Source organism: Achroia grisella, unplaced genomic scaffold (assembly GCF_030625045.1).
Source record: "Achroia grisella isolate CSIRO2021 unplaced genomic scaffold, CSIRO_AGI_Agris_v1 utg1244, whole genome shotgun sequence".
In the NCBI taxonomy this organism is placed as follows: Eukaryota; Metazoa; Arthropoda; class Insecta; order Lepidoptera; family Pyralidae; genus Achroia; species Achroia grisella.
The window spans coordinates 59353-129813 of NW_026712605.1; the positions used below are offsets into that span (position 1 = coordinate 59353).

Consider the following 70461-nt stretch of genomic DNA (forward strand, 5'->3'; position numbering starts at 1 on the left):
AATACTAATATATTTACCCTCTTATTCATAAAAATTAAAAAGTTCTAGAAATCACTATTAACTATGCAAATGTTCTGTCCCTTTCATTCAAACAGAATGATACGCTTTTATTCTTTTATTTATAGCATGGAAGGAAAGGAGCTTACGATGTTGATGGTAAGTGATTACCGTCACCCATGAGCATCTGCAGGTTAATTTTCTTAAAAGTTTTAAATACATATAAGTTTGGATTTACAATCAGTAGGTCATTCCACAATGTGCTTGTACAAAGAAGAAAACCGCATGGTGGAGGACCGCCATTCATCCAGGTGATCTGGACGGTATTTTAATTATAAACATAACGTGAGATAAAAGGACAAAACAATTAAAGTTAAAAGGTTTATTACACGTTTCATTTTTTATGAAAAAGAGGTGTTAGTGTATATTAATTATGCATTTTAGCCACCTAACATACTATCCCCATTACAAAAATAGTCACCTCTCCTCTCCTCTCCTCAACTCTCCTCGAACCTTGTACAAATATATCATATCAAAACGTGCCAACTTCTTTATCATTTATACAATTGAGTAATTATTATACATCCAAATATTTGACAAACTTATTTGAAAATTGATGACATTTTCCCCTTCATTGCAATAAGAGGAAGTAAAGCAGAGTTTAAAACTAACCTTATACTCCTTTTAATAAAGCAGATTACTCTGCAATAACAATGTATTATTCGCGATATATATCGTAACGAGAATACAACCAATAACCAACCTTAAAGGAATCGTAATAGAATTAATATTATTTAGCCCTCCGATGAAACGACACTGGTTCGTGAATATTAAACGCACAGACCACTGGGGCTACTTAAAATTGCTTTCTTGCATATGTATCCATGAATGGACCAACGAAAAATTATTCCCGTATTTTTATTAGTAAATGTTTGTTATCATGCAAAATAAGCTTTATTACAGATATGTTTAGATACATACTAAAATATATACAAATTAAAATTATTTCACGTTTAGAAAGTTAATAGCTGCCATTCCAAGTGCAATTTTAAATAAGTTTGTCAACACTAATTACATTAGTATGGTTAAAATTAACGCCTAAACTACTCGAATTAATAAGACATATAAACCCCGACAGGTATTTTAATTAATAAATTCATATAAATACTTAGGTGTACGTGGAATTCAGCAAAGCTATGCCCTTGAAACTATTATGAATGCAGGATGAATCGAAAAGTGAAAATTTTAAGTACACTACGATATGACCTTTGTTACAATATATATAAACTATATTTATAATAGTGACCTTTAATTGTTATGATTAGTTTTTTTTTTAATTTAGAATAGGCAGAGAGCGTATAGGCAAGCAAAGTCAAATGAAACTGCAGTGTATTGTTCAATATGTTTTTTACTAAAAAATAATAAGCACCAAACCACGTTTGGAATGTATGTATTGCACCACAAGTGAACAAAAACCAATCTATAAAAGTATTCACAACAAATTAACACTATACAGTCAGGGTTCGAAAAAAATAAACACAAGATTGCTCGTATTGAGTTCACAAAGTTAGAAGTCAAGTACTCATGAAACTAGTGCATTTTCACCAAGAGATAAAGTGGATTAAAAAAAGAAAACTAAACGATTGCTCAAATGACAAATGTGCATGGCAATAGATGTTCATGCACTGGATTTCATTTAATGTTTGACATAGACACCTATATAGATATACATACAATGTAAATAAACTGGCTTTTGAAAAAACGAAATTCAGTTGACTTTCCAGCCAGTTCTTCTCAACTGAATCTGTATACTGAACTGGATGGTATGGAAAAAAATTTAACATCAATGCTTGGTGTTTATAAGCGGTTAAAATATCCTACATGAATAAATTCTTTTTTATTTCATATCTGAAAATAAATTAAAAACTATGTAGTTTATAATTTATTTTCAGATATGAAATAATATATTTTTTATTAAGTATGTACTTAATTAATCTAGTCACTTCGCAGATTGTATGAAAGTTACAATAATTATATTGCATTTTCCGACTTTGCTTCTTGGAGAAAATATTAAGCTAAATGAATACTATCACTGTCCTTCAACTTTGAGTACGCTTTACAACTAATCCTGTACGTATTAAATAAATAAAATCTGGTTACATTATAAAGGCCACCATTACAATCCAATTAAACGGGGTAGAACACAATTTACATTATAAATAATACATATACAAAATAAAACATTATACACATACATAAATTACCCATGTGTGAATGATTTGTACAAAATAGTGACTTGATTGTGCATGTTTCAACCACCATTGCACTGCTAGTCTTCATAGAAGATCACAAACACTGAACTTCTTTAATCTCATTACAACATTCCATAATAGTTAAGATATATGCTAGGACTGCGGTCCACCAAAATGTGACGACTGAAATAAGTTAATTTTATACTCTAATGCTGCGAACAGACGTGGAAGCGTTTTAATTGTAAGTCGCACATCAAGTACATTTTCAAAGTGCTCAGTTTTTTTTTTAAGTATCAAGAGCAACTAAATAAGTGCTCATACGACTCTTACTCTATATCTGTTTGAATAATATCGCACTCCTAATACCAGACTGCATTAAGACAATAATTGTAAATGTTAGAAAAATCTACTTTTATATTTGAAAGTAGATTTTCCAATATTTTGCGATTTTAATATTTGCGAAATGTAAAATTTATACTTTCCATAAACACCTTTTAAAGTCTTTAAACATTAACTTGTATAAGAAGAATATTAACAATACTGGAAGTTCTTTTTTAGATATATGTGCTACTTGACCATTTGGAACCATTGTTGCCGGAATTACAACTTTCTCGCTCTGAGCGTCTCACTCCCACATTCGAGTGTGTACCTTACTGCTTGGACCAAAATCAGACTTGGCTCTGGCCTATTTACACTGCTATAACACAAAATCAGAAACACACGTATATTCTGTAACATTCACATTCTTTTTATTATGTTTTATTTTGTTGTATGCGTGCATTATTTACTTGCATCTTGCAAGTAAATAATTTATCTATCTATCTACTAAGCTTAACATTTAGATTCATCTATGCGTTGATTGTTCAATTTGGTGGACCGCGCCCATTATCACACACTGTCTCGTTGCAATCCTCAACTATCCAAAATAAATACTTATTTTTAATATCATAGACAAGTTTATTATAAGTAATAGTACATTATTGTATGGGTTATTATTATGAGTCGTATTAATTAATTCGTTATTGGGATTGTATTATAATGGGAATTTTATCTCAAAGTGTCTATAACTAAAGGGGCAATTCCAATATTGGCTTAGGGTGTACGCGCGCAGTAACTGAATATAAAAAAAATCTACCCAATCATTAATAAAGCAGTTAGGCCACCACTAAGACTATTCTGTGGTTAGTAATGACTGGCTGAACTTGATCTTTGGTTCTGTTAGACATACCTATTTTGGTTCATTTACAATAGTGAATGTTCGTAAATTGATTCATTATACAATGTTGAAATACAATTGAGAATGCACCTTCTGTTATAGACACTAAGGATATTTTTACTAAAGGACAGGGGCATTTTTAGCTCTTAAAAATTGGTGTGCTACTGTGTTAAGTGATTATATACCTAAACAATGATACATAAGAGCTATATTAAGTCCATAATTCATTGTAGTGAAGTATTCAAAGTATGCAACATTGATATTGTGTTATATCTTACATTTATTAGATGATTTATAACTATTTTGTCAAAATGATATCATTTAAGGTCATCGTTCATTTAATGATCTACACCAGACCAACATAATTCGAAACTTTCTTGAGATTTTCATTTTATTTAATTCGGCATATAAATAAAGTGAGGTATCATTATTTTTCTTTACATAGTATAAAATGAAGTTGCTTCCGCTGTCTGTTAGCTTAAATCTTCTAAATTACGCAACGGATTTTAATGCAGTTTTAGCAATAGATAGTGTTTCATAAGGAAGGTTTATATGTATAAAACATGTACACCCATGCGAAGCAGGGGCGGGTAGCTAGTAATTATATAAAAAGGATAAAATTATATCTTCTGTTATTTAATGCGAAACACCAAACATTTATTGTTTTCCAAATGGGATCAACTACTTACATTGAAGTATTACATTTCGTCATTGACGTATTGACACAAACCGATAGGATTTTTCTTCAATTAAAAAAGAGAGTATGACGTCATGATACGTGCACGCATTTTTATACAAAATTTAAATTTCGAATGAAAAATGCATAAGAAACTATAGATCTATTTTAAATGTAATTATCGTTTCTAATACAGAATGGATATCATAAGTGATCTTACCTGTTTATTCTAAAGCTATACAATATACAAAAGTTATTATAGAAATTTAATGTTACTGGTTAAAGAATTGATGTAAACATATTCTATATATAACATCTTCATTTATAACCCGGCCAATGTTAGTCTGGTGCCGATAATCATTAAACACTAAAACATAAAATATACAAATCAAGCTGCCACACGAAATGCCCCGTACCCTATCCAATTACATTAAAATATAAATCTATTATTTTGTATAAATATAACATAATCACACTGCGAATGGAGAACGCATTAGGGTTCAATAATGCACCCGTTCTATTGGCTGAACAATCTCTTATTTGACTGACAAAACAACAGTCTGTGTGCATTAATTATTTATTATATAATTTGTTTCAGGAATAGAAATATATCTATAAACATTAGAAAACTGTTGCTCGTATTCTAAAGCCGTAAATTTGCAGTGGTGGATATCAAGCGCAGGCACCCGATTTATAATACTATCCGTTAATTGAGTCAGTCATATACGAGAGCGGTTTACTAACATTTGATCCCTTTGTCTTTGATTGCACTTTTTTTGTAGTATAAATTAAAAATATTAGTTATATTCACTTACAAATATACACATATTAGACGTTGTGGTCGATTATTAGAGCTATTCCATAAACCTATGTCGAAAACTAAAAATTCAATTCGATATCATAGCAAAATCATTACACTAAGTACCAGTATTAACATTTTTTTTATTGTATTCCACTTTAAGTTCAGGGTCGACTATAAAATATTACCTTTGCTAAGCTATCAATTTAGTTTTAGAGATACGTTTAGAGAATCAACTCCATTATGTGTTATACAATTTGTATGTATTAGACATTCTAGGTAAATCTACAGCGTCAAAATCTAACAAAAAAATAACATAAGAGCGTATACTCCGCAATTAATGGCTATATCTTTCATTAGATTTTAACGCTGCGGACACGCCCTCAGAAAGGGAACAAACGAAGTACGTGTTGAGAAAATCCGCAATGAACGCCACACGGGGAGAATCTCAAAGGCATATCGCGTCGAGACATCGAAGCAGGCAACGGAACGATCCGATTGAAATAAATAAACGCTTACCGACGCCGCATGTGCGTACACGGACGCGTCCACGTAAAGTACAAGCCAGCAATGTATTACTTTATAATATAAGGCCGTGCGGCGCATCGCCCGCGGCTATGGCCCTGCGGCTTCGCGCTGCTAGCACACGGCTACACGCTCGAGGAGACTGCCACTTGTATATCTGAAAAAATACATTGAAATTTGCCATTAAAAATCACAGCAGCACTGTAACAATTGTTTCACTATGTGGCAAACAAAATTAAAAAGTAGGTCATCCATAAATGACGTCACACAGGGAAGGGGTTGACGAAGTGTGACTCACAGTGTCACACAGGGAGTGAAACTGACCTGGCTCGCTCGCTAGCACTCGGAGGAGGAGTTGAGGTCGAGCGGCGCGGCGGGCGGCCGCTTGGCGCGCGTGAGGCGGTCGAGCTCGGCGGCGGGGGCGGGGCGGGGGGCGGGGGCACGAGTTGAAGAAGTTCGCCAGTACGCGCTCGCTCGCTAGCACTCGGAGGAGGAGTTGAGGTCGAGCGGCGCGGCGGGCGGCCGCTTGGCGCGCGTGAGGCGGTCGAGCTCGGCGGCGGGGGCGGGGCGGGGGCGGGGGCACTGACCTGGCTCGCTCGCTAGCACTCGGAGGAGGAGTTGAGGTCGAGCGGCGCGGCGGGCGGTCGCTTGGCGCGCGTGAGGCGGTCGAGCTCGGCGGCGGGGGCGGGGGCGGGGGCGGGGGCGGGGGCACTGACCTGGCTCGCTCGCTAGCACTCGGAGGAGGAGTTGAGGTCGAGCGGCGCGGCGGGCGGCCGCTTGGCGCGCGTGAGGCGGTCGAGCTCGGCGGCGGCGTCGGAGCGCGCGGCGGCGGCGCCCGGCACCGGCTCAGCGGCGCGCGCCCCCGGCGAGCCCGTCTTCTTGTACAGCAGCGAGTTGAAGAAGTTCGCCAGTACGCCCTCGTTGCCGGGCGTGCCGGGGCCCATGCCCATTTTCGTGCCGTCCAGCTGCGAATTACAACATGTCAAATGATTATTCACGACCGACTACTAATCGACATTCCAAATTTAAAAACAGAATAGAGCGATTTTATTAATGGTAATTTATTTAAAATTAGAATCGAATACACTTTAGTGTCACTTTAGTGGCACCGCCGGCCTGCAGCGCGGCGAGCTGCCGCTGTGTACTGTACAGTGTACAGTGTACAGCGTACAGCGGGCGGGGACGTACCTGCGAGGTGGAGCGCTGCGTGCGCAGCGGGGAGTCAGCGCGGGGCGCGGGGGCGCCGGCCTGCAGCGCGGCGAGCTGCCGCTGTGTACTGTACAGTGTACAGTGTACAGCGTACAGCGGGCGGGGACGTACCTGCGAGGTGGAGCGCTGCGTGCGCAGCGGGGAGTCAGCGCGGGGCGCGGGGGCGCCGGCCTGCAGCGCGGCGAGCTGCCGCTGTGTACTGTACAGTGTACAGTGTACAGCGTACAGCGGGCGGGGACGTACCTGCGAGGTGGAGCGCTGCGTGCGCAGCGGGGAGTCAGCGCGGGGCGCGGGGGCGCCGGCCTGCAGCGCGGCGAGCTGCCGCTGTGTACTGTACAGTGTACAGTGTACAGCGTACAGCGGGCGGGGACGTACCTGCGAGGTGGAGCGCTGCGTGCGCAGCGGGGAGTCAGCGCGGGGCGCGGGGGCGCCGGCCTGCAGCGCGGCGAGCTGCCGCTGTGTACTGTACAGTGTACAGTGTACAGCGTACAGCGGGCGGGGACGTACCTGCGAGGTGGAGCGCTGCGTGCGCAGCGGGGAGTCAGCGCGGGGCGCGGGGGCGCCGGCCTGCAGCGCGGCGAGCTGCCGCTGTGTACTGTACAGTGTACAGTGTACAGCGTACAGCGGGCGGGGACGTACCTGCGAGGTGGAGCGCTGCGTGCGCAGCGGGGAGTCAGCGCGGGGCGCGGGGGCGCCGGCCTGCAGCGCGGCGAGCTGCCGCTGTGTACTGTACAGTGTACAGTGTACAGCGTACAGCGGGCGGGGACGTACCTGCGAGGTGGAGCGCTGCGTGCGCAGCGGGGAGTCAGCGCGGGGCGCGGGGGCGCCGGCCTGCAGCGCGGCGAGCTGCCGCTGTGTACTGTACAGTGTACAGTGTACAGCGTACAGCGGGCGGGGACGTACCTGCGAGGTGGAGCGCTGCGTGCGCAGCGGGGAGTCAGCGCGGGGCGCGGGGGCGCCGGCCTGCAGCGCGGCGAGCTGCCGCTGTGTACTGTACAGTGTACAGTGTACAGCGTACAGCGGGCGGGGACGTACCTGCGAGGTGGAGCGCTGCGTGCGCAGCGGGGAGTCAGCGCGGGGCGCGGGGGCGCCGGCCTGCAGCGCGGCGAGCTGCCGCTGTGTACTGTACAGTGTACAGTGTACAGCGTACAGCGGGCGGGGACGTACCTGCGAGGTGGAGCGCTGCGTGCGCAGCGGGGAGTCAGCGCGGGGCGCGGGGGCGCCGGCCTGCAGCGCGGCGAGCTGCCGCTGCAGAAACGCCTGCTCGTCCTCCGCTTGTACCTCTGCTTCGCGGCTAGCCCCGCTCTGTACATAAATTTCATATTTTAACCACACCTTATTAACATAAATAATATATAACAGTTCATTTTGGCCTATGGAAAAATAGAATCTACATATACAGTGTTAATTAATGTTAATTTATTATCAGTTACGCATAGATTACTTACTTTCCGTATAGCAGGCTGTACAATGACATCTCTGTAGTAGTCATCTGGTTTACACGACTGCATGTTTTCATATAATATACTAATCTTCTTCATGCTATCCCAACCAGCAGGACTGTAAAGATAGTCAATTTTCTAGGAATTAATATGATTGACTGACTTCTAAGCAGGTGGTATTAGATATCTATTGGTCTGCAAATTATTAATGGTTTAATTAACGCTATAGTAGGTTAATAAAGATAACTCGTAGGATAATAATAAAGACTCCTTCTTTTCATGAGAACGAGTTATCTTTATTTAAAGAGAGAGAGAGAGAGTACAGCAGTGAAACGACTTTCTCTAATGGTGATCAAATTTCGACCGTAACTGTGTCTACATCTATATTGCGAAACATGTTTCACCACTGAATAAGGCATCTTCAGACATTGATGTGAGTTTGGAAGCCTAGTGTAAGTTTTATCTGAACTCTTTTCAATGCCTGATGATGCCTAGTTCAGAGGCGAAGATAAATTTATTAAGTACCTCTGGTAAATCTAATGATATGTTAATATATACATACATTAAAACCGCGTCCTTCTCCACGATGAGCGCCGGTGTCCTGAACGGGAGGCTGTATATCCGGTGCGTCAAGTACTTGTACAGCAGGTCGCAGTTCTTGTCCTCCTTGGCGCTGCTGTAGAACAGAGCCGCGCCATACTGCAGACAGAACCGCCGGATCCACTGCTGCATGAAGTCGAAGTGTTCGTCGCGGTAGTCGTGCTCCTTTTCTAATGTGCTCATGTAGTCAGTCTGTGAACCGTACAGATGTTTTAATATTGTGTTGCCTTTACGTATAAATGTAATGATGTCGAATTTCGTTCTTATTCTGTTGCTATTTCTGTTATCGGTGTTGCCATACAATTAAGACATTTATTTTTGTGTATATGTGTGATAACTTCCTTAATATTAATAATTTTATTATTGGAATGAGTCATCTACGAAATTGCCATACTCTTTAAACAGAGTCCATGTGTATTGTTAATTTATCATATGTAAATTTATGTATACGCATGTGCAATTATAAATAAATAAATAAATAATAATATTTTTCGATTATTTTGGTTATCCGTAAACCACTAAACCGTAAACACTCACTGACTCAGTTACTCATTGATAAATTTATTATTTGAGAAAACTAAAGCATTTTCATGTTATTGATTTCTCAAATAAATAATTATGAATAAAGTATATTTGGGGAGAAATTAAAATTGTGGAAGAAGCATTTTACATTCTATCGATTCTGTCTACCTCAATGAGACAGGGTTGATGAATATGTAGATAATTTTTTTAATAGATGATAATGTGTTATCACTTTGGTTTTTGTATTCAGGGCACAAGATGGCGACTTATGAACATGTAAACTTACAAGGACAAAAAAGGCAACATACGAGCAGCTGGCTTCTTGTGATGAGACGAGCTTTCCGTAACGCGTGGTAGATAAAAAATAAATTGTTATGACTATTCAAAAGTGCTTAAATTAAGTTTATTTGCTGGCGGCGACCTATATAATGGGTATTGTATATATATCCATATAATGGGACTAGTCAGACCTTCACATAGTATACCCTAGATACCATCGTGATTAAATTATCACTGTACAATTCGGCCTAATGAACTGACCTGACTTAATCATCAATCCAGCCCTCTTTCGCTGGTTTCCTGCCAGTGCAGGTGGGTGCATCATTCCATTGGTAACAGTAGGTGAAAAGTTGTAAAGCACAATCTCACCTTAGTAGCAACTACAACTATATCGAGGCCGAGGTTAGTGGTCAGCACGCCTTCTGGCAACGGGTTGTCATCATCATCACCGTTCTCGAGGTCATCGGAAAGGTTCCTCGATGATCTTTTCATTGGTGATGATGCGGTTGGTTCCAGCTCGTCGCCAGGCTCCGTATACCTCTGCCATTTCTGTACTTGGTGTTTTTTACTTTGTAATCTTTGTTCTGTAACAAAATATATTTGTTGTATAAATTTATTTATTTATCAACGGCTTCGGTGGTCTAAGAGTTTAGTACACCGCCTTACGTCCGATGGTCGCGGGTTCCATTCCTAGCAAGGTACAAATATTTGTATTAATCTGTATGGTTGTTAATATAGGTCTGAGCATTTTCTAGATATATTAAGTATGTATTTTAAAAAAATCTATATATTAATATCAGTTATCTAGTACCCACTACACAAGCTCTGGTTAGCTTGGGACTAGATGGCGCTGCGTGAATTGTTCAGGGGTATTAGTAAAATGAACTTTGAGTGAAGTTTTTTTTTCATCTTATTAAACATACATTTTCATTACAACTTATAATATTTGATAGGAATAAACGTAGTGATAAAGCCACTAAAATAGGTAAACACGAACTAACACAAATAAGACAAGATATGCCTACAGTGTATGAGACATCGTATTACATATTCAATTCGCGTATACTTAAGATGAGAGTGTCCACGCAATATAATTACGATGTAGGTATTCTGCCGTATTCGTTCTATCTTTATTAAGAGATCTTGCATCTCCCCTTATTCAAGCGCTATAGCAAAACTTCTCATCAAAATTTTGCGGTAAATATTTACATTCCACTCGAAACGGTTTACTCTATTGTTACAATATACGTAAGTTTTTTTTTTTATTATTATAAAAATGCATTAGAATACCAAAGTCTTGAACATTTTTGAAAGCTAGAGATGGGTACTTTTATTGATGTAAATAAAGTTTTTCAGTTATGTGTAATTCTAAATCAAACTGTTTAAAGAAAATCTGGCTAGCTGGAAACGTTGATATTAGTTGCATAATCCTATCGACAAATCATGAAGTTTAATTAGTAATTGTAAAAATATCATAGTCGTAAACGTAGTACGTTTTGTATGGAGACGATTTAACATTTCACATGTTAATATTAGTTGCCTTATCCTACAAAAAAAAATTCATCGAGTTTAATTAGTTATTATAGTAAATGTAGCACGTTTTATATAGAGATGGCTCGGAGACACGCAGCCTTAATGAACAAGTCTGACGTATTACGTCAGACGAGTTGGTATACATTGTGAGTCATAGTTAAAAACTAAACATATGTCACTTTAATATATCGATAAATTGTTTACATTAATATTTTTATAATATGTTAATTTAGTGACATAATCTTATGTCATTACTAACTATTGGGATTAGGCCGGTAATGATAGTTGTATAAATTAATATAAATAAATAAACTTTGACCTGCAACTTTGTTATTGGGCTAAAAAGTGCCCTTTAGTTCTGTCTCATTAGAAATACAGCGATGCTAAATTTCATAATAATTGATTCGAGCGTTAAAGAAAGAAAAAAATAAAAAACAAATTCTTTCACATTGAAAATATTATTAAGGATAATTAAGTTTGGTTTCACTACCAGTACGTTTATAAAAAAAAATAATATTGATGACAAAAAGAATCATCAAAACCAATTCAGTTTAGGAAAGGATGCCATGTAACATATTTAAAAAATAGAAATGAATCAAAGCCAGGTTTTTTAGCTCTTGATTAAAAATAGAATTGGCATTAAGTTTGACGAAGTAAAGACCAAACAAACAAAATAAAAACCCACGAAATAAGAAAACCTTCAATGGCCACCAATCCAGGATAATCAAATTCGTTGCGTCGTTTAATCTAATAGATATTGATCAATGACGTAACCAATAGATTGAGACCGCAAATGAAAAATGAAACTAAATTGTTTCGTAGTTTGTTATGCTTTTGATAAAACCTTTTTAACGACAAACACAGCTAAATATAAATTATACATAGTACGTATATATGAGAATCATTAACTAATATTTATATTTTGTAAAATTCGTAATACTTGTGTTTATTTCTTGGCATACAATATATAAAATTCTCGTGACAGTTGCCCTATGGTCAGTTTGATGAAATTTTATATGTACATTCGTTAGGTTTGAGAATAGGTTGTTATTTATTTTTATTCCCGTAAGTGTGTGGGGTGTCCCATCTGAATTTTTTTATAACTTTATAAATATCATACACCCCTATATTTTCACCTTTCTACCACCGACCCCCATTTTTTTATAGCGGTATCGCTATCGAGTTGGTGTATTTATAGTACTTAAATTATATGCCCAAACAATGTTTGCCGGGTCAGCTAGTTATTTATAAAGACAATATCGTTTGCATTGAAAATACTAGAAGCCTGCGGTAATACACATTATAAAAGCAGATTGGGTGGACTGCGTTGAGTTATAGACCGTTTTGTCTCATTAATTAGTTTTAAATTATACACTACACATTATAGTTTTTTTGAGACAAATAAAGATTATTATTATTATTATTATTATTATGTATGGCGAACACGTCGGCGGCACAAGTGGTAACCTTCGTCTTATAGGTGGGAAGGGGATTGTTAGTAATGTGGACTGATGATCCTATTGCTAACAATATACTAACGTGATAGGTTTCCAGGAGGACCGCTCCAGGAGGACCGCTCCAGGCGGTTCCCCTGGAAACCTGACATCGTAGTAAGTTTCAGGTGAATTTGTCACGATGGGTTAACTGACCTGACCTCATTCTCATCCTTCTTCCACTGGTCGCCCACCAGCTTATACTAGCGTAAACGTTACCGCAGACGGGATTCCATTGTCATGCAATATAAAAATATCCATAGGCGAGAGGCCTATGTATTATTTCAGGTTTACGTCAGGTTAGTAAGCCCATCGTGATCGTGATTTTAGATGAAGGGCATTGTTAGTAATGTAGACTAATTAGCCTATTGCTAGCAATGTACCATGTCAGGTTGACCTCCACGCGGTCCCTAGAAACAATCATGATAAATTCCTGATAAATTTGTCACTATGGACTAACTAACCTAACCTCATGCCCAACTTATCGTCCAGTGGTCCCCCGACAGCGTAAACCGCTAGCGCAGAAATATGCACTATTTGATTATCATCCACTAAAAAACGTCGTCTAATGAACAGCACTATGACATCGAATTATCACGCTACGTATGTGTGGTATACATGCGTTCCCATTCCGGCAGACTAGGATGTCATGCCTATCTTATAACTTTACTGTCTTATCTCACACTTTAACACTTAGAAACACACAGCTTAGAAAGCAAGCGAGACTGAGGTACCTGCGCAGATGAATTACAAAGTCTAATTATTTATTTTTATTAAATCTTTAATGCACAAATACACAAATATAGATGCATATGGCGGACTTAATTCACACCATGAGGTATTTTCTCCCAGTCAACCATCGGGCAAACAGAACATCTAAAAAGAGAGGGCACTTAAAAAAAAGAAATGTAGGTATACCATCTAAAATAACAATGCAAAAAAAAACTATTCCAGTATTATGTACTAAACATAAATAGTTACGCGGAAAAAGGTATCCATATAGAAAGGATGGATTCTATGATCACAAGTAAATAGGGGATCTGTTATTTTGACTTAGTGGATAAGTACACATTCACGTACCAATGACCGACTAGGCAAAGGTTGTATTCTCATATAAATTACTTCTAGATAAGACCCCTCTCATTACCTTGAGGTATAAAAAGTAGACTATGACCTATCAAACACATCTTCTATTTCATAAAAATCAGTCAAGACAATTCGGAGGAGTTGGAAAGCAAACACTGTGACAAAATATTTTTGTATATTTGAAGATGAATGACACTTACCTGGTGTGAGATCCAATTTATCTATATGGTCACCGAGCACAGAGGCCCAGCTCTGCAACTGGTCTAGTATTCCCCATGGAGTCGTCATAGCAACTGTGAGGACGACCAGTGTGTGTGGGAATGTTTCCTCGCTGAGGGCGAATTTGAGTAGATTTGTGTGCCCTGGGTCACCATCCAGCACCCATACACTGAGTCGAGTGTGATCTGATGAAACAATAAACAAATTAAGTACATACATAATGTTATGAAGTCTTTAGAAGTACCGACTTAAAATGTAAACATTTTTGTATCTTCTCTAACAATAATATAACAATTTGTTGCAAAAATTTGTAACAAGCTCTTAAATACTAGAGCTTTTTTACATATAATTCCTTATGACCAGTACATTTTCATATCATTTGTTCCATTATCGATTGGTAATGTAAAACATAGAATTGACTATACTTAAAATTAGGTCCAAATTTCCAAATTTCTTGGAGGAATTTATTCACACATACCATCATTAGCACTTGAATATTTTTAAGAAAGATTAAAAAATCATTAACTTTAAATGAGACAACATTACTATACAGCCAACACTTAATTAAACACTGTCAACTACAAAATAAATTATCAAAATCAGTGTATAATTAGTGAGGATGACAAAAAACATACATGCAAATGTAAATGCTCTCACTTCTGGAATTAGTTGAAAATAAATATTAATTTATTAAGCAGAAAATTCTACTGAAATAGATGATGTTCAGTGTTGCATAAACAAAGCCATGAGACATGGCTAGTTACAGAATAAAAAAGGTATTTCTACCATTGTAGTACAAACAACTTCTAACAAGCATGTGTTTTGTATGCAAATGAGGCCTAATTAGCTTAGTAATGACTAAAACTGTCTCTTTATTCTTCCAACATCATTAAGGAGACAAATGTCTTCCTAACTGAACTGTGGGAATCAACTTGGAAACATAAAGCTATAATATTTTGTAAGGATTAATATAATTCATAATGGTTATATTATAATTTAACTTCTTTTAATTCACTGCTTTCTGCAAAGATTATTTTTGTATTTTAAACTAGCTAAATCCTGCAGTGTTGTATGTATGAATACCGCTAATATCCTATATGTTAATCTGGGATACATCTGTGTAGCTAGAGCAAGAACAGTGTAAAGAACAAATAATACCATATTAATAAATAATCACAAACTTTTGTATATACATTATTAATAGGATTTATTTGTGTATTATTTTATGTATGTACACTATAATTTATTTATCTAATTTCAAGAATACAAATAATGTGTACAAATGGCGGACTTAAATTCTTACAGCGTTATCTACCAGTTAACCATGAGTGGTCCAGAGAAAGATTGTCATGATTATCTGATTCTGTTTTATCCCATTATTTAGGAGATTATGAATGAATATGAATACTTTGAATAAAATGAAAAATATATAAGTATGATAGTTCTTTTTATAATTATAAGGTTATAATATTAATAATAGGTCTTTGCCCATGACTGTCATTTACCAGATTGACACAATCCAGTATACACTTGTGTATTGTATAATATAGAAATAATAAAAATAACTCAGGACTTGGCATTAGATGACACTGTGTACCATTTAGTGCCAACTTAAGGTGAGTTTGTGTTATAGGTACTAAAGAACTGATAAAAATACTTAAATACATTTCTTTTGTGAATACCTATATAATATACACAGTAATCACCCAGACTGCTACAAGTGAACATAACAATGAATACAAAAGTATGTATGATGCAAGGAATTGAACCCGCAATCATCAAAAGTAAGGTGTGCTATACTAGTAGCCCACAAAGGCTGTCATAATTATAAGAAAAAGACAACACTATTTTAGTTTAATTTATTTTAAATTTCTTAATAGCACCTATAACAATCAATCAATAACTTATTTGTGATTAAAGGTATATATATTACATAATGTGATAATATCTATAGCACATATACATATTAATATAGATATAGCTCAGCCCTAATCTACCATACCGCATGCAAAATAATTTGATCTACTTATCACATTATTTACATAATATTATTTAGTTTTTAAGTTAAATATAATGGGTATGTGTAACTGTGAATTGTTTTTTGCATCAAAACAAAATATCTTTATCCATGTAGGGGTAAAAGAGACACTTATAACAAGTCAAATCTATTGTTTTATTTAAATCTTCCCATATGTAATTACTAGAAAAGACAAAATTAATAAGTGGACAAAAACTCTGTCTTGTACATCCAATAATGGAATATATATACTATTTTATAATCTAAAAGTAAGAGTTACCAAAATGTGTATTATGACCACCTCTAATTTAAATAATAATCACTAAAAGTCAATGTGATTTCATATTTATTTTGTTTATTTATCTGTTCTAAATAAACAATCATTATTATTTATTATTATATCCTATACATTCTGTTGTAAGTATATTCATCAATATTTTTAAATCTACTTCTTTATTTATACTAATAATATGTTTATATAGTATTAGTTGTTTTACAGTGACTCATTTGAATATGTATGTACACAAGTTTTAGGAAGTTATATGATGAAGGTTTGAACAATAATATTTTAATCCACTTTGTGAGTTAATATTAAGAAAGTAAGAAACAATTAATAATACTCACCATCTCGGTATTCATCCCTTACATCTATATATGCATATTCAAGTGCAGAACCCTTCTTTGGGTCTTCAACTCCTTGTAATTTAGCTACGAGAGTGGTTTTGCCTGTTTCATTATCACCCAAAACTAACACATTTTTATTTGAAGGTAGTTTAGTGTTCCCTTGATTCTGAACTTCTTCTAAGATAGAAGACCTGTGAAAGACCTCAAAGTTTCAATACGATCACTGCATCATCGTGTTCTGATAAAAAATGAGAACAATATCTTTGCGTGGCACATAATAAGGAGAAATGTCAGTGGATGGTATAATGTACTGGGATTTCACTATCACTTTACATACAAAGGGAAGACGTCGCAGCTAGGTCACATATTTCTCAGGTATGAAGCTTGACATCACGTAGGTGTGACACATTGGATCCCATAGAAGGGGACTGTATGCTATACGTAAAAGTAACTGTGAATTATTACCACAAATTATCCTTTGCGTCGCCATTATCTTTCTTTTTAGATTTAAGCCCATTAGCCTGGCCGTTTGTCTCCATTCTTCAGTAATTTTAGAAGATAACAACGGCACAGAAAGGCTTTTCTTTCGTTTTCGTTTCTTCGGCCGTTCATACGTCACTCTCGCTCGCGATGATTTATGTGTTGCTGTATTTGAGCTACAATATTCGACTAATGTATGAAATATTTTTTCTACTATTAATAATTTTCTGAGATAAATAAATATTCACTGACTTAAAGTTAATAACAAAATAATAAAATTAGACTTATCAAATTATTTAAAGATTCTATGAAGTGTAGAAATATTTCGAGAATCGTTACCTAACTTATAATATTACAGAGATTTCTACTACAAAACCTTCACTAAAAACAAATACATATTTTCACAATGGGTATTATAATATTATCTAATAACTTGGAGCAGTTTCGATAATTTATCGGTCATGTAATAAATTTAAAAAACCAGTAAAATAATGTGACATAAAAATAAATTTTGTATTAAATTTTTTTTACAAAGTTATAATGTTTTAGACTACTTGCAATAGTTTAGACTTAAAGTAAAAACTTAAATTTTCCTCCTTATTATGATTTTTATTTCAAGTATATTATTTATCTACTACTAAATACAGATATTATAGCATACAACTGCTAATAATTCAAGACATTTTTAATATTTTGTTCCTGCCTCTATATGGATCATCGATCTACGTCTTAACTTTTTAAATTACTCTGAAAATTGACTTGGCTGTCAGTAACTGTCCGCTGTCATTGCTTCAAATAATTTTCAATTTTCTTTTCATTCAAAATAGTATTCTTTGTGAATGAATAGTGAAGTGAATAATAATATTATTAATGTGAATTGTTATGATTTTTTAAAATTCCTGTAGTTTATATTTTTGATTTTATTTTCATATAATTTCACGTGCGATTTTTCTAATTGGACTTTTTAATCAAATTTATCATCAATTAAGATGTATAAAAAGCCTGCATCCGGGAAAAGATCAAATTTGTCTCAAGTGAGTCACCAATATCATTATTGTACCATGGATTTTGCTGTATATGATCGTGATACTCGTGTAGGATGCCTTAAATATATAAAATTCGAATTGTTTCCGACACTATATTTCCATTGTCACTATCAGCTGATAAATCTTTGTAAACAAAAACCTGTACTAAACTCGTTTATGAAACAATGAACTGTTACCAAAATGATTTGTTTGTGTAAACAAACGTTTAAAAACCGTTTGTTCTCCTATACTAATCAACTGAGTAATAACAGTATTTTACAGACATATGCATAACATTAATACAAGATTTAAAGACAAACTTGCTGTTCCTATGTAACATTTAGAAAAAGCCAATGGGTCTTTTATGGGAATAGTTATAAAATTTTACAAGAAGATAATAAAGGATATACTGAAATTACCATTAAATAAATTTAAAACATCTGTTAAATCCTATTTACTGAGCAAAGCCTATTAGTCACTATACAATTACTTAAAGAACAATTACTTATGAACCACTATTGGTTCATACATTGGATTTTGACTTAATGTTAGATATAGACATCTATACAACTAAATAATGTAAAGAAACTAAAAAAAAAAGAAAGTTAAAAAAAAGAAATTAAATTGAGTTTCTTGCTAATTCTTCTCAATTGAATTGCTGTACTGAAAACTTGAAGTTTATAAGCTACTAAAATGCCCTACATTAATGAATATTTTTTATTTTGTCGCCTTAATAAGAAAAATGAAAAAGTAACATATAATAATTATTATATTTTAGAAGGGATTATACTTTAACACAGATTTATATAAATGCTTTATACTTTGCTTGTAATATTTTTCATAATAAGCTAAGTAAGAATTAGGAACCTGGTTGACAAAATTTTTAATGTGGAATCCTACATTTTTTATTTCATATAATATCCAAATTGCAATCAATTGTAGCAGGACTATAAGCAATTGCTACATAGGCCCTCCCAGTATCAGGCCGTTTATTTACTCATTACAACTATTCTAGTTTTAATCATATATGCATTCTTTTTGGTTGTCTATTATGCTCCTACATAAAACGAAAGTCTCAAATGTTTAATCTTCTACTTCTATATAGTTTGTCTAATTCTCTTCTTCTTTAAACATCCCAATAGATTTTGATAAAGGGTTTTACTGTGATTTATATATATATATATATTTCATATTATTCAACTAGGGCAATGTTAAAGTAGTGTTCTAGTTAGAAACAACCATGTTCTCTACAACCTCCCATTGTATCTTAAAATCTGTCTTCCAGTTTGGTCTTCTGGATATGGATGTAGATGATGGGGACGATGAACAAATGGATCTGTCCGATGATGATATGGACCTTGAAGCAGAACTAGCAGCAATCAGCGGAGGAGGGGGAAGACCATCACGTCCGAGGAAGCCTGCTGCTGTACCAGCTACTAACTTAGATGCAATGATAGCAGCAAGTTTAAAAGATATCCCTTCTGATGAGGATGATGGCTCTGGTATGGACCTTGGTTACTGAAATTTATCTTTTACTAAATGAATATTTGTTTTAATCAAGTTTATTCTAGTAACCCCTACACTAAGAGCTATTCTATGTTTTGTAAAAATTATGTAGGAGATTTCTTCAATACATAGAATAGCTTTTAGTGTAGTGGTTACTAGAATAAACTTGATTAAAACAGTTTTTGATTTATACAGTAGTTTTATAGCTATCAAACTAATTTATTTATCTGTTAAATCTGGTAAAGTACTGATGCAAATTCATTAAGAACCTATTGGCTTGATTTATCTTCATGTTTTTGGTGCTTCATCCTTCATCCTTCTTCATCTTTTCATTGTATTGGTGCTTCATCATCAGACATAATAGTTGCGTCAGTAAGTTGTAGAAAATACTTTTTTTAGGGGACAAATTCTCTGTTTTATACTCGCTATTACTATTGTGAAAACCCGATTTTGTATGTTGATAATGATTATTGTATTACAGACGATGATGATGATCCAGACCTTCTCAATGAACTCCAGGCACTGTCTGTAGAAGATGACGAGGCGCCAGCCCCTCCTCCCCGCACCAGCCGGCCTGCACCCGCACCCCCAGGCACTGTCACTGGACAGAACAGCACAGTTAGTTTGTTGCAGGAGCGGATTTCAAATTATGTTTTAGCAGAAAAGACCGCTAAAGAAAAAGGAGAAAGTAGCAAAGCAAGGAGGTGAGTAGCTCATCAGTTAATCTTTTCTATGATTTTTTTACTATACATATAATAAATTCTGGACTCTGTACATTAGCTATCTACGATTCTGTACTCCTTACATTAGCTATCTATGCGTAAATAGCCCGCCAAAATCATTGCTCTGATTGAATTTATTGACTCTACTAGATACTGAAGTTAACAAAAAAGAGGAAAATACGGAAACAAAGCAAAAAGTAAAGCTTGTTTGCCTCCATTATTATATAAATATTTTTGATTATATGGAAAACTGAAAGTGAAATGCAATAAGTACAGTACATTTTCATTTAATTTTTAATTATCTGGAATTTTTTTCAGATTTGGTCGTGGTTTGAAAACTCTTAATGACCTACTAAAACAGGCAAAAGCTGGAAAACCGATCAAAGATGAAGATATACCTCCTCCAGTTAGTCTCGGAAAACCAGCGTCTGAGTCTGCGCCTTTTCCCCAACCTCAAGTAGAGCCAGCCCCTCCTCCTGACCCTGTTCCTGATCCTGAACCTCCTAGTATTCCAGAAGCAGAACCCGAGGAACTCCCGAGTCTCCCAGAACCTAAACAACCTCCTCCGCCACCTCCAACTGAAGAAGTAGATCCTGAAAAACAGCAAGGGCTACTAGTAATATTAAGTAAGTGATTTTTCTGTTTACTTGATTGCAGCATAGTGGAAATTGTATTTTATTTTAAGCCTTTTTAGGGATGATGATATGATGATGAGACGGTTCTGGTGTGGTCACCACACCGTGTAGTGTGGTCTAGTCTAAATCACTTACACAGCGTTAGAAAGGGGAAGGGGATTGTTAGTAATGTGGATTGATAACCCCATTGCTAGCAATGTACCATGTCAGGTTGACCTCCACGCGATTCCCCCTGGAAACCGTCGTGATAAATTCCTAGTGAATTTGTCACGATAGGCTAACTAACCTGTCCTCATGTTCATCTTATCATCCTCCACTGGTGCCCCGCCAGCGTAAACCGTTAGCGTAGGCGGGTGCACCATTCCATTATTATCCACAAAAAAAAAAACACAGCGTTAGTGGGGAGAAGGGAATTGTTAGTAATGGGAACTAGTAATCCCCATTGCTAGCAATGTACCACGTTAGGTCGACCTCTACACGGTTCCTCCTGGAAACCATCGTGATAAATTCCTAGTGAATTTGTCACGATGGTTCCTTATGTTCATCTTATCATCCTCCACTGGTGCCCCGCCAGCGTAAACCGTTAGCGCAGGCGGGTGCACCATTCCATTATCATCCATAAAAAAAACTGCGTTCGAATGCTTAAAACACTTAGCTGGACGCGAGACTTTCGCATCGCTATGTGTTCCTAATATACCGAATATACCACGGACTGTGTTCTGAAGAATTGTTCGACATTTTACCATCGCATCGCCCGCCATCGATACGGAATTCATCCCCATCCCCTTCTGATGTTAAGCGACATTTATCGGTATATACATAAATAGCACATAAGGTTTTCACATTACAAATTTTTAATAATTTAGAAATGTTCTTAGTCCATCATATTCTCTTGCAGAACGTAAAGAGGAGTTCAAAGCCGCTGCATTAGCATCTAAACACGCCGGCGACAAAACTATGGCACTGGAATATTTGAAAGTAGTAAAACAATTTGATGTAGTGGTGGATGCATACAAATCTGGACAGGAGATGGACCTAAGCGAGCTGCCGACAGTAGAGATGATAGCCACTGCGTTTAAATCACAACAGAAAGAGGAAGATCATGTACAGAACTCCACAGGTGAGTACGTAACATTTTTTTCCCCAGACAATTCACACAACACCATCTAGTCCCAAGGTAAGTAGAGCTTGTGTTATGGGTACTAAACAAATCGTATGAATACTTAGATATTTTTTTTTAATACATGCATAATATACATAGACAAAACCCAGACCGCTACAAAGAATGATACTCATGAATAGAAATGTTGGTACAGTGCGATGAATCGAACCCGCGATCATCGGAAGTAAAGACCACCGAGGCCGTCATATATATAGCAGTTTATCTATAATTTTTGTTTTGTCCTGACTGCCTGTATATCATAGTACAGTCAAATCTATTAAGTTTAGTAAGAGCATTTAAAATAATTCAGTATGGTGCTTTTGTAGCCTTGAATCCAATTAGATATCTTTAGTGATTTATGATGCCAATTCTCTTTTTTATTGATCATGACAATCATTATTTCTACAGAACCACAACCAACACCGCCTACCACGGAGGGTGGTTTGATTACCGCGTCCACAATGGAAGAGGCGCTAAAGCAGAGGCTTGCTGCTTTTCAGGTATTTTTTTATTTATTTATTTCATTCAGGCTACTAATGCCCATGATATAAATACCTTATAGACTAACAATAATACATATGTATATGTATGAAATTGTCTCTGTGGTAATGGCACTGATGACGGCCATCTGATATGGAAGTGCCGATACCCTTCTGCCAGTAGTCCTTCTTCATGAAGGCGGGCAGCATTTTGGTCGGGACCCGGTACACAAACGCCTTGAAACTCGCGTTGTGACTCGATTCCAGCTGCATCACCCTCAATGACAGGTTACCCCTGGTTCATATGTAGTCGACAATGTCCTGTACCTTGTTGACGTAGCAGGCAGGACAAGTATATTGCCGTGGTCGGTGTAGCAGTACGCAACAGAAAGTTGGGCCCAGTATATAATAATATAATAGCCCATTTTTTGCAAATACATCCAGACTAATATACAGTCATACTCATGAATACAAATGTTTGTATCGTGGAATCCAACACGCGAACATCAGAAGTTAAGCGGTGTGCTAAACCCCTAGACCAGTGATGTCGCTAGGATCTATATTCAGCAGAAATTTATGAGGTTGACGTGACATGGTATAGATCTAACAATGGGAGGTCCCATTGTTAGATCTGTTCCCATTGTTAGGTCTATACCATGTCACGTCACTAGTTCCCATTACTGGGGGAAGGGGATTGTTAGTAATGTGGACCACCCCTAGCATGGTACCATGGCAGGTTGAGCTCCATGCGGTTCCCCCTGGAAGCTATTTTGATAAGTTCATGGTGAATTTGTCACGATGGGCTAACTGACCTAACCTCATGCTCACCTTATCATCCTCCACCGCGCAGGCGGGTGCACCATTTCATTATCATCAATGCAACAAAATCCATTACTGACTATTCCCTGTATATCTAAAATGATTTATGACGTTTCTGAATCTCGAGTTATGTGATATTTTAGCAACTAGAAGCCAAAGCGAAAGAAGAGGGTAACTCGTCTAAGGCCAGGCGTATGGGTCGTATAGTGAAACAGTACGTGGAAGCGATCCGGTTGCACGCCGCCGGCAGACCGCTGCCCGCTGATGAACTACCCACACCTGCTGGATACGGCGCCTTGCCCGGACATGTGAGTGACAAATACTTATATTAGAACATATTTTTGTAATGCAACTGGAATTAAAGAAAAAACTGAGTACCCACGAGATGGCAAGTGGTTACCGTCGCCTATGTACATAACACTATGGACAGGGGGGATTGCTAGTAATGTGGGCTAATAACCCCATGTCAGGTTCACTTCCACGCGGTTCCCCCTGGAATCCAATTAGATAAATTCATGGTGAATTTACCATGATGGGTAACTGACCTGCCGTCATGTTCATCTTATCATCCTCCACTGGTGCGCAAGCGTAAACCGTAGCGCAGGCGGGTGTACCATTCCATTATCATCCATATAACATACATAATGTATAATATAATATATGAAACATTGAAATTCACATTCCATATAATTTTAATATAGCGTCCATTTTGAATTGCCCCCCTTAACAATCAAATTTCCCCCTGTGAGAGCGTGGGCTCCACGTTGGGAAACACCGAGTTACACAGTTCTACAAGCTCCATTTGTGTTACATATTGCGGGTTTTTTTATATCGTTTAAAATCTTGTTTACAGGGTCAACCGGCGGCTGCCGCGTCCCTCTCCCCCTCCCCCTCCCCCTCCCCCGCCCCGTCCACCCTGCCCGCGCCCCGCGCCGCCCCCTCACAGGCCCCCACGCCGCCCTCCCGTTACGACAAGCAGCTAGCATTGCTGCTACATCGACAGAAGCAGTTCAAAGAGGCAGCCATTAAAGCTAAGAAGAGTGGTAAGTACAATTTGATATTTTTATGATATCATATTTAAGTAATAGATGGATGGATGTGGGAATGATGATGATTTACATTTTGCCATCAACCCATGGTGTTTGTAATTGTAAACACCATGGTTTGTCTACCTTTTTTCATACTACGATGATGGTTGACTGGCTATATCTGTCAAGGCGTATCTTATTGTTTATGCTAGTGTTTCTAACATAATTAGAAAGGAAATTGCTTTAAATACGATTAACCATAGACAAATTGTCTAGTATTAATGGGAAAGTTCCGGTTTCAATTTACAATGATTAAGTGTTGGTGTTTAATCAGTCGTTTGTGTAAAGTCAAGGATACTTGAAATATTTACTGTAATGACAATATTGAATTTATTTATTAATAATTTCAATATCATAATATACAACAAATAATAATCTTTTTAGTTATCTTACATGCAAAATTCTCGTGTCACAATAATAGATACTCCTATGAAATACTTGACCAATTTTTGTGAAATTTTATATGCATATTCAGTAGGTCCGAGAATCGACTACTGTCTATTTTTCATACCCCTAAGTAGATAAGGGTTGTCCATCCCTAACGTTTTTTGTTATTTTTTTTATATAGTGTTATTAAAAATTAATACAACCCTAAATTTTCACAATTCTATCACCAACCCCTATTTTTTAATGGCGATTATAATTTATATGGCAAAACAACGTCTTCGGGGTCAGTTAGTATCTATCTAATTGAGAGCACCGTGGCCTAGTGGTTTACTACCACTAACTGAGAGCTCATAGGTCATGATTTCGAATCTCGCTAACTTCAGAAAACTTTGCTTATCAATTTATATATGTATGATGATAAATTACTTATTCTCGGGTCATGAAAACGATTATATAAAGTCAAATTAAAGTTTGAATAGCTGTATATTCAATCTGCCATTGTCTATACATACTCGGACATGTCTAGTGTAATAGTTGCAATGCATCTAGATCTACTATGTCTAGAATTACAAGCAAAGCAGTGAAGCAGTAATTTATAAAATTACTAGTTGTCCCGGCAAACGTTGTTTTGCCTTAAGATAAAATAAAAAAATTAGGGGCGGACTACCCCTAACATTTAGGGGGATGAAAAATAGATGTTGGCAAGTTCTCAGACCTACTCAATACGCTCACAAAATTTCATGAATCGGTCAAGCCATTTCGGACGAGTATAGGAACGAAAACTGTGACACGAGAATTTTATATATAAGATTTTTTTTTATCTACAGGCGATATCGAGCATGCAAAAGAGTACCTAAGAGCCGCGAAGGGATTCGATTCAATGATCGAGGCGGCAAAAGGCGGACTTATTGTTGATCTGAAGTCATTACCACTGCCGCCGAAAGCCAAAGAAAATATTGAACATACGTGAGTATAACTTTAGTTGATTATAAATTTAGCTTCATATATATTGTATATACTAGCTGTCCCGTCAAACGTTGTTTTGCCATATAAGTGAATAACGCTATAAAAAAATAGGGGTTGATGATAGAAGGGTGAAAATTTAGGATTGTACGTATTTTTGTATGTTGTATCATAAAAATAATTAATTGCGCGCCTAATTCAAATAACGATTGTCAATGATAATCAGTTATTTCAGAATCTGCTTTTTTCATTAAATTTCACGCTGAAATCTAGTATTGCATTTAAATGGGCTGTATCGAGTCCATTTTCGTATTGACCCCCTTAATAATCAAAATGCTCCCATGTGTCGCGTGGGCCCCACTCTGGGAATGACTAGTCTAATCTGTCTCTAACTGTTTATCTATTAGATTCGACGTAGTATCAACGGAGGACTGCGGCCCGTCGGACGAGACGCCCACCATCGACGCGGAGGACGACAACGTGCTGAGTCGATTACAGCACCAGCTCACCTCGCAGCTCAAGATATGCCTCGACAACCGCGATCACAACCGGGCGATGGGGAACATAGCAGAGGCCAACAGATACGAACACCTCGCGCTCACTGTCAAACAGGATCTGGATGTTGTCATAGTCGCAAAAGGGTGAGTTTTTATGGTAAACAAGCTGACGGATTTCGGACTATTTTTCGGACTATTCTAATGCTGTTGGCCGCAGCTGGCCTTTACAGCTTTACTGGACGGTAGGCAGTAGCAGCAGTAGTGCAGATGGCACTCCAAACACGCGGAAGGACTTATGGAGCGGTGGAAGTGTTATTTTTAATGCCACATCTTAAAAAATGAAAATAATAATATTGTCCAACTAAGAAAAATAAATTTATGGTGGCCACCCATATAATTAAGGGTATAGAAATAGATAACAACCTATTCACAGACCTATTTCATCAAAATTTTTTATAATTTCTGAGAAGTATGACAACCTGTAACTATAATAATTCACACAACCCTGGATAATTCACACAACACCATGCAGTCCCAAACTAAGCAGATTTTGTGTTATGGAGACAACTGATATAAATACTTAAGGTACACATGTATATAAATACCAAAAGAAAATAGAAATAGAAATAATCTTTATTCAAATAAACTCATTACAAGCACTTTTGAATAGTCATATTTTGATTCTACCACTCATTCGGAATGCAGATTCATCACAAGAAGAATGAGCAAGAAACTTGTGTGTTGCTCTTTTTAATATATTTTTTTTTTATATAAATAATTACAGTGTAACAAGTAAGAGGCATGCGATAATCAACATAGAAATCGCTACGCACTCTCTAGGCGGCCTTATTACTATTGTAGACAACATACAATTGTAGAACATGTTGGCTGACATGCAAATAAAGGGACACAAAGGTACTCAAGCTGACGACTGTGCACAAACTGAGTAAATTCTGTAAATAATAACATTAATTAACATTTCAGTCTAGATTCAAAGCCACCAAAGTTCCACTACGAGTCGCGGCAGTTCTCCATGGTGCAGTGCAATACGGATCTTAACGAGAACGATTTAGAGTTGACAATTGTCCGCGGTATTGCGTACAACGTACCCAACCCAAAAGAAGTGGACACTTACGTCAAATTTGAGTTCCCATACCCACAGGTACGCAATCTTAATCTTAATAATATTATAAACTCGAAAGTTTGTAAGTATGGATGTTTGTTACTCTTTCACGCAAAAACTACTGAACGGATTTTGATGAAACTTTACAAAAATATAGCTCATGCATCAGAATGACATATAGTCTATATTTTTTATTGAAATTCAACGCGGATGAAACCGCGGGAATGGTTGGTTATTAATAATTTCTCATCGTAGACCGTGGTTTTTGGTACAATAGTTTATATCTTTTAAAGCATATAATGAAAAGCTGAAATTCAAATAATTTTAATAAAAAATACTATGTTAATTTAGTGACAAATAGATTATTTAAAAATTTTCTTTTTCGTTATATTTGGCATCAAAATCTAGTATAAATGGACCGAAGCGGAATCAGATCAGGTCTGTTAGCCCATCGTGACAAATTTACCACGATGGTTTCCAGAGGGAACCACGTGGAGATCAACCTGGTACATTGCTAGCAATAAGATCAGTCCACATTACTAACAATCCCATTTCGGATGGAAAGGAGATTGGTAGCAATGTGGACTGATCTTACAGACTTTGTAATCAAATTGCCCCCCAACATAACTAAATGGAAGGTTTGTTGCAGGACGCGCCTGTATCCGATCGCACTTCGCTGGTGAAGGACACCAACAGTCCGCAGTACGACGCGGTGTTCCCGCTCAGCATCAGTCGCGGAGCGAGGCCCTGCCTTAGGGTGTTCAAGCGACACGCCATCAAATTCGAGATATACGCCAGAGGGTGAGTGTACAAGATCCTTTAGCCACATAAATCCTTGAATCTTTCACTACTTAATGGAAGTATATTATTTTGTTTCATTCCGCTACAATTAGTATGTACAATTAGCATGACCGCAAATATTCAGTAACTCAAATCAAATCGAAAATCATGGATTCGTGTAGGACATTTTAGCCGCTTATGAACGTCAAATTGTTTTGTATTAATATTAATATTTTTCTCTACCATCCAGTTCAGTATATAGATTTAATTGAAGAAATAGCAAGAAACTCAACTGAATTTATTTTTAAAAACCAGTTTCATTATATTGTGCTATTATGTAGGTGTCTATGTCTAACATTAAGTGAAAATCCTGTGCGTGAATTATTGCCATTCCCAGTTTAGTGTGTTATGAATTTATTTAATGGTAATTCTAGTATATCCTTCGGTATTAATTGTAAATTTTGATACCCATTCTCATACGCTACTGAAATGACTGTTACGACTTTCTCAGTAAATTTCAGCTTGTAAAAAAACTAGCTTTTTATTATTTTTTTTATATTAAAATTTGAACGCGTTTGACCGCAATCTCACCTGATGTTAAGTGATGATGTGGTCTAAGCTGTTACACGCAAGCTCAAATAATGCCTCTCTAAATAACTCTTGACTTGAAAGACCCACTGTTGTAAGAGGCAGGAAAAATAGACGCTGGTAGAGAGTTCCACTCCTTTTACACTTAGTGCATGAATTGTGACTAACATACTAATAAGACTGTAGAGTGGTGTAGTGTAGCTGGGTAGTGTGTGGTCTCTGACAGTTGCGGCGGGTGTATTGACGCGGCGTTGTGTTGCAGCGGCTGGTTCCGCAGCGACCGGCTGCTGGGCTCGCTGGCCGTCAAGCTGGCGCCGCTCGAGGCGGCCGTCACCCTCCACGACTCATATCCGGTGAGATTTTTTATACATTACAATAATAATAATGTCATTATATTGCCCGAAAATTACTGGTAATTGATGAAAATGACAAAATACGTATCACGTAAATTAAAAGACTTACAATAAGTACACAGTACATATCCATGATATTGAAAGAACAATAAGTATATACTTATTGTTCTTTCAATGATATATTTCAATTGTAATTTTATTATATGATTCATATCCTAGTGCACTATCAAAGTATGTTCTAAAAACCTACACATTACTGATAAATATTGCTGTAAAGTTTTGCAAATTTACGCAATTTTATCGAATAAGGTATCATTTTGCGGAAGTCCATTTCACTCACTGCTGGTACCTACTTCATTGTCACAAAAAAGTGGCGTCATTTTCCAAACCTCTTTTCTAGTTTCGTTGTGTTCTTAAACAATTATTACTGAATTCTAGTTTCCCTATGCTATCTATAACGCATAGTGAAATACTGTAGATACCTCGGTGGTCTAGCGGTTTACCACACCGCCTTACTTCCGATGGTCGCGGGTTCGATTCCTCGCACGGGACAAACATTTGTATTCATGAGTATGATTGTTTGATCTGGGTGTTTTCTATGTATAATATATATGTATTTACGAATAAAAATATATCTATGTATTTGTATCAGTTATCTAGTACCCATAACACAAGCTTTAGCTAGCTTAACTTGGAACTAGATGGCGCTGTGTGAATTGCTTGCCAATAAAAGTCCCATCAAAATCGGTGCAGCCATTTCAGAGATTAGCCGGAACAAACAGACAGATAGACAAAACTTGTAGAAAAATGTTATTTTGGTATATGCATCTTATTTATATTCATATGCATGTAATAAAAAACGGTTATTTCAATATTACAAACACACACTCCAATTTTATTTATATGTATAGATTAATATAACTAAATTTCCATAGCTGATGGATGGAAGAAGGCCTGCTGGTGGCTCACTGGAGGTGAAACTGAGGGTCCGCACACCACTGCTGCAGCCTCAGGTTGTGGACACCACTCACAGGTGGCTGGTCATAGACAACTAATCGCGCTGCATTCGACATGGTATTTACTGTCTGTGGAATAAGGTCATCTTACTAATATTTAAACACGAAAGATTGTGAGTATTCATGGATGTATGTTTGTTACGCACTCAAAAACTTCTAAACGGATTTTGATGAAACTTTACAGTAATATAGCTTATATATATATTATGTATATATAGATTATGTATAATATCATTATAAATTATAACCTATGTGTAGTCTGATGTATAAGCTATATTACTACTTACAAGTTGGACGAAATATAATTATGTATGTCAAATAAGTGTGATGCAGGCGAATTTGCGCGGGTCAGACAGTACCTATAATATATTAGAATAAAGTCTATCTGTGCGCCAAATTTAATGTAAAACAGTTCCACTATTAAACTTGCTTGTAATGTTCTCTACGAACCGCTTAACACTTGATAAACTCAGTTGTAACGTTTGCAACTGCAACTGTCAGGGTTATGCATAATCGCAATATTTTCAATTTCTGATTCAACTGTGTAACGAATGCAACTGTGTTATATAATGAAGCCCCTGATTTGCAATTATCCAAGAAGTTTGAGACCTTTAGCTGAGCAAGACACAATTTCGTACATGATCGATCGGGTCTGTATGTGTTGATGAGTCTGTGAGGGCATTTAATAAGAGCACAAGGTATTAAGACATAAGCTTAAGTGACTCATAATTCCTGAGTATGTATCATTTCCATAAGTCGCAGCAAAGCTCATATTACGCTTCCAAATTAATCGGAAACACAATTTTTGTATATATATTCGCATAATAATAATAAAAAAATATAAATTAAAGATTTTAAATATGACTTACTAAGTTTAGAACTTGCAGTCAAATTCGCGTTTTTTTTATTTCAATTAATTTTTTATGCTTATATGCGATATTGTATATTGTAAATATATCATATACTTATTCGTTAGACGAATCTGAAATATAAATAACCCATAATAAGGATGAAATCCATACAGCCTACACCGGAACGCCTCTTTGCCTTATGCTTAGTAATTAATTAAAAATAACCAAAAAATTGTAATAAAAAGGTGTATTATGAAATAATATTATATAATTTATAGGTTATATCTATATGTATTGGGTATTTATATACTCACAAGAAAAAAATAGTAAAAATGTAAAAATTATATAAATTAATTGGTTGTAATAATTATGGATAAATAATATATATATATAAACATAAATGTATAATTTTGATTTATAAAATAAAATATTTTACTTATTTTTAAATATGTGTCAATTTCTTTTTGTATGTATATAATCTGTATAAAATAATATTAGTACTTCATTCAACAAGACGTATTGTGATTTTATATATTATTAAATATTTTCTTGTAATATAAAAAACTTTTTAGTCATAAATATATTTTGTAATATCAATATTGGATTGGAATTATAAACGATGTGTTTTATGAATGACTATTTAGTATATTATATTGTCTCTGGTCAATTTTAAGTCGGTTTGTATTAGATATTGTCTATTATTTTATGTTATGTATCATAGAGCAATTAAGACTACATTTTAGAACAGTTACGATCCAATTCAAACGAGAATCGAACTTACAGTGGCCTGAGCCGAGTTTCGAACCTCCAGCCGTGCCCTCAGACTAAAGTCGTATCCGTCAGGCGGGAGTTAGCATTCAGCCACTCCGTAAGTCGTTCCGCGGGTTTGGAGTGCCATCTATACTCGCCTTCTATCGTCCGGTGAAGCTGTAAAGGCCAGCTACGGCCAACAGCATTAGAGTGGTCCGAAAAACCCTTGTGAGAATTAAATCTATGTTAAATAATAATAATTTATTCAACATAGCATAGAACAGATAAAAAATTGCGTTATAAGCTGATAGGGCCTCTACTCAGCTGGTGACGCAACCTATCGCTACAATGCTGATTTTCAATACAGCCACTACTTGAGAAGAAAAAATAGCAATCGTGATATTTTCGTTTGTTTTATATGTAATAAAGGTTAACAGTACTAAATATAATATAAGAGTAAGTTAATTGGATGAATTAGAAGTATGTACATTCAATGGAAGGAGCATATATAATAATAAATATTTGTAAAACAAAACGTAATGGTCCTAAATAGCATGCAGTGACACAAAATCTGTTTTATCTTAAACGGGTAAAACATATATGGAAAAAACTTTCGTAAATAGCTTTTATTTTTGTGTGAAATAATAGAAAATTATTGTTTATTGTAATCGCCAGTTAAACTCTCATTAATAAATTGAATAATTGATTCCAGAACTTGCGAAGGTATTGTAATGAATAATATATATATAAAATATTCGACTATATTTTATGCGTGTATTATTATTGATTACAATACCTTCGCAAGTTCTGTTCGATTCAATTCGATTAACCGATTGATGAATTATAAATACTATGAACTAGTTTTGTGAGTCTCTTTGATACGATGCACGTCGTAACCTTTCTATGTACTAAATAAAAAAAAACAATTGTGATGGAAGCTACCCTGTGAAATCTCGTTTATTGTGTATTTTTTTATTAAGTGTGAGTATACATCGATATAATAATGTATGGTCTTATACAATTCACCAAATAGTGTCCTAAATCACAGTAACATAATACTTATTGCAAAGTGCACAAGTATATGACGGCCTGGGTGGTACAGAAGTTTAACATATTGCTTTACTTCCCATGGTCGCGGGTTCGATCCTCGCACGGTACAAACATTTGTATTCATGAGTATGATTGTTTGTATCGGTCTAGGTGTTTTCTATGTATGTTATATATGTATTGACAAAAATATACACATATTTGTATCAATAGTCTAATACCTATAACACAAGCTCTGCTTACCGTGGGACTAGATGGCGCTGTGTTAATTATCTAGGGGTTATTATTATTATTATTATTACTATATACAGAGAGTAAGGGTGAGGACGAAAGCATGTAGTTTTTTGATATACCTACCTAAAAACAAACTATCATATTCGAATTCAAATTCCAAATATCTTTATACATGTAGGTCTATTACAGACACTTCTGACCTGTCCAACCGACGATTTATTTATTTAAACTTATTGACCATATTACGTTATGCTTGGAAGCAGAAAGCAATGACGAAGGTATATCAAAAATAGAAAAAAAGGAAACGTGTATGATTGTGTGTATGTGTGGGATAAAATATACTATATATACAAAAAACTTGATGTTCATAAGCGGCTAAAATGTCCTACATGAATAAATTATTTTTTATTTTATTGCATTTTTTACGTTTTCTTGAAATTTTTGCTTTGGTCATATGAACCTGGCCGTAGACCATACATTATTATGTCGATTTACGTGTTTTAAGTGCCTCTAGGTTAATATATATATAGTCGCTGTAAGATATTGTGAATAATGGGTTAATAATCAAGAAATATAAATAAAATGTACGTAAATATCAAAATAACTGTTTATTTCTAAGATTGCATCCCTTTGACGGCTTTTGACTTTACGGCCTGGATCGTCTAGCGGTTTAGCACACTGCTTTACTTTCCGATGGCCCCGGGTTCGATTTCTTGTACAGTACATACATTTGTATTTATGGGTATGATAGTTTGTATTGGTCTGGGTGTTTCCTGTTTATATTATGTATGTATTTCCAAAAAAAATAAATTTAAGTATTTATATCAGTTGTGTAGTATCCATAACTTAAGCTTATTAAGCTTTACTTAGCTTGGAACTAGATGGCGCTGTGTGAATGGTTGAATGACGTTGACACGAGATTCCGGACGCTCGTCCTTCTCTCTGCTATCTCTTTTATAATTCCCCTTTCTTAAAAAGCCGGCAACTGACTAGTAATTCCACTGGTTTTGAGGGTAGTCATGCATTGGCGACAGTAGTAGTAGTCGGTAGGTGTTTGGATTTGCCGCAGGGACTTTTGCTCCCTATGCTATAAAAGTCACATGATTATAGACTTTACTTATCTCTAAAATATGTTTTAAATATATTCAAAATTTCTTTTCTAATAATATAGCGACAGTAACTTTGTCTGTCTGTCTGGCTCGCTTTTACGTCAAAAGTACTGACCCGATTTGAATTAAATTTGGTACACAGATAGTCTAGAACTCTAGACCCTGAGAAAGGACATAAGGGATGAAAATTTTTATGAAAATTCGTAACTTACAAAGCTAGAAAAAATTTTTTTAGTTAGAACATGAAATATTTTTTCTTTATTTACTCGAGCACTATTCCATGCAGACGAAACCGGGGGCTCAGCTATTTAAAGTATAAAGTAAAACGATGACTTTTATAGTATAAGGGGCAAGCGTCACGTAACTTGTAGAATATTTAGCAAAATTATTAAACTGTCAAGGTGATTTTATCTTAAAAGCAAGGTGCTAAGGTTACATATTGATAAACACAGGTGCTAAAGATATCACGTCGCGGCAGCGTGTGCCACTTGGGTAAAAATATCGAAAGGTCGGTCCGAAACCGGTAATAGTCGGATCGAGATCGTGAACTCGTGAGAGTGGCATTACGTGTGTTTGTTGCTAAGTTTTTGAGATACAACTCGACATATACATATACAATTTGCTTGCTACATCTAATTTGTTGTGTAATTGCAAATTTTAGGAATATTTGATAGCGATTATGCACGTCATTGGGTGGAGAGTATTGATTTTATATATTTACCTCTTTTTAAATTGGTAGTAATCAAATTGACCATCCATAATAAATGGTGACCATTTGTTTAGTTGTATTGTTCAGTTGTCTAGTACCCATAACACAAGCCCTGCTTAGCTTGGTTGCAGATGGCTCTATATAAACTATACGTGTGCGAAATTTGTGCGTACAATTTTCATAAAAAGAGGTACAAAGTTTTTGTTTCACGTTTTAATATAATTGTACAAGAAATATTTGTTTGTTTGATTTAAGAATAAAATTACTATTAGAGAAATGTGAAAATACTATTAGGACGATTTTATTTGTCTCCACAATTTTAACTGTAACAATAATAATATACAAAATTCGTAAAAAATAAAATAAAAGATATTGAATATTTTTCAAATTATGCAAAAATTTGAAGTGGCCCATGAGGGGATCGAACCCGCGACCTTCGCGTTATTAGCACGACGCTCTAACCAACTGAGCTAATGGGCCGATTGAACGTCATGTTGAAAATACGGAGCGCATTCTTATCCGCTTACGTGTAGTGGGCATGGTTGATATTTATAAGGTTGTTTTAATAAATATATAGATATCAGTAAACTAAGTTTAATCATCGATTTTCTATGAATTTATAATTTATTTTACAATACATTCATACATGTTATAACAATATTTAACTATATTATTTCCACAATTTTTTTTTGCCGTCGTTATTGCAATTATATTTATATAAATGTTAAAATATGCGTCTTCGCACGGATGCTTTCCGATCATTGAATTTCTTGGCCTGTTCTATACTACAACACGCATGTATTATACATATAAACCTTCCTCTTGAATCACTATCTATTGCTGAATACTGCAATTAAATCCGTTGAGTAATTTAATACATATAAGGGAACAGACAGCGGTGGGTATTTTATCTTATACGATGTAAAGATAAAGATGACAATGGAGACCCATATTGACTATATTCACTAAAAGATTGCCACCTTCCTCTGGTATATTTATTTTACTCATTGATCGCCACCCTCGCAGGTCGCTTTCGTTGTAATTTTAAAAAATTCCCCAACACGCTCATAGATGGCGTTACTAGTCCGTAAATGTATTTAAAATACTATTTATTAATGTAAATTTTGCTATTTGGCAGTTTGTATTCACACAAAATATTAAAAATGTAATGATGAAGAATATTTATTTGAAAGAGCAGCACGCAAGTTTCTTGCTCGTTCTTGTGATGAGTCTGCTTTCTGAATAAGATATAAAATAGAATAAAAAAAAATATGACTAAACTATTCAAAACTGTTTATATTAAGTTTATTTGATTATAGATTATTTAATTTTTTTTTTATTTTCTCTCTATTTATTTAGGAACTTAATGACACAATAATAAGCATGTTAGCTCCGCTATAGCTTCCAAATTAATTACATACTTACATACTTTACATTATATATTACATCTAAAGAAAAATATTACTGATTTACACTTATATCCACAAATTTATAAATGAAGACAGATTGTTATGATTAAAGTGCCGATAGTAATATACTTTCAAAAATGCCAAAATAAGTTTCTTCAAAATTTCTTTTAGCAACATTTGTCTTTGTCTCATTCCTGACTGAACCATCGACAAAAGTTTAACATCAGCAATACCACAATGTTTCTTGTTATTTCTATAAATCGCACTACAATATTGCAGATATACGTTTAATAAATATGCAAGTCTTGGTCACGTGAACAATGTCAAGTGCATTCTAGCAAAAAATCGCAATGGGCGGGAAATGACGAGAACTCCCGTGTACTGTGTTTTTATGATAAGTATCTATTATTGATATATATTATAAATTAGTCATAGTATATCCTTACTAGTAAAAAATAATTTTATCCGTTTATTTCACATTAATGTTTATTTTTTTTAATTAATTTTTACATAAGGATTAAGAATTCCTAATGAAAGTTTATATATACATAATATTATCACAGATAACATAATGTATTACGGATGCATCAGGTTTTTTTATGACAGTTAGGTTACAGACATTAGTGATGATGTCAAAAGAATAAAGAACTCTCGACACAACATACAGCACCGTCTAGTTGCAAACTAAGCATACTTATAATTCCAAAGCACGCTCTTATAAATTACAAAACAACAAAGTATAATAAATGTACTTTCAAGATTAAAAAATTATACACAATTATGATGTACAAGTATTGTCGAGTATATTTGATAATGTAACAACCCCCTAAGGGGTTTCTGCCTGTGGCATGAATGTGCCACCCTTCGGGGGGACAGCTGACGTCACTACGGTCACGTGACGCTACGCCCACCTAAACCGCGATATACAAAGCTTCACGTGTAGGCCACCACCACGTGACCACTTTGACTAGTAAAATATTATACTGTACCATTTTAGTAATACTAATAATAATATACCATTTTAATAGTGTTTACTGGGGGGAAAGAGGATTGTTAGTAATTGCCTGATCTTATTGCTAGCAATGTACCATGGTTGATCTTCACGCGATTCGGTTTAGAAACCATCGTGGTTCTTTTTTTTTACGATGATAATGGAATTATGCTCCCGCCTGCGCTAACGGTTTACGCTGGCGGGGCACCAGTGGAGGATGAAAATATGAGCATGATGTCAGGTCAGTGATTCGTGATTAAATAACTAGAAGAGTTGTATATTACTCGTAGCTCTCGCGGCATACGTTGTTTTGCCATATAAATTAAACTAGGGGTTCATGGTAGAAGGTTGTACATTTAGGGTTGTATGTATTTTTAATGCCGATTTATAAAAATGCAAATTTACGCAATTTTATCGAATTAGGTATCATTTTGTGGAAGTCCATTTCACTCACTGCTGGTACCTACTTCAATGTCACAAAAAAGTGGCGTAATTTTCCAAACCTCTTTTTTCTAGTTTCAGTGTGATCTCAAACAATTATAACTGAATTGGCACGTATTCGTGCGTATCAAAGTTCATTTTGCGCACTGGTTTCAGCAAACCAGCCGTGTTAGCTGGTAAAAACCGGTATTTTTGGCAAACAGCCAATCCTCTATACACGCGCTGTCGACATTGTTGATGAGTTTCTAAGCCAAAACCGATTCCTGAATAATCTGTACTGCTAATATTCATTACTGAAATTGTTCGCACCTTTGTAAGCTTGTTAAAATATTCTGCAAAGGCGACAAAGAAAGATATTTTCTTCATTTTGGACTTTTAAAAGTATAATATGCGATTATTTACAACTAATATCTTTCTGCAAATTTGAAATTATTACCAATATTAAAAAGTTGTCTATCTACAGTCGAATTAAATAAAATGAAAAATAATTGATTCATGGAGGACATTTTAGCCACTTCTGCAGGCACCTTAAGTTTTTTGTAGGTATAAATTTTTCTCCCCACCGAGAACTGAACTGAACTAGATTCAATTAAAAACTAGCTACGGAGTCGAAACTGTTTTTTTTTAATGCCAGTTGGTTTGTATTCTTTATAAATTGTATATAACTAGCTACTGGCCCTGGCTTCGCCCGGGTGCATATGTATTGTACATATAATCATTCCTCTTGAATCACTCTCAATTCAAAATCCGTTGCGTAGTTTTAAGGATTTAAGCATACATAGACAGACAGCGATAGCGACTTTGTTTTATACTATGTAATGATGATGTCAATACATAAATAAAACAAAGACAAAGTAACTTTCTCCTTTATATATTAGATAGATTGTGAAATTCTGACGTAAATTTCATAATGTTGAGGCCTTAAAAAGAGTATACAGAACTTTTTTGTCCATCTGTGAGTCACACCTCTACATTTCAGATATAAATATTAGCAATGTACCATATCAGGTTGACCTCCAAGCTGTCCTCCCTGGAAACCATCGTGATAAATGTCTGATGAATTTGTCACAATGATCTAACTGACCTGACCTCATGCTAATCTTATCATCCTCCACTGGTGCCCCGCCAGCGTAAACCGTTAGCGCAGGCGGGTGAACCATTTCATTATCATCCACAAAAAAAACACCTGCTACCTTCCTAACATTAGCACCGAGGTATACTGTAAAAAGGCGTCTGCTGATATCACTGAATTAATTTTTTATGTTCTTGCTATCAGCTTAGGTATAAATTCACCACGCTTCAGCCAGCTGACTTTTTTATCGTTAGTATATAAGATTACCTAACTATGATTAGATAGCAATTTGAACCGGAAGGAAATAGTTGAGTTTTTAATTTCAGGAATCATGATTTTCACTAGGCTACATAACACAACTATTTTGTTACAGGAACTGCATCTGATTTTATACGCTGGCGGGCACCAGTGAAGAATGATAAAATGAATGTAAGGTCAGGTCAGTTAACCCAGCGTTACAAATCCACAAAATTGAAGAATTCGTTAACGACAATAATGTTTTCATAGAAAAACTTAAAATCCATAGCACTGACAATATTATCTGATTACACGAATAATGAGTGCGTAGCGATTTCTATGTTGATTATCGCAAAACATCTATTCAAAAGAGCAACACACAAGTTTCTTGCTCATTCTTCTTGTGATGAATTTGCATTCCGAATGAGTGGTAGAATCAAAATATGAGTATTCAAAAGTGCTTATAATGAGTTTATTTGAATAAAGATTATTTCTATTTCACAAGAAATTTAACGTGATGATTTCCAGAATCGCGTGGAGGTCAACCTGACATGGTACATTGCTAGCAATGGGGTTATTAATACACATTACTAATAATACCCCCGATCTTATGAGTTTTGTACGGAAAGGAAAGTGATCTCTGTTCCCGGCTCGCGGATCATTAGATACATATTCTATATGTAAATATTATGTAGTGAAAAATGCAAGACCTTCGCAATATGAATTGCTATCTTATAATCATGGATGGATTATTAAGAAGCTATTAAGCCAAGAGTTCCGGCATGGATAGACAGAAAGCCCTGTAATAAATATTCTGATTACACTCTTACTCACACTATATGTCGTCATAACCATTAGAAAAAGTATAATAAATTTCCATAAAATCAGTAGTTTTTAGAAATAAAAGTGAAATATGGTTATGTATATATATTTTTTTATTTTTTTTAACTTTTGCTACTTATTCTAAATGCAATTTTTGTAATATTTTGTTAGGGTTAATGTTGGGCTTTGTTAATTATATATTTTGTTGGACAGATTGGAATCCACGACATTCTGAACCTCTGCTTATTGTATACGCTAGCGAGGCTCTACATATGTATACGCTAGGGGAGGGGTAATTTTATTTTCTTGTATATTTTGACTACAAAAATGAATAGTTGTAAATAATATAATCGAACCGTATATTCTGTGACTTGTTTGGTTCGAACGCCAGCAGCCCCTCAGACTAAAGTCGTATCCGTCAGGCGGGAGTTGGCATTCAGCCGCTCCATAAGTCCTTCCGCGGGTGTGGAGTGCCATCTACACTCGCTCCCTATCGTCCGGGAAGGTATAAAATCCAGTAGCGGCCAACAGCATTAGAGTAGTCCGAAAAAATCTATATATATAAATAAAATTGGACTGTCTGTTTGTAATATTGAAAAAAACCGTTTTTTTACTACATTTTTGTTTGTCTATTTGTTCCGGCTAATCTCTGAAATGGCTGGACCGATTTTGACGGGACTTTTATTGGCAGGTAGCTGATGTAATAAGGAGTAACTTAGGCTACTTTTATTTTAGAAAATAAAGTTAAATTCCACGCGGACAGTCGCGGGGAACAGCTAGTATATAAATATAATCTCTCAGTTGGCAATGGTGCGTAACCACACCCTACTCTGCAGGCGTGGGTCGCCGTTGTACTCAGCTGTAAGCGTGCAGAGTCACGGGTAAAAATAGCACGGCGTATGCACGCGTGAACAAGACCTGCGCCGCGCCTCTCGAAGTCTCCACGTCTGTAGATATGTATGTCTTTGTGTTGACCATATTAGTCAGTCGGTGTTTTGTAGGATACACATTATCGAGTGTATAATTTGATCTTGCCTTCCCCTTTTTATCACAAAACAACACGATAAACTCAAAGAATAAGCGTGTAGCGGTTTCTATGTTGATTATCACATGCCTCTTACATGATATTGTTATTTATAAAAAAAAAAAACTTCAAAAGACAACAAAAGAGCAACAAGTTTAATTCTCATTATTCTTGTGATGAATCTGCGTTCCGTATGTGTAGATGGTAGAAATAAAATTATGACTATTCAAAAATGTTTGTATTGAGTTTTTTTATGTAAAGATTATTTCTATACTACTAGGACTTCGTCTGTACTCTGTACGTCGTTGAAATTACACTTATTAACACTGAGCGGTTCGCCACTTCTTTTTTAAAAATACAAACCCATATTCAAGTCTATGGTGAATAGATTTCTTCTGGGTAAGCGCGCTATGTCCTGGATCTTGCCATCATTCTCCATTAGATGAAGTAAGACCAAACACAAACCGATTTATAATAAAAAAAATACTTCGCTGTCTATTATTAATTTACTGTTCCCATAGGAAATTGGGGATATAATGATTTTTTATGAAACTGGAATGGTAAACGAAATATATAATATCTACAATACAAAAATCCATGATAATTGATTTAGCCGTTAAAGAAAAAAACGTTACAAAATCGCGAAAGTTTGTGAGTATGGATGGATGTTTGTTACTCTTTCACGCAAAAACTACTGAACGGATTTTGACGAAACTTTACAGTAATATAGCTTATACATCAGAATAATATATAGACTATAAATTTCACGCGAGTGAACCCGCTGGCGTAGCTAGTAAAATATATAGAAACTTAGTAGGAGATTGAAGATTATATTCAAAACCGAATCACATTTTTTATAGTTCAAAGTGATTTAACTGATTACCTTTTTGATACGGTTTAAACCTAACCTACGATCTAAACCTAAGTTAACAAAATCTAAGTTGGTAACAATAAGTCTGTTGAGGTTTCTGCGTACATAAGATAAGATAAGAAACTTGTTTCTAAATTGCATGCACATCACACAAAACCCACAAAAGATAAAAGATAGAGTGATAATGTAAAGCAGAAAATAATATACATAGATGCATTATAAGAACGGTAGATAAATTGTGGCTGGAATGACGATGATCTTGATGAATCACTGCGAACTCATAGCTAACAAACTATATCTGATGTACATCATACATTATTAGACCTAACCTACACTCCTATACATATTTATCTGATATTCTTCTGTTACATGATGTTATCTTTTAAATGGCAAATAATGACATAGCCCATTTGATGAAAAAAAATATTTATAAAGGTATCTGTTACAATAGGTTTAAAAAAAAGTGATATAAAAAGAAAGAAAGGAGTAAGTAGCTGACCTCCTAGATAGGTCAATAAAAAACCTATTTTCTAATTGATGATAATGGAATAGCGCAACGGTTTCCGCTGGCGGGACACCAGTAGATGATAATAGCATGAGGTCAGGCCAGTTGTCCCGTTGTGACAAATTCACCAGGAATTTATCAGGATGGTTTCTAGGGGAAACCGCATAGAGATCAACCTGACATGGTGCATTGCTAACAATGAGATAATAGTCCACAATACTATCCAATTCCCTTCCCCCCAATAAATGGTGTTTAGCCCCTGTTACCTTGTCAAAAATGGTATATGTCGCGTACAAGCAGCAACAAAACGGCACACATGGGAGCGTTTTGATTGGAACGCACACCCATCCAATTTGAATACGCATCGTAACGACCAGACTTAAAATATCAACCGATCGATCTAACGTACTTTTGTTCACTCCACCAAATTTGTAATTAATAGTATATTTACCATTAAATTTAAGATAGTAAGCAAATTCTATCAACAACCCTGTAATCTGCTGAAGCTATCAAACCATCATCTATCATTCGAGCCGCAATATCATCTACCATCTGAGCATTCGATCCGCATCATCACGTACCAGTATATATACCTGTATATAAATAAATGTATACACAGATGTAATACCTAATTATAACCTAGAACAATTTACACAGTGTCATCTAGTCCCAATGTAAGCAGAACTTGTGCTATGGGTATTAAATGACTGATACAAATAAGTAAATATATATTTTTTGAAAATGCATACATACACAATATTCTCAGAAAATAACCAGACCGATACAAACAATCATACTCATGAATATAAAATGTGTGCACCGTGCGAGGAATCGACCCCGCAACCATAAGGAAGTATGGCGATGTGTTAAACCGTTAAACCACCACCACCAAAGTTATCATGCAACTATTCCGTAATTGCAAGTCACCTGCTAGTTCTGTAGTTAAATCTGTTATCCAATGTAATAAGACCGCCTTATTGTATACACACGTTTCTATTAACGTACTTAATTTTTTTTTTTATTGTAATATAAAAATAAAAATAAAAAATCTATATTCATGTAAATCTATTACAGACTCTTATTGATATATAAAATATAAAATGTAATATAAACAAATAATAGTTATATTCTATTTATATATCTAGGTTACTTGCGTATATAAATTAAGTAAGGACAGTGAGTGAGTAGTACGTATCTATTCATCATTAGGACGGTGATAATTATCATCGCGGTCATCAGTAATCACCACGTCATATAATTATTCATCATTTCCCAAACATTACGCACACAGACGCGATGCTGGAGTTCAACGTACGAGCACACAAGTGCAACGTGCGGTACAAGCGACGAGCTGTGAGCGTTATTGTAATTTTGTAAATTGTTTGTGTACATATTTTTGTTGTTTTGTGATATTTTTAACTCATTAAATAATTTATTGAACATATTATTATGTGAAAGCAAAACTTAATGATAAGATATAGCATTGATTGGACTGGATTTCAGTGGAATATAAAATTGTTGTTTTTATCTGCAGATAATACATATGTGATTTTTTATTTAGCTTTGTATTTGTAATATAATTTTATTTTTTGTTTTTTTACTAGTCTATTGCACCGATTTAGATAAAATTTGACAATGAAAATATCGGTACGGTGAAGTCATATATATTATTAATTCTTAGTGATTTATTATCGAATAATAAACAAACAAACAGTAGTTATAGGTAGGAGTTTGGTATGTAATGACGCTCAGGTGGATGAATTCTAATAACATTTTGATATAATAAATTAAATGAAGGATATCCTAATTTAATTTATTTTGTAATTTTTACTTAATAAAGAATTTATTGTTATAATAGGAATATCATACAATAAAGACAAAAATTATTCTGTACAATTCTACAAAACTTTAAACTTTTTAACATGTTACTTTGGGGTCGATTAGTTAATTATTACGTGACAATAATTAATTTGGAATTCAAGTTACACGGTTATTATTTAGTTGGAGATCGCAGTGAAAGAAACAGGTTAATTACAGGTTAGTACAGAATTATTTATTGTATAAAACATGCTTTAAGCACATACTGAACCACTATTACTTCTATATAAAATCGTATTAATCAATGATATGATATATAAATGTAAATCAGACCATCAAACTTAAAATTAAATTTTGTTCAATAATTTTTGCAAGAATTGGCAATGAATATCCAGACATCCATCCTCACAAAATTTCGGCGTTTATACACGTAATGTACCTTATCTTTGAGATTTTTGGGGAAGGCCTTTGTTCAGCAGTTGATGTTTTCCGGGCTGAAATGATGATGATGATGATGTATCTTATCTAGGTACTATACTCGGATACAGGCAAAAAGTATTCTACATATTAATCTGAAATATGATCTATGAATGTAAATCAGATCATCAAATTTCAAATTAGATTTATATTCTGAGAGATTTATATTTTTTATTTATATTGCTTAGTAGCTTTTACATGAACAACAAACATACATACATCCATTCTCACAATTTTTTTTGCATGAATGAGCAACGAACATCCGTACAAACATTCGGCTTTTATAATGTTAGTATAATGATAACAAATTATTATTATTATAATGTTGTTATGATAATAATCGTTTTATTTACGCCATCTTATCTATGGTCACTCGCGCGCCGCGTGTCTGCCACTTTCTCAACGCCGGGCGCGGTGCGGGGCGCGGTGCGGGGCGCGGTGGGTAGTACGCGCTTACTCACACCGTTATTGCGTATCAACATTATTATTATTATTATTATTATAAATAAACACATTACTTTTACAATAGGTATTTAACGATGAAATGATTGACATTGCACGTTATATTTTACCTGCGACTTCGTTTATGTTACATGCAATATGTTGTTTCATCAAATAAACATTAGCTTATATGCATACTACACGTTTGCTTTGCCACACTTTAATGATGTCCCCTCGATCGATCCCCCGTCCAATTCAAACGAGAATCGAAATTACGACGGCCAGAACTGAGGTTCGAACCCCTAGCGGTGCCCTCAGACTAAAGTCGTATTCGTAAGGCGGGAGTTGGCCTTCAGTCACTTCATAAGTCCTTCTGCGGGTTTGGAGTGCCATCTGCACTCGCTCCCTATCGTCCAGTGAAGCTGTAAGGTCAGCTGCGGCCAACAGCATTAGAGTAGTCCGAAAAAAAAACTTTACTGATGGTCGATTGTGCTGCATTCGCTCGTCTACATCTAATATTTCAATAAAGTTTAATCAATATTGCATTAGCTTACGAACAGGAAGGAAAATATACAAAACTATTTTTTTTAAATAGATTCACACTATAGGACAGTGAGACGATATTGAAACACTTTCTATTTTTATTGATAACTTTAAATTTTTGAATTCGTTCCAATGTACGAACACGAAAGTAGAATGAGTGCTATTCTTTCAGTTGTCATATAGGTACCTGATGAGATTATTTTACGAAGAATTGATGAAAGTTTGTATGAAATAAATTTTTATATTCAGTTTCATGCTTTTAACAGAAACACTTACTATATATATATATATATAAAGTAAATAATAAATAAATAACCCTGGACAATTGACACAGCGCCATCAAGTCCCACGGTAAGCAGATCTTGTGTTATGGGTAGGTACTAGACAACTGATATAAATACTTAGATTTTTTTTTGTAAATACATACATAATATACAATCAATCATACTTATGTATACCAATGTTTGCACCGCGCGAGGATCGAACCCGCGACCATCGGATAAAAAGCAGCGTGCTAAACCGCTAGACCACCGAGGCTGTCAAATCATGTATGCTATCGAATATGACCAAACTTATTGAACAAAGTTTCATGTAACTTTATGTTTCTGGGGTGTTAAAAAATTAATAAAACATATTCTCAATTCTGGATTCTCGACAGGTTCTTGTCAGGTGTTCGTTGTTATTAAATTGAAATATGCTTTATTTTGGAAGTCGGTATATAACTACTTTTTATATTATTAGGTAGGTATAATTTAATCTACAACTTTATCTAAATAGCTTAAACACTCATAATAATCCTTTAGTATAATAAGCTCTCCATTTTCCTTAGGCTGTAGACTACAAAGTTGAAATTAGGCTCAGTAAACATAAACGTTAAATAATTAGAATAGTCATGTAAACAAGGTACACGTGTTTACTAAACAATATAGGTACATATGTGTATCATGCACGATTGTTATCAGAATCGTTATTCATTGAATCTGCTTATCAAACAAGAGCAGTAAGCACTAACGATTTAACACAGATAGCGTTTGATCTAGGTATATATTCTGTATCACGTATCACACGCGTGTTTACATTAATGCCTTGGAATTTAGTCGATGAAACGGAACTTAAGATGCGATTTAAATTGCAAGTAGGATGCCACCGTCATTCGTAGTGGCGAGGTCATCGACACAACAGTTCAAACACAACTGTTGAATAGTGAAGTTGGATGCAATGAGTGTTACAGTGTCACCGATTGAAGCGATGCAATAGCGAGCGGCGAGTGGCGTGGCGTGGCGTGGCGACCTTGCGTGGCGGCGCCCCTCGCGCGACGTCATGCGGGGGCGCGCCGGTGACGTCACGCCGCGACCTCGCCCGCCGTCACTCCGTGTGCACGTGAACACCACGCGCCGGCACGCGCTGCCTGCGTGATCACTGCCCCCTCATTGGCCACCTCAGCCGCGCCGCCCGCTTCTATTGGCCGCTCCCCGCCCGTGCCCCGCACCGATCCGTTCATCGTACCTCGAGTGTTCACAGCAAGGTTTATTCGCCTGCTGCTCGTCGCCTGAACCATACGGCTCTCGGGAACACAAGCGCGGAACGAAAACATAACTTTTGTGAATTAAAATAGAAAGTTTTATCCAATTGAATGTTAATAATTTAATTAAAATGTCTACACTGCTTGAAGTTTGTGGTCCTCTCTCACCACCGTCGACGCCGCCGTTAATAGAGCACAAAGTGAGTGTCTCAAAAATGTTTCCTAAAAAAAAAGAAAACAACAAATAAATAAAAAAGTATATTTTTTTTGTCCATTTAAAAAATATTATAAATATTGGCAATTTGTATTCGTACCGTTGGTGCAATCGAAAGTATGACAAGAGAGCGCGGTGCGATCACGCAGCGGTCGCGTGCTGCGCCAAGTTAGCGACCGTTCACTTATGTGCATCTGTCTTTGTCCCCCACAGGTCGACTTACCTTTGAAGAAGGCTGCAGTGAAGCGAGCCAGAGAGTCATCACCGCCGACCGGCTTGGTCACACCTCAGCCATCAGACTCTGAAAGCGAAGAAGAATGCAGCAAGAGATCCCGTTGCGAGTTAGAGCGATTGCTGCTCACTACGCCGCCGCCGGAACCCTGCAGCAGACCTTCCGTCATCATGCGCGCGCACAAAGACGGCACCTGCAGCCCCGAACCTCTGTTACCACCGCCACCCAAAGATATGAACATTCTGAAAACCCTTAAATTCAAAATGAATCGCGGACACAGTTATTCGCAAGTGAAATATATTGCCAGTCAAACTCAAAGTGCACCACCCGTGTCCGAACCCGTGAGTCCTCCGGTGAAAATCGACGAGGCCCGCGTACCATCACCCCATTTGGATTGTCAATCGAAACTGGCTAAAGATGAGCAACGCGTACCTCAAGTTCTTCCGACTATTGCTAGTGCTAGTGCCGCAGCCCCGGGATGGGTGCCGCTGGCACCGCGGCCCGCACCGGCCGTAATCGTCCCTGGAGCGCTGCTCCCGACCACCGCTCTATGGCTGGTCGCTCCAGCCCCGGCCGCAAGAAGACGTCTCTACGAGTGTTCCCATCCGGGCTGTGGCAAAAACTATTTTAAATCTTCCCACTTAAAAGCCCACGCTCGTACACACACCGGCGAGCGACCCTTCAGATGTGCTTGGCCTGGCTGCGAGCGAAGATTCTCAAGGTCCGACGAATTGTCCAGACATAAAAGAACGCATACTGGCGAGAAAAAATTCGGATGCCGCGTGTGCAATCGGCGCTTCATGCGGTCGGATCACCTCGCGAAACACGTTAAAAGACACGCCAAAGAGAGAGCGCCGCAGCAGCCCGTGTTAAGACTTCTTCCCTCACCCACCCTCGCTGTACCGGTCCCGGTACAGCCCGCGAACTAATACGCGCAACGCCCAGACTGTGATTAAGATCTCATCGATCGTTACCTAGTTGTAGTTCTACTCATCTTAAGACTGTTCTATCTGTTAGATACTTAATAGTGCTTAGTTTTAAGTCAATATGTTATTCGGCTGATGTTAAGCTTGAAGAAAAAATAATTAAAATGAAATTATTTACGTAATCTTGCTGTTTACTTTGCACAATTATTCCAATGCGGTAATCACGAAATCACTATAATTATAGCATATTGCACACCATTTTCAACACATCACATCACTCAAGAAGTTACTTTGAGAAACACGTTATGCCAAAGTGGGTTGATGAGATAGTTGGTAGATGTAAACAAAGTACTAGAGATTGAGGGCGGATCCCCGGCTCGGAAGGTCGGCGGGCGACTGTCCGTATGCCGGCACATACGCTTTGCCGTTGATAACGCAGCGCTTATCGCATTGATATCACCAGAAAACTATGTTTATTTTACAAGTTTTCTCATTACAATTATTCAATAGTCTTCTATTTTAACAAAAGTTTAATTAATGAAAGTAACATTTACGTCTCAAAAAGACGTAAATGGTAAGTCTCTTACAATTTTCCTCTTTTATAGTGAAAATCAACCGCCGGATTCAATAGTTTAGTTAGAATTATTCAATAGTTTTCTAAACCATATCAAGAAATATGTAAATCAAATAAAAGGTAAATTCTGAAAGATGTAAATGGGAAAATATCTCTTACAACTTCCCGTTTGAGTATAAAATCAAACGTTACAAAACTATGATTGTTTTGTAAATATTCTTATCAGAATTATTCAATAGTTTCCCAAAACATCTTAGAAAAATCTTTTTGCAAATTCACTACAGAAACATCAAAACCGTTACCTTACATTATGATTATTTTATACATTTAAGTTATTTATTGCATACATTAATGATAAACAGATAATATAACTTGTATACGTACATATAACGATGAATGGTAAAAAAAAACACAATCTGGCGAAACTGTTATTGCGCGCCATTAACCTGCATTATTAATAAAGTCTAAATTCAATGAGTACACTTGTACTACCTTCTCAAAGTACGATTTTAATATCAAAATTTAATCTTTGAATAAATCATTACTTGCTAATCTATTTAATATCAAAATAATTTTAAAAAGACGTCATGTTTTATTTAAATAATTTTGATACAAAATTGATTACCAAGTATCAATTTTTATAAATAAGGGGTTAAACGCTTTTAATTTCGTCGCGTGTAATTTTCGATGCAAACAAGTAAAAAAAAAACACCACACATTTTACACTTAAATCTATTTTGTTTATTGAAACTTTTTGTCCTGTCTGTATATAAAACTATAATAATAGGGTTTGTTTGGTTTAGTTTATATGGTTTTTATAGTAACATATATTATAACACGTAATATTATAATATTATATATTAAAAGACCAAATAAGCTTTCTGGATAAATTACTACTGAGAGAAAATATGTAACTGGAACCACTAGATGTCGCTGTACAAAAACAACACGTTCTCTACAACGCGATGTTAAGATTTTTTCCCGTTGAATAGGGTGAAATCGTTGGAGTCACTTCGTTACTCTGGTTTCCCTTCAAAACGCATAAATCTTTCGCCTTTTACTAAAGATTTCCGTGGAGGGGAACACTCAAATGAGTCTTACTCAATTTTTTAACAGCTCTGCTTCGGCAGAGCTTTATAGAGAATCGAAACAAATTGATAATAATCAATCGATATCAAAAATAACAGCAAACTAAAATCCCTTTATGATGAAAAGAAAAATATTTTCTTAGAAATAATATTATATTAATATATACAGAGGAAATATTTTTATGTTTAGATATTTTCTAAATAAAATCTACACTCGCGTGCGTGGCCAATGCGGGACGTTTCTGTGCAAAAGTGGGTAAGTTTGGTGATACTTTGCTGTACTTTGGGATGATCGGAATGTGAAAAACGTTCTTCCTGGGCGAAATCGTATTTCTCCTTTTTACATTAAATATTTTCTCTTCTATATTATACAGTTAACTAAATATTTTTTTTTCTATTTTACACTCAGTCGTAATCTGCGTATTGGATATAGTTAGGTCGACCGACCAGGTCCATTTAAAACCCAGGACCGCGTGGAGGTCGACATTGTCATCCATCCTCTCGTCCTCGTGGGACAATTAATGATGAATTCTCCACAATGGGCTAACTGATCTGACTTTATACTTATCTTATCGATCTACACTGGTGCCCCAGTGTCTACCGTTAATACAGGTGGGTGAACCATATTATGTATATTAATCCATAAAAAAGGGGGGAAAGGGATTGTTAGTAATGTGGACTTCTGACCCCATTGCTAGCAATGTACCATGTCAGGTTGACCTCCACGCGGTTCCCCCTGGAAACCATCATAATAAATTCTTTGTGAATTTGTCACGATGGGCTAACTGACCTGACCTCATGTTCATCTTATCATCCTCCACTGGTGCCCCGCCAGCGTGAACCATTTGCGCAGGCGGGTGCATCATTCCATTATCATCCATAAAAAAAAATAACATATTTGAGCTATCCCAGTCGATTTGTGCGGACAATAGTTCGCTCAAATTGACTATCGCAAGACTAGTCAGAACAATAAGACTTTATCAGTAGTCACGAAAACGTCAGCAGTCACGTATTGGCGGCGTGCAGGGTGCCTGAACGTGGCGTGTCCTCACAGATTGTGGCTGCAGCTGGCGTGCCTCTGACGTCACGGCGGATGACGGCCAGGAATTGGCACTGGCGCTGATGAATCTGACGACGGCGCCTAAAATGCGGTTACATTCGCCCTCCGATTTCTGTTTGGAAAACAATAAATTAATTTTGTGATTTTAGTGAAAAAAGAAATAATATTAATAAAAAATATCCCTGGACAGTTCACACAGCGTTGTCTAGTCTCAAACTAAACACAACTTCTGTTATGAGTACTAGAAAATAAAAATAAATAAATTTAGTATAACACATAGACCGTCACTAATAATATGTAATATTATATTATCTGTGCTAATAATAATCATACTCATGAATATAAATAGTTGTACAGCGCGAGGAATCGAACCCACAACCATTTGAAGTAAAGCGGTGTGCTAGACTACGGAATTCGTCAAATGTGTTAGTATTAAATATTATAATAATTTTAGTTTGTAATGGATTATTAAAAAAACATTAAGATGATTTAAAAAAAAAATCTTAAACATAAGAAGAATAAACGAAAAATATTAACAGCGAGTAAGATTGGTGGTGTACCGTGCGAGGAATCGAACCCACAACCATTTGAAGTAAAGCGGTGTGCTAGACCACTGACTCCGTCAAATGTATTTAGTATTAAAAATTATAATAATTTTAGTTCGTAATGGATTAATTAAAAAAACATTTAGCTGTTTAAAAAATATCTTTCTTAAACATAAGAAGAATAAACGGTAAATATAATCAGCGAATAAGATCGGTAGTATTTTAATAGTTCTAATAAAAATTTACATTCCATTATCTACCAAAATCACAGAATGGCTAACATACCAACCTAAATGTGTACAAAATAAAAATTAGTTATAAAAAGTAATAATATTCTTTTTATGTTGAATTTGTACTTTGTATCGTTGAAGCGAGGATTGTGCTGTGTCACTGCCTACTGGTAATTAAAATATATTTGTATAATATAATCTTATATTATAAAATTCTCGTGTCACGTTAGTTACCATACTCCGCCAAACGGTTTAACCGATTTTTATGAAATATTCTATAGCTCTTAGGCAATTTTTACTTTTCATAAGTGAAAGGGGTGGACACTCCTTATCAACCAACCCTTATCTCTTAATTTTTTGGACAAAATTTTTATTTTATTATTTAGATTTGGCTTTAAAAAAATACATACAACCCAAAATTTTTACTCTTCTACGACCAATACCTATTTTAATAGCGATATTAGTACTTAAATTTATATCGCAAAACAACATTTGCCGGGACAGCTAGATCCTATAATATTTATTACGCACATAATTCAAAATATACATAATAAATAAATAAATAAAATGTATATAAATAAAATAGGGTCGCCAATGCGCACGTGACACCCCTGGTGTTTCAGGCGTCCATAGGCTACGGTAACCATTTACCATCAGATGGGCCGTATGCTGGTTTTCCACCATAGTAGCATAAAAAAAATTATATGTAACATATTTTTGTACAATTTTAGAATAAAATATATTGGACTTTATTATTTTATACCAATTCACTGTCGATAGTGTGCGGGCGTTGAAAGAGACAGATATGATCATATAGGTACAACTAATCACGACTAACAACTATTGAAGTGGAAATTTTTGATAAAATATTTATCTATACATATGCATAATAATAAGACGGTGACCTCGAAGGTCTAGCGGGTTGGCACACCTTACCTCCGATGGTTGCGGGTTCGATTCCTCGCACGGTAGAAACATTTATATTTGTTAGTATGATTATTTATATTATGCATTTGAAGAATACTCGGTTGCTGTTGTGTTTTGGTGAAAACCGGTATTCACCGGTTATAATTTTTTTTGTAACATTTACATTTGGGTTCTGTACTATATATATTACTATATATTATATATACATAGTATCTTACACACATGAAAAATAGAATAAATAATATATGTTTATTTTAATTTCCGCAAAAATACATAACTTTTTAAAATGAGAAATAATAATAATTAACCCTGAAAATGTTATTATTTTTATCTTAAAAAAAAGGACATAATTTTAAAAGAGTGCAAAGGTGTATTTGTATAAAAATCTATGTTTCTTATAATTTTTCTGCATTCCGTAAGAGCTATAAAATAAAATAATGATTATCCAAATTGCAAATATTTCTTATAATGTATATTGAAATAAACTTTTAAAGCAAAATTTTTGCCATTCGGATAATAATTACACAACTGCGTCAACTAAACAACAATTTTACTAATGTAGTAATAATATTTAGTAAAATATATATTAAGGTACGTTCAAATAAATTTTCTGGACAAATTAATATGTAACTGGAACCACTAGATGTCGCTGTACAAAAACGACAAGTTCTCTACAACGCGATGTTAAGATTTTTTCTCGTTGAATAGGGTCAGATCGTTGGAGTTGTTTCATTACTCTGGTTTCCCTTCAATACGCATAAATCTTTCGCCTTTTACTAAAGATTTCCGTGGAGGGGAACACTCAAATGAGTCTTACTCAATTTTTTTATAGCTCTGTTTCGACAGAGCTTAATAAATATTAAAAGCAATACCTGATTATGAATTAAAAAAATCTAAGTGTTTATGTCCGCTGTCTAGTACCCATAATATAAACTCTGCTTACCGTAGGACTTTGTAGTTGTCTATGCTTATTTTTTTTAAATTTGTCTTCAGTGTTGATCGTTGGTTCAAAACCACAAAAATAATATGTTATATTAATACAATAGCCAGTATTTGGCATAATAATACGAAAAATTAAGAAACTCGATTGACGCAGATGTCTAAACCCAACTGTTTGTCTCATTATATAGATACCTACTTATTTATTATCGCGTATAAAAACCTAAAATTAAATAGGTACCTACCTCTACCGAAAAAATAAGTTAATCAGATTGAATATTGGTAGTAAAATATATATTCTATTATTTTATCACATTTATTTTCACAAGTACAACGTGGTTGCGTAATACGAATGGTTCTGCACCGCCTTACTTCCGGTCGCGGGTACGATTCCTCGCAAGGAACGATTTGTATTCATGAATATGATAGTTTGTATCGCTTTAGATTTATATGTATATGTTTTTTAATGGAAGACAACATCGATAACAGTATACATTGGTGGGGCACCCGTGGGGGATAAGATGAACATGAGGTCTGCCCATCTTGATGAAATCACTTGGTTTTCAGTGAGAACCGCAAGGAGGTCGATCTGATACATGCAAGCAATGGGGTCTTTGTCGCTATTACCACAGATAACATAATATTACATACTATTACTATTTAATATTATCTTATCTGTGCTATTACTAACAATCCCTTTTCCCCCTGCATTCTATGTATATTAATATATATTAAAAATATTGTATATTTATATTAATTGTTTAGTACCCACACAGATAAGATAATATTACATAATCATAACACAAACTTTGCTTAGCTTGGGACTAGATGGCGCTGTGTGAATTGTCAACAATATATTATTATTATATATTATATTATATAATTATATTATTCAGTATCTTTGATAGCGAAGAGGTACATTGCATTCCTGAAGTATCAACAGCGAATCATAGGCAACATACTCGTAATTAACAGTCGATAAGCGCATTATACATATGTGTGAGAATATTGATATCAAACCATTTATAAAGTTATTTTTTTCGTTATTCTGAAATATTATTATAATTCCAATGTCTTGCACATTTATTAAAAGTTTCATACTGTCTTGGATTTTTGATACGAATGAGCCAAAAATAGGTATTTTTTTTGTTAATAATCCGGTTTTTCTGTTACCAACAATTTTTTTTTATGGAGCATTGCTTCTTTTCTTTGGAGAGGGCTTTTTTAGGATGATAATTTATAGGCGCAACCGCCTTTACTAACGGTTTACGCTTGTGAAGAATGATAAGATGATGATGAGATCAGATCAGTTAGACCATTGTGGTAAATTCACTAGGAATTTATCATGATGGATTACAGGGGGAACTGCGTGGAGGTCAACACTGCTAACAATGGGGGCATTGGTCTATATTACTAACAATTCCCTTCTCCCCTATGGAGAAGTGTCGGGACATGCAGGACTACAATGGTATACCACCATACCTACCCAGTAATTTATAGAACATCTGTTCAACCCTCAACCGAACCGCAGCTTAGAAACAAAACCCAAAAAACAGCAATATTCATAATATTAATACAAGATTTAAAGACAAACTTGCTGTCCCCAAGTATCGTTTAGAAAAAGTTAATAGGTCTTTTATGGGAATAGGTATAAAAATTTACAATAAGATACCTAAAGGATATGTTGGAATTACCCTTAAATAAATTCAAAACATCTGTTAAATCATATTTACAGAGCAAAGCCTATTACTCACTAAACGATTACTTGAATGACGAGTGTGCATGGCAATAGTTGTTCATGTACTGAATTTTCATTTATAATGTTAGACATAGACACCTATATAAATATACATTGTAAATAAACTGGCTTTAAAAAAAAAAAGTAATTCAATTGACTTTCTTGCCAGTTCTTCTCAATTGGATCTATATACCGAACTGGACGGTAGGGAAAAAAATAAAATTATAATGTAAAAATTTGACGTTCATAAGCGGCTAAAATGTCCTACATGAATAAATGATTTTTGAATTTCAATTTGAATTTGAATTTGCTTGGTGGCTGTAATAGGTAAGGCAGAGGTACGGGGAAAAGATTGTTAGTAATGTGGACTGATGACCCCATTGTTAGCAATGTACCATATCAGGTTGACCATGCAGTGTCCCCTGGAAACCATCTTGATAAATTCTTTGCGAATTTGTCACGACGAGCAAACTTATCTGACCTCATGCTCATCTCATCAGCGTAAACCGTTGCGGCAGACGGGTGCATCATTCCATTATCACCCATAAAAAACAGTAGAGTTAGTACAAAGTCTACCTTGTAATAAAAACCTTGTAAATAAAAACTACAATGATAAGTTTGTATGTCTACGTGATCGAGATCACAAACCTGTGCGTTGTTATCTTTTCTTAAGTAATATTCTAATTATGTAGAAACTAATTACACTACATAGACAGCGGTGAGTCCTATTAAGAAAACTATTTCAATAAAAAGGGCTTTTATCTAATCAAAATTCTATTAAAATTCGTGTAAGTCTATTACAGACTCTTATGATATGTCAAATCTATCGTCAGTTCGGAGTAAGAAGTAACTTCGAGGTAAGAAGAACTGATAAGAAGCTCAGCTGTTATTCTTTTCAAATGAGGTTGTAAATGTTTATAAAAATACAGATTTATTTTTGAGACTTTGGGTAGAGTAACCGAAATAGAATTTTTGTCAAAAACGGTTACAGGTATATTAATAATGGTTAAGTAAATTAGTGCTCCTGGAACTTTCATTTTTATGTTTATGTGTTTATCTGTCATTACATAGTTCTTTAGTTTTCTTCTTCTTTGTATTCAATGGCAAATAAATGTTTGCCCAGAAATTATTTTAGCACGCATATTTTAGGTCTTCCTTTATACAGGATAATAGGCATTAAGGACAGGAGAGTAGGTGATAGTCTGGGATGATTCTCCACACTCGCAAACCTCCGTTAAAGTTTAGTATTATTTCTTTGTTACAAATAGACATTGGAGTTTATAGTAATTACATCTTCACCTATTTATCCGACCATAATTATTAATAACGGCTATAATTAAATAAATAATAAATGCAATTTGAATAATACATTATTATAAATATTATAATATTAAGGAAACAGAATTAATCTCAACATCCCTGACCTTCATTAACATGTCTCGTACAGTAATAGGTCAATATAACTGTTATTTAATCGTTATATTGCAATGTTTAGGTTATTTATAAAATTATTAGGCTCACTATATGAATATTTTTACGATTTCATGTTTGATAAATAAATAAGCAGTAATATTCTGTATTATATTATATTCTTATAAAAACTTATAAAAACTTATAGTCTTAGAAAAACTGGAGATATTCAGAACCGGAATTAACCAGTTTAAAGTTTTAAATTATGTACTTTTTTATGTATGATAATGGAATGGTGCACTCGCCTGCGCTAACGGCTTGATGATAAGATGAGAATGAGATCAGGTCAGTTAGCCCATCGTGACGAATTCACCAGGAATTTATCATGATGGTTTCCAGGTGGAACCGCGCGAAGATTAACCTGACCCTTTCCCAATCCCCTTTCTCTAGTTTAAACTATTGGAAATAGATTTTGGGTGTAGGGCATTGAGAAGACGATATTAGAAATAACAACCTAATACTTTGGAATTCTAAATAAACAGTTTTTTTTTCATAAAATCCAACCACGATCAGTCAATGCTGATGGGGACGCCCAACGTAGACTTTGTTCAACCTGCGTTATTTTCGTAACAAAACACGATCACAGTCCGACCTGTGTTAGATTAGGTGGAAACGATGTTGTATAGCATTCATTATAGGCGAGTTTGTTTGACCAAGAATATCATATCATGCAATATCATACATGGATAGATCTTTTTTTATTATATTACGTAGGTGGCAAACAAACATACGGCCCATCTAATGAACGGTTACCGAAGCCTATGGACGCCACCAGGGATGTCACATGCAAGTTGCCGACCCTTAAGAAACCTTAATATACCCTTCTTGAAAAACCCCATCCTGTAGTCACATGAGAAAACCTCGGCAGGGAGTGTATGCCACAATCTAAGTGTACGCGAGAGGAAGCTCCTCTGAAACCACACTGTCCAAGACCACTTAGTTCATATACAGAGTGTACAACATACAGACAGTTCTAATATATATTTGATCGAATTAGGTGTTATTTTGCGGATACCTATTGCATTACTTAATGTATATTTCGCTACCATTAGCATGTGTGAGAATAAAAATATTGACCACTGTTACAAGAATCGTTATGGTCTTCCCTATTGATTGATCAACAATCTCCTAGATTTAGTGCAGTTAACTATATATTAATACATGAAATAAACTCCTTTTTACGAAAATTGCGCGAAAGTATGTATGAGGAATATAAATGAGGAGTATGAATTTCGCATACATTATAGTTTATTTTACATGGAGAAGAAATGTACAATAAAAATGTTTTTTTAAAATTATGGAATAAAAATAAAAATCATTATACATAATAACTTTACTATAACACATAAAAAAATGTCACATACGGATATATAATCCTTTGTTTATTGTTAAAGTCTGTGGTCACATTGAGAATAGATATATTTATTTATTTCGCAAATTGTCTTTATGTTAGTTTTGAATGTATCCATGAAATATGTTTTGTATGCTTCCAGATACACCAGAGACAACGGGAAGTGATATCATTTGTTTCATCGCTAATATCAGGTGCCGTTTTTTTAACGTGTGGAAATCTCTACTAGTCTACACTTTGCCAATTTGAATATTTCAGGGCGGCCAGATATAAACCACTACGTAAATAATTGTCTCGATATGATTTTAACGTTGTTGATCGTTGGCATTATTGCAACTGTAAACAGCTCAATTAATCAAGAACTAATATTTATCTAATGAATTATAATCTAGTAGTGTTATTGTTACTAGTAGTCGACAAGACCATGTCCTTTTCGATCGATCCCCCGTCCAATTCAAACGGGGATCGAAATTACCACGACCTGAGCTGAGGTTCGAACTCCTAGCGGTGCCCTCAGACTAAAGTCGTATTCGTCTGGCGGGAGTTGGCTATCAGCCGCTCCATAAGACATTCCGCGTGTTTGGATTGCTATCTGCACTCGCCCTGTATCGTCCTGTGAAGCTGTAAAGGCCAGCTGTGGTCAACAGCATTATAGTAGTGCGAAAAAAAATGACCAAGATCCGGCCTGCTGTCTTGGATGGATCAGAGTGTTGGCCTATAAAGGCGACGGATGAAAGGCGACGGACAACGGACATGAAAATGACAAATGTTATGATGGATATGTGGTGTGACAGAAATGGATAAGATAAAGAATGAATACATTAGTAGAATGAATACATTAGATGAAAGTGGCGCCGGTGTCGGAGAGGTTGAAGAGTAATCGTCTATCGTAGTGTGGGCATGTAATGCGTAGAAATGAAGATAACATTTTTAGATGTAGTTGTAGTTGTAGAAGGGCAGATGAAAGCCGAAAAAGAGCTAGATGGACTATGTGAAAGATAATATGGTAGGAAAGGGAGTAAATAACGAGATAACTGTGAACAGGGATGAACGGAAGAGAAAAACATATTACGCCGACTCTAAATGGGATAAGGAAATAGCAGATGATGACGTTATTGTTACTAGTAGTCGCACAGAGTTCGAAATTTTACCATAATTAGTATAATATTTAGTAACACTATAGACAAATAATATTAAAGACAAACAATATTAATCTATTTTTAATTTGACCACAGACTGTAACCATAAACAAAAGGGTATATATGCGCGTATGTGTGTCAAATACATGATAGAGTGTGTAATGTATGTATATTTATGTCTAATTATAATTAGCAATATGTACTCCTTCTCTATATAAACTATAAGTGTGCGAAATTTCATACTCTTTCATTCGCGCAATTTTCGTAAAAAGGGGTAGGTACAAAGTTTTTGCTTCAAGTATTAATATAATGAGAACGTCGTAGGTTTACTACCCCAAATAACTCTTAAAACTGTCTCTCTCTGAAAGGAGATTGAGAATAATCAGTCCATGATGACCCATTGCTAGCAATGAGCAATGTACACTATTGTACCTCCATAGGGTTCCCCTTGGTGTACACTATCTGATTGACCTCCACGCGTTTCCTCCTGGAAACCATCGTGATAAATTCTTGGTGAATTTGTCACGATGGTCTAACTGGCCTGACCGCATGCTCAACTTATCATCCTCCACTGGTGTCCCGCCAGAGTAAATCGTAACCACATCACTAACAATTCTCTTCCCCTTGCGGGATGTTATTTACTGCGTAATCTTACGCCTATACTTGTATTTTTAGTATGTTTGTGTGTATTAATTTCTGAGAGAGCATCAAATAGTCAAGGTTGATCGATAACACGTTATGTTAAGCAGAGAGGAATTCTTTTAGAACCGGGCGAATTTCAAAACTTTCCTATATTAACCGCTGAGTTATGGTGCGGGGGTCGTTTCTTCTCGAGGTAGTCTATTACCAAATGATTCGATATTTCTTGGCGACATATCGAAAGCTTTTAAATATAAAATCAAAACTAATTCTGTTAGCACAGACATTTATTGAGGTCTTATCTAACTACAATTGTAGGGGATGGGGGGAGGGGAGGGGGTTATTAGTAGACTAATCCCATTGCCAGAAATGTAAACTATCCCATGGACCTACCTCCACACGGTCCACTCGGGAGACTGATCGCCGCAATATGCTAACTAAGCTCACTAACTATCAGCTACTTCAGTATATTGTCGGGGGGAAGGGGATTGTTAGTAATGTGGACTAATGATCCCATTGCTAGCAATGTACCATGTCAGATCGACCTCCACGCGGTTCCCCCTGGAAACCATCGTGATACAATCCCGGTGAATTTGTCCCGTTGGGCTAACTGATCTGACTTTATGACATCCTATCATTCTCCACTGGTGCCCCGCCAGCGTTAACCTTTAACGCAGGCGGGTGCACCATTTCATTGTCATCCTTTAAAAAAAATTCACTATATTGTCATATGTCACCCTCCTCTAGCTTATATGTACATACCGCCTTCAAAGCAAACGGTTGCTTTTCATTCGTTTACTAGAATAAAAAATCTAACTAATATTAAAAACGACTGTGTATTGTGAATATTCGTTAATACTCACTGATATAACAAGAATGGATGTCTTTTATCTAAAAAAAATACGGGCAAAGTCGCGCGGAAATATCAAACTACTACGTTCCATTTCAAATAAATTTCACTACATTAATATTTTTTTAATTTAAGTTCCTTCAAATATCTCTGGGTCATGAACATCGTATTTGTAGTTTCTATGTAGGCGAACAGTTCTGAGATAATTCCCCAGTATGACGCGGGAACAACGCAATCCCATGGACGACGGTGCGGGCACGTGTATATTTTACACGCATAGGTCGCGTGTCGGCTAACGGCAACCAGTGTGACCAGTGTTGCCAACTCAGTAATTTCACCATAAATCTGGTGGATTTGACTGTCATTTTAGTGGCAATAAAATTTGATGTCAATAATATTTTGCATTTTAAGAAGCGAATTAGTATGAGAATTGTTTGGCAAACGTATTCTTTATATATTTTCTATTACCTGCGCAACATCGATTTTGAAAAATTATATTATTTAAGGGAATAAACTTTAGTAGGTACATTTTTAAAATCGATAGGTATCCGATATAACAATTATGATAGGAAAATAACTCAACTTGTAAAAATTTTGTAATGGTTATTGCATTTGATTTTCTATTTATTGAAGCTAAAGTATGATAAAATTATTTTTGGCACATTCAATATTTTTGTCTTAAATAAGCATAAAGCATAAATATATAAATCAAAATTATAACTAAGTGCTTTCATTAACACAGTTAAATATTTTATGGTTTTTGGTGTCCTGCCATTTGGGCTCGCCTAAACATTGTTGGCAACATTGCGTGTGACGCAATACGATGCTATTCTTCGACGCGCGGGAAATATTTGGCATGCCGTGATTCCGTTGCGTCGCTGACCGCTGTCTATAAAAAAAAAGATGATCGTAATAAATTTGGCGCGAATTTTTCGGTATTTCTTGGAGAAACCCATGAACTGGCGGGGAAGTTTTATCATTTATTCCGGTTGAGTAATTGTTTAATTGCCTTCAAAAATGGACTGAGTAATTTCACTACCTAATGATATTTAAAAGCAGGTCTATTTAATACTTCCGGATCTGATGTCACGTGAACTCTACTTACAAGTTTAGTATCAAAAACAAGCTAGAAGTTACGCGGCCGTAAAATATTACTGTTTGTTTGAAACGGTTTTGTTTCATTCACGAATGAAAGAGAACCATTTTACCATGTTAAACAAAACAAAGTTAAAATTCGAAAATAAATGTTGTATTTTTCATGCCCAATTGAATACACGACTGCAGAGTTTGTATGAATGTTTTAAAATATATTTATAATTTTACGCTATTGGGGAAATTATATAGGTACTATTGTACTTTGACGCGGTCATTATTTGTTGGTATAAATAGTAAAAACCACGTTTTATTTTTATCGAGTTTCCCATATTTCGGCAGTGTTTCAACCGCCATGATCACGGGTAAACTGAAGAGTAGCGGGTAGATGGTAAAAAAAGTCGCTCGATATTCATCTCCGCACACTATACGGCTTGATAGTTAACGGCAACTGATATTGTTATTATGTTAAACCGAGATCCACTCATGCGTTGCCATTCGAGAGGGAGAAAATGGATATTTCTGTAATTTTGTATAGTAATTTCACTGCCTGAACACCCAAAAACTCAACCGAAACAAACCTTACAAAGCAACCAGCTGGTGGTTGAAATGAGTGAGACTGATGTATCCACGCAGAATACAGAATTACAGTCGTTACGAGTCAGAACTTTCCATTTAAAAAATTAAAATCGGAGGTGAGTTTACTTATTTCATATCATCACTATCTTTCAACAGTCCGTTGTAAAATATGGTTTTAATGGTTAAAATTATGGTTAAACTATACAGGAACATACGGATGCTAAACTTCCTTCTAGTCATTTAATAATCAATTGAAATAACGAACATGAAGCATAATTATTAAATATCAAACAAACCAGACTTATTACGCATAAATAGCATTGTTTATGATAATAAAGTATGGTTATTAGTCACTGCGTTTGTTTGGTATGCAATATTCAAGATAAAAACACTATATGAATGCCGACAATAGTAGTTTTTATAGATGATGTAATTGTGATCTTGTCTATGGTAACTGCATGACGCTGATAGCCATTGAAATGGCACCAGCAACAGGGCAATATGACTAATTTGGTCCTGGTTGAAAACTTCTTTCATGGTTAAGGTGTATTAAAGGGCGAGCACAATAGATCTACGTAGGTCGCACTGCTACAGGTTTATAGCACCTGAAAATAGCCCAAACACGTTAATAAAAAGGACTTAAGGCGTATTATGATTTTTTAATATTTGCGAGAGTCCTGCTTCCCAATCCACCTTCGTAAGCAGATGACTCAAATTTTGACCGAAACAGACCATATAATACTAATATCGTAACCATTTTATAGAAGTTCTTGTCAAAGAGGAAATAAAAGACGATGTTATAGGCTCAGGCTCTGGGACTAAAAGATAATAAAATGAGAATGAAGTCTGATTAGTCAATTCGCCATTGTAAATTTGAAAGGAATTAACCACGATGATTTCCTTATTGCTTGGCGATTAATTTACATTATAAGTACTTCACTGGGAATTACTTGTAATGTGGGCTGATGACCCCATTGCTAGCAATGTACCATGTATATCAGATTGACGTCCAAGACATTGCTCCTGGAAGCTATCGTGATATAACTCTGAAGAATTTGGTACTATGGGCTAACTGATATGACTTCATGTTAATATTATGATCCTGCAGTGTTGGCCCGCCAGTGTAAACAGTTAGCGCAGACGGGTGCACAATTCCATTATGATCGCTGATCACTGACGTGATCCCTGACCATTATGCAGGATAGCAGCTATGATCAGGGGCACGTCAGTGATAAAAGGGTACCTTATTGTTTTTGTTATACGTATAATCGTAATTCTTGTTGAACTATAAAGTAAAAAAGCAAATCCGCTTTACACGAATTGAAACTAGGAACTTTTTACGTCAATACACCGTGTAAAATTACGGTATGACGAGTAACACGAAACGTTTTGGCTTGTTACATATGATCAGGGTTGGTGCTAATCAGTTTCTAGATGTATTTTTTGTAGATGATAATGAAATGGTGCACCCACGCTACCGGGGCACCAGTGGAGAATATGAAAATGAGCATATAGACAAACCAGTCAGCATATCGTTCCGAATTCACCAAGAATTAAAACACAATGACTTCCTAGGACGCGTGGAAGTGGACCTAACGTAGTATATATAATAGTATCAGCAACGAGGCCACTATTCCCTACTAACAAATTCACATGTACCTTAACTTCATTTTATAAATAATTTTAATTAGGGTACATTTTAAATTTGGAGACCTTAGGTTAATGTGATTCTAAACCAATTTGCCAATAAGTATTTGATGTATGTTTGATTCCTATGTCTCTCTGATCATTTTGAGTGCTTGGTACATCAAATTTTTCTAAATGAACTTTATAAATATGAACTATTTGGTTAACTGACCTGACCTAATTTTTATCCTGTTATTCTTTACTAGTGTCCCGCCAGCGTATACTCTTAGTGCATTAAAATATATTGACATTATGCTTTGTATTATCCGTATTTATGGCCTCGTAGGTCTAGCGGTAGCACACCGCCTTACTTCCTATTGTCTTTTCTTTGATTGATTCCTCGGTGCAAACATTTATAATCATATCTATGAGTGTTTGTATCGGTCTGGGTATTTTTTTTTTATGGATGATAATGGAATAGTGCACCTGCCTGCGCTAACGGTTTACGCTGGCGCAGGGTTGATAAGATGAACATGAGGTCAGGTCAGTTAGCCCATCGTGACAAATTCACCAGGAATTTATTACAATGGTTTCCAGGGGAAACCGCGTGGAAGACAACCTGACATCGTACATTGTTAGTAATAGGTCATAAGTCCTCATTACTAACAATCCCCTTCCCCCCCGGTCTGGGTATTTACTATGTACATTGTATATATTTACCTCTGATATATTTACAAAAAAATATATTTATATCAGTACAAGCTACTTTACTTGGGACTAGATGACGCTGTATGAATTGTCCTGAATTATTATAATCAACAGTACCACACTGTTGATAATAATCATTACATATGCAATTAGATTGCAATTGTTACATAGGTTAGTTACACACTACAACTATGTAGATTGTAGTCGAACGTCCTTGTAACGTTTCCTATTATGTTGTGGTGGCAGCCCTACATAATTTGGCACGGATACGGAATTACTACAGCGTGCCGGGGCAGAACTGTGAATGCTAATGCGACCTGCGCCCGCGCAGTGGGCGTGATGCGTGCACGCGCCCGCTGCGTGCTCATGACGTCACTCACGGCGCGCCCGCGCCGCACCTGCGCCGTATTAATAAACATGAAAACAAAGAAATAAATAAAAGAAAAACTATTTGTTTATTATTATTAGGTATGATGTCAGTCGTTAATAAAAGTATAATTTCTTATTTAATGAGGAAACTAGGCGTTTTCCTATTTGTATGTGTTGTTTTGTATGTGTGTAATTCTGCACTCCATTTTAATTACGCCTTTTGTTATCCTTGGTTTTATGGAATAAAATTGTACAGGAATAGGAACCCTGCCTGGCAGTATGAATGTATAAAAAAACAACAAAAAAAATAATTAAAAATACAGCTATTACGTCGATGATTACGTACGCTTTTACTCGTAATACCCTCAAGTTCTGACTACCCTAAACTAAAAGCCTACCTTTTAGTAGCTACTTATGCGAGAAGAGATTGGGAAAGAGGAAAAATATGCACTCATAAATGTACAGAAATAAAAATATCGGACTTAAAAAGCCAGGGAGTGGTCTTAAACTGCTCGCGCTTTAATTTAATCTTTAGTGTTTATGGTACAAAAATCTAATATATTTTTTTTAATCAAACATACATAAAACGTAAAATTTCATTAACAATAATAACAAACAGGCCATTTTCTTATTTTCTAGAAAAAAAAACATATTTTCTTTGGAAAACAATTTTTCCCCTAAATCAGAATATAACCTGTTTATTACAAGTGTAGCATGACCATATAAACAACAAAGACATGACTCACAGTTTATACATATAATTAACGATCCAGTAACTGACCTCATGACGATTTCAAATGCTAAAAATATTAACATACAATTACAACCGGCGTTGTTTCGCGCCGGCCGAATTCACTGCATCTGGAGGTCATGGGAAACAAGACGAACTGGACGAGACACTAGCATTTCTAGAACTTGTATCTATATATTTGCATAGTTGCCTATAAATATTTACTGTAGCCATGTATGCTATTTATAATAATTTACATTCTGTTTATAATCTTCTTCTTTGTGTCAATAATAACCTAAATATGTTTATTCCAGAGCTTCCATTCTTACACAGCTAATACTTTACTTTGTTCAAATCTTTCTTAATGCAGGACGATGAGTGTGGACGATAAAGGAAATCAGAGTATTATCGTCATTATTATCAAAGAAACTCTACAACCTAGGGCCAGGAAGGAAAACAGATTAATAGAATGAAGTGACAATTTAGAATTGGTATTCGAAACATAAAGCTTTATTATAGCGACGCCTCCTAAACATTGATGTTCCATCTCAACAGGTTTACCGGTTACTAGTCTATTAGGGGTCTCTCTATTAATTATTATGTAACGTGTATAATATAAACAAATCAGTTATTATTTTAGTAAGTTTAATCTATAATGTTTACTGTTTTTATAAAATAGTCACTTCTACAATGATTTGTAATCTGATTGACGGAGTTTGGCGCGAGTATTTTTCTCATAATTACTAACAAACAAGTTGTAACTGACATATTGGGTGACCCCAAAACATTATTTTTTTAAGAGTATCAGAATCCATGTTTGTTTCAAGAATAATATTATATATATTGGTAGTTAAACAGTACCTATAATGTTGATAATACATATAGCGTGGATAAGATATGCGGAAATGTGAAAAAGTTAGTTCAGCTATAATAGATTTAAAAAATATAAGAAAGCAGAAGCTAACATTTTTACAATAATAGACGAAGAAAATGTAATGTATAAAAAGAAGCTTCCATGGAAAAAATACTTCTTTTTTATTTAATTAACCAAACAAAGGCAAAATTTACCAAAACAATCAAAGACAAAGGTATCAAAAGCAAACTCCAAGAACTGAACCTTGAATCGGTTTCGAGGTTAAAGTAGAATATAACAATGTGCTAACCGGTTATTCGACAAACATACAACCCTGATCCATTTCTAAGATTTTTAACACCATATCAGTTCTAAATAAAACCATATTAATAAAAGAAATACCTGATTATTTGCAGTATCGATAGAGCATTATATTATAGAAATTATTTTATAGATCAACGACGGTAATCTAAAGGAAACAAAACAGTCATAAAGGAAAGGAATACCTACCATAATAGATCTGACAATGATTTCCAATCATTTGCTAATATATTTTGAATTTTGATAAATAATGTGTAGGTACACCTGGATAATGACGTCATTTAAAGTAACCTTATTAAAATTTACGTATATAACAATCCCAATGACATAGATAAACAATGTACTTGCTTAATTTTGAGTGCAATCTATTTTTGTTAGTCGACTGAAAATTTTGTTTATCTATATTTTGTAGGACAGATAAAGTAAACTGTTTTCAATAGATAAATCATATGTAGATAAATGTAGTTACACTAATGTACAAAATAGTATTGTTCCGCATTTATTTTTTATTGCCTTTCGGTCTTAAGCTTCGTTATTTTCAGTAGTAACGCAACAAATATCGCACCTCTAGATCAGTAGGAAATTGTTTGTTATATAGTTATTATATTCAAGTGGAACAGCATGATAAATCCTTCATTTTAACAATATTTACCTTGAATCAGCTGTGCAAATATATGCAAAATATAGCTGTAGGTCCCTACAAACTCTTCTATTAATAATGAGGTCCTATCTGTACATATTATACAGTTGTTCGTATCATATACGATAATCATCGTGTCGATAAATCCTTGAAATATAGATAAATCGTAAATAATGTAGAAAATGTGACTTTATTTTTACCAAATAACTTTAGCAAATGCAAAATACCATGACCTACATTTGTATTACTTTATTTTGCTCTATGTACAAAGGTGTCACATTTGTTATCTTGTTCATTAATTGTTTGATCCAACTATGGATCTTCCTGCCATTAATATTTACTTCTAATTTATTTTAAGAGTTATATCATAACTTAATTATTAAAATGATCATCTTAAATTGTTATTAATTTTAATTAAATATTATTTGCATGTGTCTATTTTTATTTCTGTGCTGTGATTATTATTATTCAATTGAATATTAAAATTGTTATTATTATGTCTCTCTTTCAAATTAATTAATAGTTCATGGTGATCTTTGACTGTTGCTTTATGACATTTGTCATTTCCTAGTTCACTTTCAGTGCATTAGATAAGTTTGTTTACATTTTTATCATATTTCCTATAAATATCTTTCAATGCATCTGTCATATCGTTGCATTGATTAAATTGATACGATTTTGTATTCTTAGTCATTGTTGTATTAAAGGTCTGTATTGCAATGGTGTCATGAGTAAACGACATCATGTTGATATGTTAAGTTGTGTGAAAAATATTAGTGTTTTGGTTTCTGAGTGAGATGTTTCCAGTGTGCCCGTGCGATCCGCACTGGGCAGAGAGCGACTGTCGCCATTAGTTTTATAGTCTCGGTGTGTAGCTACATTATCGCTTTATTTACTAAATGATAACAGTTCCACACTCACACGAGTTTGATGCTACGTGAATGGATAAACAGTATTGTGACTTATAAATAGTTTTAATTACTTCATTTTATTGGCTGTAAATTCTAAAATAAACTGAAAACTAATTAAATTGATTTTTTTGGTAAAATATTTTTTTTTGCTAAAATTATATTTATAAATGTAGGTTCCTCCGATAGATAACGTATCAGATTTCTTCCCCATATCTCAGACGAAAATCGTATCAGTCAAGCACGAGTTGCCCTTCAGTAGCTATGTGATTCCTTCCGCGCGTCGACTGTAGTTATAAAAGCTGTAATAAAAGCTGTAATAAATATTAAAATAATTCCAAAAATAGTAAGCTGGTAATTATAAAATCAAACAATAATAAAATAATACATTATAAAAGTATATAATATGTATTTTAGCGTGTATGAACCAGCGACCAAATTATCACCATCTAAATCAAAATTGTTTAACAACTGACGTATGGACAAAATATCATTCACAATGACGTAAAATCAAAATACCTACGATCAAATGTTTTCAATATTAATAATAAAAAATCGCAAATACCTACCCGTAGGAGCTTGCGCAAAGCGAACGGAAAAGTACGGGCTTGCATTACACAATAAAAATGTTCGACTATCTTATGTGGTGAATATAAAGTTGCGAGTTGTTTTGACGAAGCTATGACGCGCGATAACGTCATTCCGGCACGCCGCGCCCGCATGATCGCTAGCTGACGCGCCCACCGACCACCGGCGGAACTAGTTTGGTAGATACCGTGTTGTAGCTACTGGCAGCCGCTTTCGATGCCACGCCGATCGACCCAAAAACTTGTCGCTCTATCGACCGGCTATTTTTAGTTAAAACGCTTGAAATAGCTTCTAAAAATATGTGGATGGGAAAGTACTGGTTTGGTTTGGGTGTATCGATGGGGTGTTTTGCTAATGACAACTTTGTGCCAACTCGTCTACAGCTTTCAACTTGTCTACAGCAACTTGCTTTGTATGTTGCGTTTCCGTTGCAGGGTGCCTTGTGGCAGAGAATTTACGGGGTACTAAGACTTGATAACCTAAATTCTTCAGAATGACTATGTATGGTATCTACAGCTCATGTATACATATATAGGCGGCGGTTACCATTTGCCATAAGGTGGCCAGTGACATTATTTGCAATTCAAGTTATTAAAAAAATTAAATATATGGTACGAAATTCCCTACAGATTAATTTATATAAGTGTGTATTCTAAAGTAATTCAATAGGATCTTCCTCATCGAGAGAAAGTGTACTCAGAGAAGCAAAAGACCTTACGTTTACCCCACAACATCTTTGATTATCTTTAAATAACAGGAAAACGATTGATCAACTCAATAAATGCAGATTCTATCAAATTCATTATTGAATACATATAGAAAATATCCAGACCGATACAAACAGCTATACTCATGTACACGATTGTATCCTGCGAGAATTGAATCTGCGACCATCTGAACGTCGCTGTGCTAAACAGCCAAACCGCAAATGTTAATTAATCTATGGTCACGGGATTTCTTATACTATATTATCTGTGCCATCTGCAGTTCTGTGTTAAGGAAAAACTACACGTCTCTCAATTATTCTTACAGTTTCTGGAATTGCTAATGAATACCGGTTTATTCTGCGAGAAAATAATTTGGTTTATCGATGGTAGAGCATCAAGGAGGAAAAATGTCAAAATGAATGAGGTGACTGTA

The 70461-nt window shown here is 35.5% G+C and overlaps 3 protein-coding genes and 3 non-coding genes across 7 annotated transcripts; 4 read left to right on the top strand and 2 right to left on the bottom strand.

The window, feature by feature from the left end:
- Window positions 1–6193: 6193 nt before the first annotated feature.
- LOC131854688 (cytoplasmic dynein 1 light intermediate chain 2) lies at window positions 6194–17110 on the bottom strand. The gene is made up of 8 exons (XM_059205820.1): window positions 16955–17110; window positions 16490–16680; window positions 13830–14033; window positions 9887–10101; window positions 8679–8908; window positions 8123–8234; window positions 7842–7979; window positions 6194–6430 (listed from the first exon to the last, which is right to left on the bottom strand). Exons 1-8 carry the CDS (start codon window positions 17026–17028, stop codon window positions 6194–6196), a joined length of 1401 nt encoding a protein of 466 aa, XP_059061803.1. The 5' UTR covers window positions 17029–17110.
- Window positions 17111–17807: 697 nt separating this feature from the next.
- LOC131854694 (coiled-coil and C2 domain-containing protein 1-like) lies at window positions 17808–31336 on the top strand. Of its 2 annotated transcripts, none has more exons than XM_059205827.1 (14): window positions 17808–18003; window positions 19280–19496; window positions 19982–20204; window positions 20541–20848; window positions 21756–21977; window positions 22428–22519; window positions 23461–23625; window positions 24171–24360; window positions 25620–25758; window positions 26163–26396; window positions 27237–27414; window positions 28025–28176; window positions 28970–29096; window positions 30032–31336. In XM_059205827.1, exons 1-14 carry the CDS (start codon window positions 17959–17961, stop codon window positions 30149–30151), a joined length of 2412 nt encoding a protein of 803 aa, XP_059061810.1. In that variant the 5' UTR covers window positions 17808–17958; the 3' UTR covers window positions 30152–31336. The 2 variants fall into 2 exon arrangements, with proteins under 2 accessions (XP_059061810.1, XP_059061811.1); XM_059205828.1 differs by having other exon boundaries at window positions 29006–29096.
- A 3882-nt stretch (window positions 31337–35218) lies between these two features.
- On the bottom strand, window positions 35219–35292 carry Trnai-aau (transfer RNA isoleucine (anticodon AAU)). Its single transcript has one exon. It is a non-coding gene; the product is annotated as a tRNA-Ile (tRNA).
- An 11538-nt stretch (window positions 35293–46830) lies between these two features.
- Window positions 46831–48529, top strand: LOC131854704 (Krueppel-like factor 10). Its single transcript, XM_059205841.1, has 2 exons — window positions 46831–47185; window positions 47413–48529. The coding sequence occupies exons 1-2, from the start codon at window positions 47117–47119 to the stop codon at window positions 48358–48360; spliced, it is 1017 nt and encodes a 338-aa protein (XP_059061824.1). The 5' UTR covers window positions 46831–47116; the 3' UTR covers window positions 48361–48529.
- Window positions 48530–49947: 1418 nt separating this feature from the next.
- On the top strand, window positions 49948–50065 carry LOC131854722 (U5 spliceosomal RNA). The gene has a single exon (XR_009358069.1). It is a non-coding gene; the product is annotated as a U5 spliceosomal RNA (small nuclear RNA).
- Window positions 50066–53513: 3448 nt separating this feature from the next.
- On the top strand, window positions 53514–53631 carry LOC131854721 (U5 spliceosomal RNA). The gene has a single exon (XR_009358068.1). It is a non-coding gene; the product is annotated as a U5 spliceosomal RNA (small nuclear RNA).
- The last annotated feature ends 16830 nt before the right edge of the window (window positions 53632–70461 follow it).

What these genes read in the sequence shown, in the direction of transcription:
- LOC131854688 (XM_059205820.1), bottom strand. Translation starts at nt 17,028, where the DNA reads ATGGAGACAAACGGCCAGGCTAATGGGCTTAAATCTAAAAAGAAAGAT. An exon ending in GAGAAGGACGCGGTTTTAAT is followed by an intron (nt 8,235 to 8,678) that starts GTATGTATATAT and finishes CTATCTTTACAG; the next exon opens with TCCTGCTGGTTGGGATAGCA. An exon ending in CGCAGCGCTCCACCTCGCAG is followed by an intron (nt 6,431 to 7,841) that starts GTACGTCCCCGC and finishes TGTAATTCGCAG; the next exon opens with CTGGACGGCACGAAAATGGG.
- LOC131854694 (XM_059205827.1), top strand. Translation starts at nt 17,959, where the DNA reads ATGTATAAAAAGCCTGCATCCGGGAAAAGATCAAATTTGTCTCAA. An exon ending in ACGGCGCCTTGCCCGGACAT is followed by an intron (nt 23,626 to 24,170) that starts GTGAGTGACAAA and finishes TCTTGTTTACAG; the next exon opens with GGTCAACCGGCGGCTGCCGC. An exon ending in CATTAAAGCTAAGAAGAGTG is followed by an intron (nt 24,361 to 25,619) that starts GTAAGTACAATT and finishes TTTTATCTACAG; the next exon opens with GCGATATCGAGCATGCAAAA.
- LOC131854704 (XM_059205841.1), top strand. Translation starts at nt 47,117, where the DNA reads ATGTCTACACTGCTTGAAGTTTGTGGTCCTCTCTCACCACCGTCGACG. An exon ending in CGCCGTTAATAGAGCACAAA is followed by an intron (nt 47,186 to 47,412) that starts GTGAGTGTCTCA and finishes TGTCCCCCACAG; the next exon opens with GTCGACTTACCTTTGAAGAA.